The sequence below is a fragment of the Oryctolagus cuniculus genome, chromosome 1 (assembly GCF_051225735.1).
Source record: "Oryctolagus cuniculus isolate XC-2025 breed Fujian yellow rabbit chromosome 1, ASM5122573v1, whole genome shotgun sequence".
Taxonomy (NCBI): Eukaryota; Metazoa; Chordata; class Mammalia; order Lagomorpha; family Leporidae; genus Oryctolagus; species Oryctolagus cuniculus.
Window position 1 is genome coordinate 133730973 of NC_142867.1, and position 72089 is coordinate 133803061.

At 39.5% G+C, this 72089-nt stretch overlaps 1 pseudogene; it reads left to right on the forward strand.

Moving 5' to 3' along the window:
• The first annotated feature begins 70504 nt into the window (after positions 1-70504).
• LOC138843791 (egl nine homolog 1 pseudogene) lies at positions 70505-71732 on the forward strand (annotated as a pseudogene).
• The last annotated feature ends 357 nt before the right edge of the window (positions 71733-72089 follow it).

Genomic DNA, 72089 nt, shown 5'->3' on the forward strand with positions numbered 1-72089 from the left:
AAGGTTATCAACTCAATGGAAATCTGTAAGTTTCCCTGGCCACATTCATGGACAGAAGTTTTCAGTTGTTTTTCTAATATGTTCTTTCATCCACTCAAGTTCATTTTCTTTTACTGTTTTCTGGGTTGAAATGAGACTCAATTTAACATTGGTTTTGAAATATGCTACAGTGTCTTTCTAGATATTGTTGTCTTCATTTTAAGGTTTTCTCATATGGAATAAAATTTGTCAGTTTAGGCAGATGTCCTAAACAGCACTCTGGCCTCAAAATCAGCCCTTAAGGCATTCGGATCTGGCTGAAGAGCCCATGAGAGTATTTCAGGCATGGGAAGCCAAGACACTCTGGGGGGAAAAAAAATTTTTAAATGAAAGATCGGAGTCGGTGAACTCAAAAGACCTCCATAGCCTTGGCAACTCATGACAAGAGCCTAGGGAGATTACTGATGCCATAAACAAGAGTGTCAATTTGTTAAGTCAACAACAGGAGTCACTCTGCACTTACTCCTCATGTAGGATCTCTGTCCTTAATGTGTTTTTCAATGTGAATTAATGCTATAACTAGTACTGAAGCAGTATTTTACACTTTGTGTTTCTGTGTGGGTGCAAACTGTTGAAATCTTTAGTTAATATATACTAAATTGATCCTCTGTATATAAAGATAATTGAAAATGAATCTTGATGCGAATGGAATGGGAGAGGGAGCGGGAGATGGGAGGGTTGTGGGTGGGAGGGAAGTTATGGGGGGAAAAAGCCATTGTAATCCATAAGCTGTAATTTGGAAATTTATATTTATTAAATAAAAGTTAAAAATAAATATTTTGAAAAAAAATTTGTCAGTTTAAAATCTTGAAGTTTTATAATAATTCTTTAGTTTTAATTGAGTATTTTTGAGAGATGTCTTTATATCAGCTTGTTATTCTTTTATAGCTACTACCAAATTATTGAGTTCTAATGACAGTAATCACAATATATAGTGTATATCAAAATTTTAAGTGTTTTAGTGTGTCTTCTCCTAAATATTATCATCAATATACCAGTATGTGCCAATCTAGCACTGTGAATATGTGGCCATTGTATTTGGTTTTCTCCAAAGGAGATAATGAACTCACTGACTGCTCTGTGCTTTGCCCTGGAATCATTCACAAGTAGTTTCTCATAGATCTCTATGTTTGGTGTAGCGATTTATCCTATAAAGCTCATATATTTTTTATACCTTAAAGATATTTATAGGACACTAACTTGGCCACTGATTTTGAAAACATCCATGATCTACACCTACACACTTGTATCCTATATTTAAAATTCCCTGGTTAAGTGCATGATCTTTTCTGTATTTAAGTTAATGTTATTTTTACAGGTAATTTTAATGGATTACTCATATCTGATCATTTACTTATAGCTACTTAACAACTGTTATTGTTATTTATTTACTTCTACTTTATAGTAATCGACATATTCTAACAATCCACATTTAATATTTTATATTTCAAAATATCACTCTAACATGTATAATATATTTTTGAATGATGCTATTTCCTGTTTGGAAAGCTTCATGTATTTAAAGTTATAAATATTCATTTTATTGTACTTTCCAGAAGTTCAATTTAAAAACTATTATTGCTATACATTTTCAAAATATACAAAAGAGTCTGTGCTTACAATACTTCTATGAATAAAAGGGACTGTAGCTGTGATGTGAGAAATTAAGAGTGTACTCTTGAAATAAATATTAGTAAAATTAAGAGAAATAAGGGATATTATCACTTATCTATATACAACTTGCTGTTTTAGCACAACCTGGTGGTGGTAAATTATAGGTAATTATAAATATCAGAAAAATCACTACAATTTTCCAGTTACTTTACATCCATTAAAAGTACAGTAATATCAATTTAAATTCAAAAATCCAAATATAGATTGAGAGCAAGTAGAGAATAACATATATTTTTTCAAAAAAATTCATTTCCAAAAAAAGCCAAGAGCAAAAGCAAAATTACACAGTTACAGTATATTTAATTTATATACAGTGTTCTCTAAGTAAATATCAGAAAGTAAAATAAATACTTAACTTTCTATCCCCTCATCAAATTATTTCAAAGAATCGAATATTGGCACTCTAATGAATTAAAGTATAAAAATATCCTTTAGGACTGAATACTCCCAAGAGCATACACAACACTTTATGTCATTTCCTCAGCATCTTTCTAACACTCATTTTATCTGACTCATCAACAAGTTTGTGAAGTCAAATAAGAAAATTCTATAAAAGCTTCTCATTTTTTTTTTTTTTTTTTTTTTTTTTTTTGACAGGCAGAGTGGACAGTGAGAGAGAGAGACAGAGAGAGAAAGGTCTTCCTTTGCCGTTGGTTCACCCTCCAATGGCCGCCGCTGCAGCCGGCGCACCGTGCTGATCCTGGCAGGAGCCAGGAGCCAGGTGCTTTTTCCTGGTCTCCCATGGGGTGCAGGGCCCAAGCACCTGGGCCATCCTCCACTGCACTCCCTGGCCATAGCAGAGAGCTGGCCTGGAAGAGGGGCAACCGGGACAGAATCCGGCGCCCCAACCGGGACTAGAACCCGGTGTGCCGGCGCCGCTAGGAAAGCTTCTCATTTTGATATTGAGTTTTTAGTCTTCATAGCATAATATGTGTATTGGTACAACTGGATGGAATTTCTTATAAGGGTTGAGTCTCCAAACAGTACCAAAGTTTTAAAAGAAAGGCTTGTAAATCAGATTATTCTGGTTTAAAATATTAGCAATGACTTGTTTTTAGAAACAAAACCAAATAGAATTTGATATTATTACTTATGCTTCTCCTCTCTTTTACTCTTCTACAACTTTTCCTCCTATATTAAGTTGTAAGTACTTGAGAACATACTAAACTTAACTTCCCAGAATATCTTGGAAAGTACAATTTGAATGTAAGTATAAAATCATACAAGTATTTAAATGCCAAAAGAGTTTAGAGGAATTTTCCCTGCAGAGTTATGCTACATCTGTTCTGTAGATGTTTACATAACTCATATCTCTCACTTAACAATCCACGATGCTCATTAGATTCATTGATTTGTTTGTGTTCTCTGAGTGTCTGAAATACAAAACATAGACAAAGACTTGAGTTGCAATTTCCAGCATTATCCTGAGATGTTCCATGATCAAAACCATTTTAGATGCCTTGGGGTGTTAGGTCTTTATTCTCTCCTGAAAACCTACTTCAGGCTATAACAGACACTAGCACACCTCTCCTTTACCCATACCTCCAAACTATCCTGTCCGCAAACACATGGTTGTCTATGTTACCAATAACAGACTTTCTTCAATACTCATATCCATAAGGGAAAGTTTTAATTATTTAAACTTTATATACTTAAACCTTATATTTGCCCTTAAGCTGTATCTTTTCTTCAGTTCCTATTTTTTTGTCTCATTTTAAAAATTCTTTTCCTTAGGAATTATTTATTCATTTGAAAGGCAGAGCTAGAGAGAGGAAAACATAGAGAGATCTTCCATCCCTGGTTCACTCCCAAAATGGCCACAATGACCAGAACTGGACCGATCTGAAGCCAGGAGCCAGGAGCTTCGCCAGGTCTCCCACATGTGTGCAGGGGCAAAAATGCTTCCACCATCTTCCACTGTTTACCCAGGCACATTAGCAGGGAGCTAGATCAGAAGTGCAGCAGCAAGAACATGAAACAGCATGCTATGAAGTGCTGGTGCTTCGGGAGGAGTTTAACTGACTGAATCACAGCACTGGTTCACCTTTCTCTAATTTACATATAATAAGACATCTTTTATGACTTTTTACTTATTTTCCATCCACAAGCAACAAAAATCTTCCAAGTCTTTCTGGAGAGCTAGAATCCACAATTCTTAAGTATTATAGATAATATATTAAATATATATAAATTCTGAGTTATCCTATACCTGTGAACTCATGAGGAAAGATTAATTATTCTGCTCAAACTGATGGTATGGATTTTTTGCTTAACTGTCCTAAAATAAATAAATGGTAAAGAATGAAGACTCCCAACTACAATGATATATTTTAACATTATTCTATTTAGTGAATTATATTTTATTATGTAAATGTTTGTTTTTTCACATGTTTTGAAGCATGCATTTACTAAAATATTTATCAACATATATATTTTGATCTGATTATTGCTATCAATGCTCATAGCACATTATTTAATTTTACTTACAGTAATTTCAGTATAATTTGATCATTCTTTCTCCTCATACTTTAATTTTAAGTTTTCTTTTAATTTTATTAATTTCACTTGCTCAAATTGTTGATATCCTATTAAAAGCCAATGTAAGGAGGCCGGCGCCGCGGCTCACTAGGCTAATCCTCCGCCTAGCGGCGCCGGCACACCGGGTTCTAGTCCCGGTCGGGGCGCCGGATTCTGTCCCGCTTGCCCCTCTTCCAGGCCAGCCCTCTGCTGTGGCCAGGGAGTGCAGTGGAGGATGGCCCAGGTGCTTGGGTCCTGCACCCCATGGGAGACCAGGAAAAGCACCTGGCTCCTGGCTCCTGCCATCGGATCAGCGCGGTGCGCCGGCCGCAGCGCGCCGGCCGCGGCGGCCATTGGAGGGTGAACCAACGGCAAAGGAAGACCTTTCTCTCTGTCTCTCTCTCTCACTGTCCACTCTGCCTGTCAAAAAAAAAAAAAAAAAGCCAATGTAAGGGAAGTGACCAAGATGGCAGTGTAACAGTGGGACGTTCAAAGTCCTGCAGGGAAAAATGGATATTTGGTGAGCAGAAGGGATACAAGCCAGTGGCAGAATCATGAGATGCCCATGCAGAATGGCCCAGGAGTCCACCAGAGACTGCTAAGGTCCACACTGGGTGAGCAGAGAGGATGGTGAGGTGGTGGATGTGCAGTGAAGGAGCAGCAGAGGGAGTGAGTGAGATTAAGACGCCCTCCCCATAGCAAACTAGGTGAGAGATAGCAGTCCACAGAGCTGTAGATGGTGGAGGGTGGAGAAACTTGGTGAACTTCATTTGACGCTCCAAGAAGGAAGAAAGATAAATTATAGGGGAATGGACAAAGAGGTTGGGTGTGCCATGGTACATCTGTGTCTCCCCACTCCCCCAACCAGACCTACAGCTGGCAGGGAGAAGCCATATTGCTTATTTACATTTTTGAGTATAAGCAGGGAGCTGCTGTGTTTCCTTCACATGCACACACCCATCAATTGTGGTGGTCATCTTACAACATGCCCCACCTGGGAACAAGGATCACATTTCAGAGTGATTTCTTCCCAACCATGCAGCTGTATAACAAGGAGTAATCCTAAACAATGAAAATTTGAGCTCATTTTATGCACAAGTGAGAAGCAAGCCCGGCCCCAGGAGTCAGGGCTTAGTGCACCAAAGCACTGATATGCACTTCCATCACACTCTAGAAATAAACAGAGCTCCAAGAGGTGGGGTGGCATGCTTTGACATGAAATGCCCAGACACATAGCAGCTCATAGCAGAGGAAAATCAATTTAAAAATAAAATCAATGAGACATGAATCATAAATGCCAATGAAGAAAGGAAAAATCTTGAATAAGAATAAGGAAAAATTTATGAACTCTCCAAAGGAGCAATACAAATCTTCAATAGAGGAGGTTGAAGAAAAGATTGAGGATTTGCCAGAAAAGGAATTCAGAAAATTAACAGATTAATTAGAAGCAATCAGAAACAAATTCATGATCTAAATTAAAAGAGCTCACAAGAAATTCATATATTAAAGAGAAGCCAGCAGCTGGCGCCGCGGCTCACTAGGCTAATCCTCCACCTTGCGGCGCTGGCACATCGGCTTCTAGTCCCAGTCAGGGCGCCGGATTCTGTCCTGATTGCCCCTCTTCCAGGCCAGCTCTCTGCTGTGGCCAGGGAGTGCAGTGGAGGATGGCCCAAGTCCTTGGGCTGTGCACCCCATGGGAGACCAGGAGAAGCACCTGGTTCCTGCCATCGGATCAGCACGGTGCGCCGGCCACAGCGCGCCGGCCGCGGTGGCCATTGGAGGGTGAACCAACGGCAAAAGGAAGCCCTTTCTCTCTGTCTCTCTCTCACTGTCCACTCTGCCTGTCAAAAAAAAAAAAGAGAGAGAGAGAGAGAGAGAGAAGCCAGAGTGAAACACTGGAAACAAAGAATCCAATAGACTAAATAAAAATTCAGTGGAAAGTCTTAGCAATAGAATAGGTGAAACAGAAGTAAGAATATCAGAACTAGAAGACAAACTTCCGTAAATAAAACAGACCAAATACAATAAGAAATTAGAAAATTAAAAATCATGGTTGGAGATCTACAAGATTCTATCAAATGATCCAACTTATGGTTCCTAGGAAGTCCAGAAGCTGTGTTAAGAGAGAACGAACTGGAAGGCCTTCTTAATAAAATCATAACAGAGAACTTCCACAATCTGCAGAAAGAGACACCCAAGTAAAAGGAATACACAGAACTTCCAATAGAAATGACCAGAAAATAACTTCATCATGACATATTGTGGAAAAACTCACCTTAGTGAAACACAAATAACAGATCTTATAATATTTGTGAGAGAAGTGACAAATCACATTCAGAGGAAACCCAATTAGACTTACTCCAGGCTTCTCATCGTAAACCCTACATTCAAGGAAACAATGATGAAACATATTCCAAGTCCTAAGAGAAAAAAAATGTCAACCCAGAATACTGTAACTTGCAAAACTCTCATTTATGAATGAAGGAGAAATAAGGATCTTCCACAATAAGCAGAAATTGAAAGATTTTGTAAATACTCACCCATCCCTCCAAAAAATACTCAAGGATGTGTTATGCACAGAAACAGAGAAACAGGAACATCACTACAAAAGAAGATGAATGCAGAAAGTGACCCTAAAAAAGAACAAATAAAATCCAAAATACATAAACAGGACTATTTAAGGAAACATGGTAGGGCAAAAACAGTATTTAACAATAGGCACACTGAATGTAAATGATGTCAACTCCCTAGTTAAAAGACACAGACTGGCTGAGTGGATTAAAATCATAACATCTATTTGCTGCCTACAAGAAACACACCTTACCAACAAGATGCAGGCAGACTGAAAGTGAAAGGATGAAAAAAGATAATCCATGCTCACAAAACCAAAAAAGAGCTGGTGTGGCCATCTTAATATCAGACAAAATATAATTTAACACAAAAATTATTAAAAGAGACAAAGAAAGACATTATATAATGATTAAAGGATCAATTCAACAGGAAGATGTACATATTATAAATATTTATCCACCTAATTACAGGGCATGTGGCTATGTAAGTGAATTGTTAAGGGATTTAAAGGGTTAAATAGACTCAAATACAATAGTAATAGTGAACATAAGTACTGCAGTTTCAGCAATGGACAGAAAATCAACAAGGAAACAACAAAATTAATCAACATCATAGAACAAATAGATCTAGGAGATAACCACAGAGTATTCCACCCTACAGCCACAAGATACATATTTTTTTTTCTCCAGTGCATGGAACTTTTTCTAGGGTTGACCACATGATAGGTCATAAAGTGAGTCTCAGCAAATTAAAAAAAATGAAATATTGTGCATCTTCTCTGAACACAATCCAGTGAAGCTGGAATTCAACTCAAGAATCTCTACATCATATGCAAAAACATGGAGAATGAGCAACATACTTTAAATGAACAGTGGGTCATAGACTAAATCAAAAGAGAAATAAAAAATTCTGTAAACAAATGAATATGACAAAACAAGATACCAAAATTATGGGATACAGCAAGAGCAGTATTAAGAGGAAAGTATGTAACAGTTAGTGCCTACATCAAGAAACTGGAAAGGCACAAAATAAATGAACCATCTATGCACCTCAAGAATGTAGAAAAGCAACAGCTAACCAAACCCAAAATTAGTAGAAGAAAAGAAATAATTAAAATTAATGAAGTAATCAACAAAAGTGAAACTAAAAAAAATACAAAAGATCAGCAAAATGAAGAGCTGCTTTTTTGAAAAAATAAACAAAAAGACACACCAATGGCCCAATTAACCAGAAAAAAATAAGACCCAAATCAATGCAATTAGAAATGAAAAAGGAAATGTGACAACAGACACCACAGAAATAAATAAAAAAAAGAGTCATCAGAAACCACTACAAAGAGCTGTATGCCAACAAACTGGGAAACCTAGAAGAAATGGATAGATTATTGGACACATATAACCTACCTAAATTGAGCAATGAAGACAGAAAACCTAAACAGACCTATAATCAAGATGGAAAATGAATCTTCATAAAGGCCCTCCCAAGTAACAAAAAGGACTGGATGGATTCACGACTGAATTGAACCAGACATTTAAAGAGGAACTAAAATTCTTCTCAAATATTCAAGACAATTGAAAGGGAGGGAATCCTGCAAAATTCATTCTATGAAGCCAGCATCACCTTAATTCCTAAACCCAGAAAAGATGCATCAGAGAAAGAGAACTATAAACCTATTTCCATGATGAACATAGATGCAAAAATCCTCAACAAAATTCTGGCCAATCAAATCCAACTACACAGCAAAAACATACTCACTTTGACCAAGTGGGATTTATCCCTGGTATGCAGGGATGGTTCAACAATTGCAAATCAATGTGATACATTACATTAACAAATTGAAGAACAAAAACCTTATGATTATCTCAATAGATGCAGAGAAATCATTTGACAAAATACAAAACCCTTTCATCATGAAAATTCTAAGCAAATTGGATTTTGAAGGAATATTCCTTAACAACACAATCAAGGCAATTTATGACATGAAATTTGCTATGGAAGCTTTGGAATGAACAAGCATTTGCCATAACAAATATAACAAAAATATTTGATACATTTTAAGGGAATAAAAATTTTTCAAACTGCCATCTAAATAATCACCATGTGTCTTAGGAGAGAGTCACAAAAGAGAGAATTAAGATGATGTATGTTTGAGAATATTAATAAGCTGCAATAACGTCCATAAAAATTTAAAAATATATCTAGGAATAAATATATATATGCATTTCTCAGAAATAAACATGATGGTATTTGTACCTATTGATGTCTGAAAAAATATTAACACAGAAGTTTCTGAGACAACTTCTACAGTGGAGAGTGAGTTGATTACATCCTAATCAAAAAGCATGCCTTGATGATTTTAGATCCCATATGTAACAAATGGCATAAGACAGGCTACTAATGGCCCAAAGAGTTGATGGTAATCAATTTTATTGTGAAACAAAATTATAAATCATGACTCATATGTAAACATGTACATCATATTCTGAATAATATAAGGAGAATATTAGTTCCATAACTCTAAGTTGAAATAGAGGATATTATTGGAAAAACATTCCTAAAATTGCATTTAGAATTCTATATAGCAAAATTGGGAAATTTAAGTCCAGACATGTTTGGCTACAAAAGATTCTGATTCCAAAGTTATAATACCAGTGTCTGAATATAAAGTAAGAAAAACTGCAGTTTCAACAATTGATTTTTTTGTTCTATGAATACTATCTACTTTTGGATGGAATATCTCCCACATTCTGTTTCTTTCTCTTTACAGTGTTTCAGATCAATAAATCAATAATTTTTAAAATAAAAATTTAATTGTAATATATTAAAACTAGGAATGATAAAAACAGTATCACTTCTAAATGAGGTTGAGTTTAATGCTTCAATATTACACAGAGATTTGTACACATGAAAACTGTGAGGAAGTCTCAGAATTTTCAGTAAATGAATGAAAGCAAAGTGAAAAATCCAACCAGGATTTCTACCCGCATGCTTACAGCATTGTAATTGGCTTTTTAAAAAGCTTTTATTTAATAAATGCTAATTTCAGAGGCACAACATTAAGAATATAGTGGCTCTTCCCCCTACACCCACACTCCCACCCGAACTCCCATCCTACCACCTACTACCTCTCCCATCCCATTTTTCATTAAGATTCATTTTTTAATTTAACTTTATATGAAAGACCAACTCTATACTAGGTAAAGATTACAACAGCTCACACTCACCCACACCAACACACACACACACACACACACACACAATGTATAAAATACTGTTTGAGAACAAGTTTTTCGCCAGCGCCACGGCTCAATAGGCTAATCCTCCACCTTGTGGCGCTGGCACACTGGGTTCTAGTCCCAGTTGGGGCACCAGATTCTGTCCCGGTTGCCCCTCTTCCAGGCCAGCTCTCTTCTGTGGCCAGGGAGTGCAGTGGAGGATGGCCCAAGTGCTTGGGCCCTGCACCCCATGGGAGACCAAGATAAGCACCTGGCTCCTGCCATCGGATCAGCGTGGTGCACCAGCCACAGCGCGCTGGCCACGGTGGCCATTGGAGGGTGAACCAACAGCAAAAGGAAGACCTTTCTCTCTGTCTCTCTCTCTGTCCACTCTGCCTGTCCAAAAAAAAAGAGAACAAGTTTTTCAGTTAACTCTCAGAGTACACCTCATTTAGGACAGAGGTTGTACATGGGGAGTAAGTGTGCAGTGAATTCTGTCATTAACTTAACAATTAACATTCTTACCTATGATGTCAGTGATCACATCAGGCACTTTCCATGAGTTACCAAGGTTATGAAAACTTTTTGTGACCACAAACTCTGTCAGTATTTGATAAAACTGCAAGCAAAGTTGAAGTTCTCTTCCTTCAGAGAAAAGTACATCCTTCTTTGATGGCCCCTTCTTTCCACTAGGGTTTCATTCACAGAGATCTTTGATGTAGGATACTTTTTGCCACAGTGACTTGAATTTCCATGCCTATAACTCTCTCATGGGCTTTTCAGCCACATCTGAATGCCTTAAGGGCTGATTCTGAGGTCATAGTATTACTAAAAGCAATTGTCATTCTATGAGTTTGCTGTGTGAGCTGCTTCCCATGTTGGACATTCCCTCCTTTGTAATTCTATATATTATTATAATTACTAGGCACTTGATGCTATTTATATGATCTCTTTAATATTTAATCTTATCTATATGTTCACCTTAGCACTTAATATGATCACTTTAACAATTAAGATCACATTATTACCACCCATTTTTTTGACAGGCAGAGTGGACAGTGAGAGAGAGAGACAGAGAGAAAGGTCTTCCTTTGCCGTTGGTTCACCCTCCAATGGCTGCCACGGCCTGTGCGCTGTGCCCCGTGCACCGCGCTGATCCGATGGCAGGAGCCAGGTACTTATCCTGGTCTCCCATGGGGTACAGGGCCCAAGCACTTGGGTCATCCTGCACTGCACTCCTGGGCCATAGCAGAGAGCTGGCCTGGAAGAGGGGCAACCGGGACAGAATCCGGTGCCCCAACCGGGACTAGAACCCGGTGTACCGGAGCCACAAGGTGGAGGATTAACCCAATGAGCCACGGCACTGGCTAACCACCTATTTTAATGGGATTTGGAGTCCCATGACAAATTTTTAAACTGTACCTTTAGAAGTAAGTCCGAAGGACTGTATGCAGAACTATACATCTGTACAATTACAAACTTCCTCCCCGTTCCCTTATCCCCTACTTTATTTTATTTTAACTTTATTTAATGAATATAAATTTCCAAAGTACAGAATATGGATTACAATGGCTTCCCCCCTATAACGTCCCTCCCACCCGCAACCCTCCCCTTATCCACTCCCTCTCCCCTTCCATTCACATCAAGATTCATTTTCGATTCTCTTTATATACAGAAGATCAGTTTAGCATATATTAAGTAAAGATTTCAACAGTTTGCTCCCACACAGAAACATAAAGTGAAAAATACTGTTTGAGTACTAGTTATAGCATTAAATCTCAATGTACAGCACACTAAGGACAAAGATCCTACATGAGGAGTAAGTGCACAGTGACTCCTGTTGTTGAATTAACAAATTGACACTCTTGTTTATGGCCTCAGTAATCACCCTAGGCTCTTGTCATGAGCTGCGAAGGCTATGGAAGCCCCCTGAGTTCACTGACTCTGATCATATTTAGAAAAGGCCATGGTCAAAGTGGAAGTTCTCTCCTCCCTTCAGAGAAAGGTACCTCCTTCTTTGATGACCCGTTCTTTCCACTGGGATCTCACTCATGCAGATCTTTCATTTAGGTTTTTTTTTCCCCGAGAGTGTCTTGGCTTTCCATGCCTGAAATACTCTCAAGGGCATTTCAGCTGGATCCGCATGCTTTAAGGGCTGATTCTGAGGCCAGAGTGCTGTTTAGGACATCTGCCATTCTATGGGTCTGCTGTGTATCTCACTTCCCATGTGGGATCATTCTCTCCCTTTTTGATTCTATCAGCTAGTATTTGCAGACACTATTCTTGTTTCTGTGATCCCTTTGGTTCTTAGTCCTATCATTACGATCAATTGTGAATAGAAATTGATCACTGGGACTAGTGAGATGGCATTGGTACATGCCACCTCGAAGGGATTGAATTGGAATCCCCTGGTATGTTTCTAAGTCTACCATTTGAGGTAAGTCAGCTTGAGCATGTCCCGAATTGCACATCTCTTCCCTCTCTTATTCCCACTCTTATATTTAACAGCGATCACTTTTCAGTTAAGTTTCAGCACTTAAGAAGACTTGTGTATTGATTACAGTATTCAACCAAAAGTATTAAGTAGAACAAACAAAAAATACTAAGAGGGATAACATATTAAGCTGTTCATCAACAGGGTGAGGGCTGATCAAGTCGCCGTTTCTCATAGTGTTCATTTCACTTTAACAGGTTTCCTTTTTGGTGCTCAGTTAGTTCTCACCTATCAAGGAGAACAAGTGGTATTTGTCCCTTTGGGATTGGCTTATTTCACTCAACATAATGTTTTCCAAATACCTAACAGGGATCACTTTTCAGTTAAAATTTAAACACCTAAGAACAATTGTGTGTTAATTACAGAGTTCAACCAATGGTACTAGAACAAAAACAAAATACTGAAATGGATAAAGTATTACATTGTACATGAACCGTCAGGACAAGAGCTGATCAAGTCACTGTTTCTCACAGTGTCCATTTCACTTCAACAAGTTTCCCCGTTGGTGCTCAGTTAGTTGTCGCCAATCAGGGAGAACATATGATATTTGTCCTTTTGGGACTGGCTTAATTCACTCAGCATGATGTTTTCCAAATTCCTCCATCTTGTTGCAAATGACTGGATTTCATTGTTTTTGACTGCTGTATAGTATTCAATAGAGTACATGTCCCAAAATTTCTTTTTTTTCCCATTTCTTTTTTTTTAACTTTTATTTAATGAATATAAATTTCCAAAGTACGATTTCTGGATTACAATGGCTTCCTCCACATACCGTCTCTCCCACCCACTACCCTCCCCTTTCCCACTCCCTCTCCCCTTCCATTCACATCAAGATTCATTTTCAATTATCTTAATATACAGAAGATCAGCTTAGTATACATTAAGTAAGGATTTCAACAGTTTGCTCCCACACAGAAACATAAAGTTAAAAATAATAGATGATTTTTTTAAATGATGATGAAATCAGATCAGACCTATTGTCATGTTTAATCCCAGTGAGAGTCAAGTTGGGAGTTGATAATTTCTTTTTTTTTTTTTTTTTACAGAGGATCAGTTTAGTAGACATTAAGTAAAGATTTCAATAGTTTGCACCCGCATAGAAACACAAAGTGAAATATATTGTTTGAGTACTCGTTATAGCATTAAATCTCAATAAACAGCACATTAAGGACAGAGATCCTACATGAGGAGTAAGTGCACAGTGACTCCTGTTGTTGACTTTACCAATTGACACTCCTGTCTATGGCATCAGTACTCTCCCTTTGCTCCAGTCATGAGTTTACAAGGCTATGGAAGCCCTCTGAGTTCTCCGACTCTTATCTTGTTTAGACAAGGTCATAGTCAAAGTGGAGGTTCTCTCCTCCCTTCAGAGAAAGGTACCTCCTTCTTTGAAGACCTGTTCTTTCCACTGGGATCTCACTCACAGAGATCTTTTGCCTGAGTGTTTTGGCTTTCCATGCCTGAAATACTCTCATGGGCTTTTCAGCCTGATCCGAATGCCTTTAGGGCTGATTCTGAGGCCAGAGTGCTATTTAGGACATCCGCCATTCTATGAGTCTGCTGAGTATCTCGCTTCCCATGTTGGATCACTCTCCCCTTTATTTATTCCATCGGTTAGTGTTAGCAGGTACTAGACTTGTTTATGTGCTCCCTTTGACTCTTAGTCCTTTCATTATGATCAATTGTGAACTGCAATTGATCACTTGGACTACTGAGATGGCATTGGTACATGCCACTTTGATGGGATTGAATTGGAATCTCCTGGTATGTTTTTAACTCTACCGTTTGGGGCAAGTCAGCTTGAGCATGTCCCAAATTATACATCTCTTCCCTCTCTTATTCCCACTCTTACGTTTAACAGCAATCACATTTCAGTTAATTTTTAACACTTAAGAATAACTGTGTATTAATTACAGAATTAAACCAGTCGTATTAAGTAGAACAGACAAAAAAACTACTTAGAGGGATAATGTATTAAGTTGTTCATTAACAGTCAGGGCTATGCTGATCAAATCACCATTTCCCATAGTGTCCATTTCACTTCAGGAGGTTTCCTTTTTGGTGTTCAGTCAGTTGTCACCGATCAGGGAGAACATATGGTATTTGTCCCTTTGGGACTGGCTTATTTCACTCAGCATGATGTGTTCCAGATTCCTCCATTTTGTTGCAAATGACTGGATTTCGTTGTTTCTTACTGCGGTATAGTATTCTAAAGAGTACATATCCCATAATTTCTTTATCCAGTCCACCGTTGATGGGCATTTAGGTCGGTTCCAGGTCTTAGCTATTGTGAATTGAGCTGCAATAAACATTAGGCTGCAGACCGCTTTTTTGTTTGCCAATTTAAATTCCTTTGGGTAAATTCCAAGGAGTGGGATGGCTGGGTCGAACGGTAGGGTTATCTTCATGTTTCTGAGGAATCTCCAGACTGACTTCCATAGTGGCTTGACCAGTTTGCATTCCCACCAACAGTGGGTTAGTGTCCCTTTTTCCCCACATCCTCTCCAGCATCTGTTGTTGGTAGATTTCTGAATGTGAGCCATTCTAACCGGGGTGAGGTGAAACCTCATTGTGGTTTTGATTTGCATTTCCCTGATTGCTAGTGACCTTGAACATTTTTTCATGTGCCTGTTGGCCATTTGGATTTCCTCTTTTGAAAAATGTCTATTGAGGTCCTTGGGCCATCTCTTAAGTGGGTTGTTGGTTTTGTTTTTGTGGAGTTTCTTGATCTCTTTGTAGATTCTGGTTATTAACCCTTTATCTGTTGCATAGTTTGCAAATATTTTTTCCCATTCTGTCGGTTGTCTCTTCACTCTCCTGACTGTTTCTTTTGCAGTACAGAAACTTCTCAATTTGATGCAGTCCCAATAGTTAATTTTGGCTTTGACTGCCTGTGCCTCCCGGGTCTTTTCCAGAAACTCTTTGCCTGTGCCAATATCTTGAAGGGTTTCTCCAATGTTCTCTAGTAACTTAATGGTATCAGGTCGTAGATTTAGGTCTTTAATCCATGTTGAGTGGATTTTTGTGTAAGGCGTAAGGTAGGGGTCTTGCTTCATGCTTCTGCACGTGGAAATCCAGTTTTCCCAGCACCATTTATTGAATAGACTGTCCTTGCTCCAGGAATTGGTTTTAGATCCTTGATCAAATATAAGTTGGCTGTAGATGTTTGGGTTGATTTCTGGTGTTTCAATTCTGTTCCATTGGTCTATCCATCTGTTTCTGTACCAGTACCATGCTGTTTTGATTACAACTGCCCTGTAGTATGTCCTGAAATCTGGTATTGTGATGCCTCCGGCTTCGTTTTTGTTGTACAAGATTGCTTTAGCTATTTGAGGTCTCTTGTGCCTCCATATAAATTTCAGCACCAATTTTTCCAGATCTGAGAAGAAGGTCTTCGGTATCTTGATTGGTATTGCATTGAATTTATAAATTGCTTTTGGGAGAATGGAAATTTTGATGATGTTGATTCTTCCAATCCATGAGCATGGAAGATTTTTCCATTTCTTGGTATCCTCTTCTATTTCTTTCTTTAAGGTTTTGTAATTTTCATCATAGAGATCTTGAACATCCTTGGTTAAGTGTATTCCAAGGTATTTGATTGTTTTTGTAGCTATTGTGAATGGGATTGATCTTAGAAGTTCTTCCTCAGCCATGGCATTGTCTGTGCATACAAAGGCTGTTGATTTTTGCGCATTGATGTTATACCCTGCTACTTTGCCGAACTCTTCTATGAGTTCCAATAGTCTCTTAGTAGAGTTCTTTGGATCCTCTAAGTACAGAATCATATCGTCTGCAAAGAGGGATAGTTTGAGTTCTTCCTTCCCAATTTGTATCCCTTTAATTTCTTTTGCTTTCCTAATAGCTCTGGCTAGAACTTCCAGAACTACATTGAATAGCAGTGGTGAGCGTGGGCATCCCTGTCTGGTGCCAGATCTCAGTGGAAATGCTTCCAACTTTTCCCCATTCAATAGGATGTTGGCTGTGGGTTTTTCATAGATTGCTTTGATTGTATTGAGGAATGTTCCTTCCAAACCCAGTTTGCTTAGAGTTTGCATCATGAACGGGTGTTGTATTTTATCAAATGCTTTCTCGGCGTCTATTGAGATAATCATATGGTTTTTCTTCTGCAGTCTGTTAATGTGGTGTATCACATTGATTGTATTGTGCACATTAAACCATCCCTGCATACCAGGGATAAATCCCATTTGGTCTGGGTGGATGATCTTTCTGATGTGTTGTTACATTTATTGGCGAGAATTTTATTGAGGATTTTTGCATCTATGTTCATCAGGGATTTTGGTCTGTAATTCTCTTTCAATGCTGCATCTTTTTCCGGCTTAGGAATTAAGGTGATGCTGGCTTCATAGAAAGAATTTGGGAGGACTCCCTGTTTTTCGATTGTTCTGAATAGTTTGAGAAGAATTGGAGTTAATGCTTCTTTAAATGTCTGGTAGAAGTCATCAGTGAATCCATCTGGTCCTGGGCTTTTCGTTGTTGGGAGGGCCTTTATTACTGTTTCAATTTCTGTTTCAGTTATGGGTCTGTTTAGGTTTTCGATGTCTTCCTGGTTCAATTTAAGTAGGTTGCATGTGTCCAGGAATCTATCCATTTCTGATAGGTTTCCCTGTTTGCTGGCATACAAGTCCTTGTAGTAATGTCTGATGATTCTTTTCATTTCTGTGGTGTCTGTTGTTATGTTTCCTTCTTCATCTCTGATTTTATTGATTTGGGTCTTTTCTTTTTTTAGTTAGTTGGGCCAATGGGGTGTCAATTTTGTTTATTTTTTCAAAAAACCAGCTCCTCGTTCGGCTGATTTTTTGTATTTTTTTTTTTTTTGGATTCAATCCTGTTGATTTCTTCTCTGATTTTAATTATTTCTCTTCTCCTACTAGATTTGGGTCTGGTTTGCTGTAGGTTTTCTAGATCCTTGAGGTGAATTGAAAGCTCATCTATTTGGTGCCTTTCCAATTTCTTGATGTAGGCACCTATTGATATAAACTTTCCTCTTAACACTGCTTTTGCTGCATCCCATAAGTTTTGGTATGTTGTGCTGTTATCCTCATTTACTTCCAGAAAATTTTGGATTTCTCGTTTAATTTCTTTTATCACCCATTGTTCATTCAGGAGCATGTTGTTCAATCTCCATGTGTTTGCGTATGCTCTAGGGATTCCTGGGTTGCTAATTTCCAACTTCATTCCTTTATGGTCTGAGAAGCTGCATGGTATGATTCTAATTCTTTTGAATTTGCTGCAGCTTGCTTTATGGCCTAGTATGTGGTCAATCCTAGAGAAGGTTCCATGCACTGCTGAGAAGAATGCAAAATCTTTAGCTGTAGGATTGAAAGTTCTGTAGTTATTTGTTAGATCCATTTGGGCTATAGTGTCGTTTAAATCTACTGTATCCTTGTTGATCTTCTGTCCTATTGATCTGTCTATTTCTGAGAGTGGAGTATTGAAGTCCCCCAGTACTATTGTATTGGGGACTAAGTGTCCCTTTTAAGTCCCTTAACAAATCTTTTAGATAAACCGGTGCCCTGTAGTTAGGTGCATATACATTGATAATTGTTATATCTTCTTGTTGTATTGATCCCTTAATCATTATATAGTGTCCCTCTTTGTCTCTCTTAACAGTTTTTGTGGTAAAGTTTATGTTGTCCGATATTAAGATGGCTACGCCTGCTCTTTTTTAATTTCTGTTTCATGGTATATATTTTTCCAGCCTTTCACTTTCAGTCTGTATGGATCTTTGTTGGAAAGATGTGTTTCTTGTAAGAGCAAATAGATGGGTTTTGTTCATTAAGCCGATCAGCCAATCGGAGTCTTTTAACTGGACAGTTCAGGCCATTAACGTTCAATGTACCTATTGATAAGTAGTAACTTTGCCCTGCCACTTGCCACAGAGATTTTCTAATATATGTTTTAACTTCCTGTGATCTTTTGCTGTGAGGTTTCCTTCGTTTACCTTCTTTCATATTGTTGACCATGTTTCTGTGTTTCTGTGTGTAACACATCTTTAAGCATCTTTTGCAGGGCTGGACGAGTGCAGACAAATTCTTTCAATTTCTGTTTGCTATGAAAAGTCTTTATTTCACCTTCATTCACAAATGAGAGCTTTGCAGGATATAATATTCTGGGTTGGCAGTTTTTCTCTCTTAGTACCTGGGCTATATCTCGCCATTCCCTCCTAGCTTGTAGGGTTTCTGATGAGAAGTCAGCTGTGAGTCTGATTGGAGATCCTCTGAGAGTAATCTGACGTTTATCTCTTGTACATTTTAGGATCTTTTCTTTATGTTTCACTGTGGAGAGTTTAATTACAACGTGTCGTGGTGAGGATCTCTTTTGGTCGTGTTTATTAGGGGTTCCGTGAGCTTCCTGTACTAGGATGTCTCTGTCCTTCTCCAAACCTGTGAAATTTTCTGCTAATATCTCACTAAAAAGGCCTTCTAATCCTTTCTCCCTCTCCATGCCTTCAGGAACTCCTAGAACCCGAATGTTGTTTTTTTTTTTTTTTTTTAGTAGTATCCTGAAGATTCCGGACAATATGTTTTAGATTTCTAATTTCCTCTTCTTTTCTTTGGTCTGACTGTATCCTTTACTGTTCTCTGTCTTCTAAGTCCGATATTCTCTCTTCTGCTTCACCCATTCTGTTTTTAAGGCTCTCTATTGTGTTTTTCATTTGATCTATTGAATTCTTCACTTCATTATGATTTCTCGTCACTAACAAAGTTTCCTGTTGTACTAGTTGTTTCGTTTCATTTTGATTCCTCCTTAATATTTCATTTTCACGAGAGAGATTTTCTATCTTGTCCATTAAGGATTTCTGTAGTTCAAGAATTTGTTTTTGAGAACTTCTTAATGTTCTTATCAATTTTTTTGAGATCTGCTTCTTGCATTTCTTCTATCTATTCATCTTCATAATCTTGAATTGGGGTGTCTTTTTCATTTGGGGGCGTTATGGTGACTTCCTTGTTTTTATTACCTCGGTTTTTGCGTTTGTTATTTGGCATATTGGAGATATTTGGTTTCTTCACTGTGATGCTGTTTGTTGTTATACTATGACTCTAGATTAAGTGGACTGTCTGTTTTTGAGGGAGCCTTAGAGGCTTGAGATGGGTGTGGCCTGAGAGCTCTGTTTGGTGTGCCAAAGGTGACACTCCCAGGTTAGGCGTGGTAGATCTCTCTCTCTCTCTTACTTTCTTTTTTTGATTCAAAAGGGAAGTAATTCCTCACAGCTGAATGAAGTTGGAGGTAGTTAGCAGGCAAATGATATACCCACAGGAGCCAGAGATCAGAAGCTCTTTCCCAAGGACCACACAGGGAATCTGTTCTGCCCTCAGAGTGGGCTCAAATTCTTCTTCAGTCTCCCACTGGGTTGCCAAAGTTACGGAATTGTAGCATCTCTGGAGAGTACTCACGTGAATTCCGTGAGTTCTCTCCCCGACCGTCTCTTTTTTCACAGTCTCAGTTCAGTAGCACCACAAATTCACTAGGTCCTAATCTCCTGTTAATTCGCCCCACCCAGAGTCAGGTTTTTCTGCTAGGCTCAGGGCCGGTGCAGACCTGAGGTCGCTCTGCTTATGACATATGTCCAAGATGGTGCCTGCTCTTTGTCTTGCTTGCCTTTGAGAGGTGAGCAGAGAAAGAGAAACCCGTGTCTGTACCAGTCACTTTTTTTTCTTTTTTCTCTCTCTCTCTTCTAGTTAGCCTGGTGAACTTTTCCCCCCAGCGTCATTCCCTCTAGTCTCCTTTTTCTGTTTGCCTGCTGGTGTCTCGGGCTATTGAGGTTCGGCTCACCTCACATTCCAGCCCTGGTGTGTTGAGTCTGCCGCTGGTGTCCCGAACTGTGGGCTCCCATGCTCTCCACGCAGGTCCACTGTGAATCACGCATTCCAGAATAGTTTCCTCTGCTGTTTCTTCCCCTACTCTTCCTTGAACCTGTAGTATCTCCACTTTTATTAAACTGTCTCTCCCCAGACTATCAATTTGCTCCCTTTCTATTCCGCCATCTTGCCTCCTCCGTCCCCCCATTTTATTTTTTACTGAGATCTATTTTGAATTGACTTTATATATATATAATTATATATATATGTATATGATTAACTGTATGTTAAGTGGAGTTCAGCAAATAGTATGAAGAAGAGAAAATAAAAAAATACATAAAAATTAAAAAAAAATCTCAACAGGATGAGGGCTGTTCAAGTCATTGTTTCTCAAAGTGTCAATTTAAATTCTGCAGTTTCATTTTAGGTGCACTATTAATTCTCACAGATCAGGGAGAACTTATATTATTTTCCCTTTGGGAGGGGCTTATTTCTCTAAATATGAAGTTTTACCAATTGATCCATTTTGTTGCAAATGACTGGATTTCATTTTTTTAACTGCTGTGTCTTATTCCATAGTATATATATCCCATAATTTCTTTATCTAGTCTTCAGTTGATTGGCATTTATGTTGATTCCATGTCTTAGCTATTGTGAATTGAGCTGCAATAAACATGGACACCCAGATAGCTGTTTTGTTTACTGATTTCATTTCCCTTGGGTAAATTCCCAGGCTGGGTTGTATGGTAGGTATATATTCAGATTGTAGAGGTATCTCCATATTGTCTTCCATAGTGGCTTTATAAGTTTACATTTGAACCAACAGTGGATTAGGGTACCCTTTTCCCCACAACCTTGCCAGCATTTTTGTTTGTAAATCTGTATGAGAGTCATTCTAAATGGGATGAAGTGAAATCTCATTGTGGTTCTGATTTGCATTTCCCTGACACCTTGTGATCCTGAACATTTTTTTCATGTGTCTGTTGGCCATTTGGATTTCCTCTTTTGAAAATGTCTTCTTAAGTCCTTTGCCCAACTCTTTTTTTAAAAGATTTATTTTATTTATTTGAAAGACAGTTACAGAGAGAGACACAGAGAGAGGTGGTTCACCCCCCAGATGGCCGCAATGGCCAGAGCTGCACTGATCCAAAGCCAGGAGCCAGGAGCTTCTTCCGGGTCTCCAAAATGGGTACAGGGGCCCAAGGACTTGGGCCATCTTCTACTGCTATCACAGGTCATAGCAGAGAGCTGGATAATAAGAGTCCAGCCAGCACTAGAACTGGCACCCATATGGGATGCCAGCCCTGCCCAACTCTTAACTGAGTTATTTGTTTTGTGGCTGTGGAGTTTCTCAATCTCTTTGTAGATTCTGATTATTAATACCTAATGAGTAACATAGCTTGCAAATGATTTTTTCTCATTCTGTTGGTTGCCTTTTCACTTTCATGTTTCTTTTGCCATATAGAACTTCTCAATTTGAAGTAATCCCATTTGTTAATTTTGGCTTTGACTGCCTGTGCCTCTGGAGTCTTTTTCTAAGAACACTTGGGCTGTGCCAATGTCTTGAGGGTTTCCCCAACGTTCTCAAATTTTTGATGGTGTTAGGTCCTAGATTTAGATCTTTAATCCATGTTGACAGAATTTTTGTGTAAGGTGTGAAGTAGGGGGTCTTGCTTCATATTTTTGCATGTAGAAACCCAGTTTTCTCAGCACCATTTATTGAAGACACTGTCCTTTCTCCAAAGATTGGTGTTAGCTCCTTGGTCAGATATGTTAGTTGTAGATGTTTGGATTGATTTCTGGGTTTTCTATTCTGTTCCATTGTTCTATCCATCTATTTTGTACTATTGCCAGGCAGTTTTGATTATAACTGCTTTGTAGTATGTCTTGAAACCTGGCATTGTGATGCCTCTGGCTTTGTTTTAGTTGTACAAGATCACTATAGCTATTCTAGGTATCCTGTATCTCCATATGAATTTCTGCATCATATTTTCTAGATCTGAGAAGAATGGTATTTTGATTGGTATCTCATTGAATTTGTAAATAGCTTTCAAAAGAATGGGCATTTTGATGATATTGATTCTCCCAATCCATGAACATGGAAGACTGTTACATTTTTGTATCTTCTCTTATTGCTTTAATATTTTGTAATTTTTATCACAAAGATCATTGATATCCTTAGTTAAGTTTAATCCAAGGTATTTGATTTTTTGTAGCTATTATGAATGGAGTTGTTCTTAGAAGTTCTTTCTCAGCCATGACATTGTCGGTGTATACAAAGGATGTTAATTTTTTGTACTGACTATATCCTACTACCTATCAAACTCTTTTATGAGTTCTAATAGTCTCTTATTGGAGTCTTTGTTGGAGTCTTATGTGTGTATATATATATATATGTATATATACATATATATATGTATATGTATATAGAGAGAGAATCATGTCATCTCCTTTCTAATTCGTACTCCTTCTATTTCATTTTCTTGCTTAATGGCTAAAACTTTCAGAACTCTATTGAATAGCTGTGGTTAACGTGGGCATCCCTGTCTGGTACTGGATCTCAGAGGTAATGCTTCCAGTATTCCCCATTCAATATGATGTCATAAATTACCTTGATTGTGTTGAGGAATGTTCCTTCTAAAGCATACTTTTTCAGAAGCAATTAAGTCCTACTTTCATTGTACTCACTTCCAGGTGATGCATTTTCTCAACTTTTTAGTCATTATTTTGGAGCTGCATCATTTCTATTTGAGTTTTTTATTGTCTAACATGCGGTTCTTCCCTTATACTACTTTATTTCCTTTAAGTTTTTTTTTTCCTAGGAGGCATGATGTTTCCTCCATTGCCATTTTGGAAATTTTCTGAATATTTTCATAATAACCAGAATGGAATATTGGACTTTTTCACATTCCAAGTTCACATATGCTTTAGAAAATGTGTGCTTTTGGATGATAAATAATTGACTGTTGATATTGAATTTTTTCAAACTTTGATTCACACACAAATTTTTGCTATGGAATTATTATGCTAAGAAGCAAGAATTCTTAAGGATTAACATACTGTCAATTTATTTTAAATTTTTGCTAATGTAATTTTATGACTTCTTTTGTTAATATCTCCTTATCTGCTTGGAATTCTATGATTTTTCTTACCAAATTATTCATTTCTCCTCAAACAAAATGTTATATATTATGTCTGGTTACAATTATTATTTATTTTTATCCATCAGATTGATTATTATAAGCTGTGCACATCATGAAAATCTACTTTGTCTCATGTGTTGAAAATTCTGGATTCATCTTTCCTTTTTGTTGTAAAATCCTCAACTTCCTTTCCTTTCTAGATTATTTATTATCAGCTTTCATGTTCAAGCTCACTCTGAAGCTAATAATACCCTAGTGTCTCCAAGAGCATTATCAATCATGTCTATTTTTCTGTCATTTTGTTGGTATTTACCTCTCATATTCTCAGCCTTTCTTAATCTGTCAGTATTTCTGCCTGTTTCTCTGCATCTGCAAGTCTGACTGTTTCTCTCTGCATGTGTATCTGTATCTCCCTATGTCTCTTTGTCTCTGTCCACATGTGCTTCTGCTTTTTCTGTCTCTGTTTCTCATCATCTTTCTCTCTTTTTCTCACATTCTCTCACTCTCCATGTGTTTCTCATTTCTGTGTTTCTCAATCTTTATACATATTTCTCTTCACTCTGTCTCCCTCTGTGTTTGTCAATCTATTGTTTTTCTCTATCTATACTATCTTTTTACTATTGCTGTCTTTCCTTCTTTTTTGTGTATCTACTGTATATTTCTATTTACACCTCTGTGTCTGCACTGTCTTCATTTTTATCTCAGTTTAAATATCTCTGTGTATCTTTCTGTTTCCATCTATCTCTCTCAATCTTTCTGTCACTATCTCCCTATCTCTGTGACCCTTTTCTCTGCATTTCCATCTCTCTCTGTTTTTGTGTTTCTCATATCTGTCTCTTTATCTTTATATGTAGATCTCACTGTCTATATTATTGTCTGTGTCTCTTTATCCATCTCTCTGTGTGTTTGGCCATCTGTCTCTGCTCTCAAACACAATATCTCTATATGTCACTCTCATTGCCTTTCTCAGGGTGTTGGTCTGTCTCTGCCCCTTAATGCATGTCTCTTTCTCCCTACTTGTTCTCTCTGTGCTTTCTCACTGTCTGAATATCTCTCTCTCAGTCTGCTTCTCTGGATCTGTGTCTATATGCATGCCTCTGTGGTTGTCTCTTTATGTCTCTCATCTTGCTGTCTCTTACTCCGTGTCTTTTTGCTGTCTCTATTGCTTTTTTATTTTTATTTATTTATTGCTTATTAATTTGCATGCATTTCATAAATAAAATTAGGAACATAGTAATTCTTCCCAACATACTCGCTTTCCCACCCACACTTACTCGCTTATTTCTCTTCCCTTTCCTGTTCCTAGTCTTGATTTTTACTAAGTTCTATTTTTCATTTAACTTTATATGTAGAAGATATAATCTATCCTAGGTAAAGTGTTCAACGCTTTGTATGAAAAACAAAATAAAAGAAAAAAAAATCATTCCTCAATAATCCAGAAAAGGGTTGTTAAAAGTTATTGCATCTCAAAGATAATTTCACTTTTTGTATCTCTATCTATATATCTATCTATATTTAGAAACTTAATTATCTTTAAAGAAGAAACCAAGAATGATACATCTTTTGTGAGCATTTAGACATAAGTTATGAGACATAAGAATATCCTCCACTTAAAACACTAAAATAAAGTATTTCCTTGAGAACAAATTTACTATTAGGGTTCATAATACAGCTCCTTGAAGACAGAGGTCCTGCATGAGGAGTTAGTGCAAAGTGATCCCTGTTGTAAAACAGTTAAAGCAATTATGACATCGGTGATCACCCAAGGCTTTTGACATGACCTGCCAAGGCAATGGAAGTCTTTTGGATCCATAAACTTGTTCAGTATTTTGACAAGACTATAAGAAAAGTGGAAGTTCTCTTCTCCCCTCAGAGAAAAGTAAATCCTTCTTTGGTGACTGCAGTGTCTTGCCTTTCCGTGCCTGGGCTTTTCAGCCAGACCAGAATGCCTTAAGGGCTGATTCTGAGGTCAGAGTGCTACTTAATGTGATTGTCTTTCTATGAGTTTGCTATATGGACTGCTTTCCATGTTGGAGCATTCACCTCTTTTTAATTCTATTATTATTACCAATTATATCTATTATTATTACCCAGCAGTTAGTCATATATAGTCTTATATATATATATAGTTATATATGTATAGTCATATATAGTTATATATATATAGTCATATATATAGTTAAAACGATACTATAAACAGGATCAAGTGTTCATGTAAACTTGATCCTGTCTATATTATCACTTTAACAATTGATCCTATCCATATGATCTCTCTAACAGTTAAAATACTATTTTTACCACCAAGCTAAATGAGAATTGAGGTTCCATGGCAAGTTTTTAAACTTTACCCTTAGAAGTAAGTTCATAGGCAGAACTATACTGCTTTACAGTTACAGACTTCATACATTTCACAATTACAACTTTAGGATCATGGTTGTCGCTCCCCCTCTTCGCGGAGGAACGACACTAGACCCTGCGCTGTTCTTTTGTCTGCTCGGCCCTTCCCGGGTTTGCTGCTGGTCCTTCCCGGGTTGGCTGCTGATCCCTCCACCTCCGTGGAGGGGTGGCTCCCCCTGCCACTTTCCCCACTTCCACGGGGGAGTGGCACACCACCGGCCGGCTCTCTCGGGGGCTGCTCAGATGTTATCTGGATGTTCCCGGTGCATGTTGTCTCTCTCCTCCTTTATAGTCCTCTTCCACCAATCCCAACTCTGCTACCCACACGCTGAGCATGCTGCTCTCCTCCAATCAGGAGCAAGATCAGCTCCTGCAGCTCAAATTGGTGAGAGGCAGCTGTGTAGAATTTGTTTATTCCTCTCCCAGTGCCATATTGTGGGAGAGCAGATGCATAGAATAAGTCTTAATTCCAGTAACTTAGTCTAGTCCGAGTTGCTCCCCACAATGGTGAGTCTTTAAACTGTGCTTGCCCTCCCACCCACACCCCACCCCTTCTTTTTTCCTCTATTTTTCTCACTTTCATTTTTTTAAGATCTATTTTCTTTTTTTAAGATTTATTTATTTATTTGAAAGGCAGAGTTACACAGAGAGAGGAGAGGCAAAGAAAGAGAGGTCTTCCATCTGATGGTTCACTCCCCATTGGCTACAATGGCTGGAGCAGTGCCAATCTGAAGCCAGGAGCCAGGAGCTTCTTCTGGGTCTCCCATGCAGATGCAGGGGCCCAAGGACTTGGGCCATCTTCTACTGCTTTCCCAGGCCATAGCAGAGAGGTGGATCAAAAAAAGGAGCAGCCGGGTCTCGAACCGGTGCCCATCTGGGATGCCAGGGCATTAACCCACTGTGCCACAGCACCAGCCCTGATCTAAGATCTATTTTCAATTAACTTTATACACATATGGTTAATCGTGTTAATTAAAGAGTTCAATGATTAATATGAAAAGGGAAGGAAAGAAGAAAATTGGTTCTTCAACAGTCAAGACAAGAGTTGTTCTAGTTATTGCTTGTCAAGGTGACAATTTTAGCTCTACAGATTGCCTTTTTGATGATCTATTGGTTATCATAGATCAGGGAGAACATATTGCATTTGTCCCTTTGGGACTGTCTTACTTTACAATGTATGATGTTTCCCATAATTATCCGTTTTGTTGCAAATGACCGAATTTCATTTTTTACTATTGTGTCATATTCCATGCTGTACATATTTTAGAATTTCTTTATCCAGTGTCCAGTTGATGGGCATCTGGGTTGATTCCATATCTTGGTACTGTGAACAGAGCTGTGATAAATACAGAAGTACAGATAGGTCTTTATATGCTGATTTCATTTCTATGGGGTAAATTTCCAGGAGTGGGATGGCTGGGTCATATGGTAGGTCTATATTCAGATTTTTGAAGTATCTCCATACTGTCTTTCATAGTGGCTTTACTAGCTTACATTTCCACCAACAGTGAATTAGGGTACCTTTTTCTCCAAATCCTCACCAAAATTTGTTGTTTGTTGATTTCTGTATGAAAGCCATTCTAACAGGGGTGAGGTAAAACCTCATTGTGGTTTTGATTTGCATTTCTCTGACAGTAAGTGATCCTGAGAATTTTTTCATGTATCTTTTGGTCATTTGGATTTCCTCTTTTGAAAAATGTCTATTTAAATACTTTGTCCATTTCTTAACTGAGTTGTTTGTTTTGTTGAGTTTCTTGATTACTTTATATATGCTGGTTATTTTTTTATTTTTTATTTTTTGATTTATTTGACAGATAGACAGTGAGAGAGAGAGAGACAGAGAGAAAGGTCTTCCTTCCATTAGTTCATCCCCCAAATGGCTGCCATGGCCAGAGCTATGCTGATTCAAAGGCAGGAGCCAGGTGCCTCCTCCTGGTCTCATATGTGGGTGCAGGGACCCAAGCAGGTGTACCATCCTCCACTGCCTACCCAGGCCACAGCAGAGAATTGGACTGAAAGAGAAGCAATTGAGACTAGGACCAGTATTCATATGGGATGGCAGCGCTGCAGGCAGAGGATTTTTTTTCTCTTAATATTTTATTTTTTTAACTTTTATTTAATGAATATAAATTTCCAAAGTACAGCTTGTGGATTACAATGGCTTCCCCCCCATAACGTCCCTCCCACCCGCAACCCTCCCCTCTCCCACTCCCTCTCTCCTTCCATTCACATCAAGATTCATTTTCGATTCTCTTTATATACAGAAGATCAGTTTAGCATACATTAAGTAAAGATTTCAACAGTTTGCTCCCACACAGAAACATAAAGTGAAAAATAATAGATGATTTTTTAAATGATGATGAAATCAGATCAGACCTATTGTCATGTTTAATCCCAGCGAGAGTCAAGTTGGGAATTGATAATTTCTTCTTTTTTTTTTTTTACAGAGATCAGTTTAGTATACATTAAGTAAAGCTTTCAACAGTTTGCACCCCCATAGAAACACAGAGTGAAATATACTGTTTGAGTACTCGTTATAGCATTAAGTCTCAATGTACAGCACATTAAGGACAGAGATCCTGTATGAGTAAGTGCACAGTGACTCCTGTTGTTGACTTTACAAGTTGACACTCTTGTTTATGGCCTCAGTAATCTCTCCATGCTCCAGTCATGAGTTTCCAAGGCTATGGAAGCCCCTTGAGTTCTCCGACTCTTATCTTGTTTAGACAAGGTCATAGTCAAAGTGGAGGTTCTTTCCTCCCTTCAGAGAAAGGTACCTCCTTCTTTGAAGACCTGTTCTTTCCACTGGGATCTCACTCACAGAGATCTTTCATTTAGGTTTTTTATTTTTTGCCTGAGTGTTTTGGCTTTCCATGCCTGAAATACTCTCATGGGCTTTTCAGCCAGATCGGAATGCTTTAGGGCTGATTCTGAGGCCAGAGTGCTGTTTAGGACATCCGCCATTCTATGAGTCTGCTGAGTATCTCGCTTCCCATGTTGGATCACTCTCCCCTTTATTTATTCTATCGGTTAGTATTAGCAGGTACTAGACTTGTTTATGTGATCCCTTTGACTCTTAGTCCTTTCATTACGATCAATTGTGAACAGAAATTGATCACTTGGACTAGTGAGATGGCATTGATACATGCCACCTTGATGGGATTGAATTGGAGTCCCCTGGTATGTTTCTAACTCTACTATTTGGGGCAAGTCAGCCTGAGCATGTCCCAAATTGTACATCTCTTCCCTCTCTTATTCCCACTCTTATGTTTAACAGGGATCACATTTCAGTTAAATTTCAACACTTAAGAATAACTGTGTATTATTTACAGAATTAAACCAGTCATATTAAGTAGAACAGACAAAAAAATACTAAGAGGGATAATGTATTAAGTTGTTCATTAACAGTCAGGGCTATGCTGATCAAGTCACCGTTTCTCATAGTGTCCATTTCACTTCAACAGGTTTCCTTTTTGGTGTTCAGTCAGTTGTCACCAATCAGGGAGAACATATGGTATTTTTCCCTTTGGGACTGGCTTATTTCACTCAGCATGATGTGTTCCAGATTCCTCCATTTTGTTGCAAATGACTGGATTTCGTTGTTTCTTACTGTGGTATAGTATTCTAAAGAGTACATATCCCATAATTTCTTTATCCAGTCTACCATTGATGGGCATTTAGGTTGGTTCCAGGTCTTGGCTATTGTGAATTGTGCTTCAATAAACATTAGGGTGCAGACCGCTTTTTTGTTTGCCAATTTAAATTCCTTTGGGTAAATCCCAAGGAGTGGATGCCTGGGTCGAACAGTAGGGTTATCTTCAGGTTTCTGAGGAATCTCCAGACTGACTTCCATAGTGGCTTGACCAGTTTGCATTCCCACCAATAGTGGGTTAGTGTCCCTTTTTCCCCAAATCCTCTCCAGCATCTGTTGTTGGTAGATTTCTGTATGTGAGCCATTCTAACTGGGGTGAGGTGAAACCTCATTCTGGTTTTGATTTGCATTTCCCTGATTGCTAGTGATCTTGAACATTTTTTCATGTGGCTGTTGGCCATTTGGATTTCCTCTTTTGAAAAATGTCTATTGAGGTCCTTGGGCCATCTCTTAAGTGGGTTGTTGGTTTTGTTTTTGTGGAGTTTCTTGATCTCTTTGTAGATTCTGGTTATTAACCCTTTATCTGTTACATAGTTTGCAAATATTTTTTTCCCATTCTGTCGGTTGTCTCTTCACTCTCCTGACTGTTTCTTTTGCAGTACAGAAACTTCTCAATTTGATGCAGTCCCAATAGTTGATTTTGGCTTTGACTGCTTGCGCCTCCAGGGTCTTTTCTAGGAAGTCTTTGCCTGTGCCAATATCTTGAAGGGTTTCTCCAATGTTCTCTAATAACTTGATGGTGTCAGGTTGTAGATTTAGGTCTTTAATCCACGTTGAGTGGATTTTTGTGTAAGGTGTAAGGTAGGGGTCTTGCTTCATGATTCTGCATGTGGAAATCCAGTTTTCCCAGCACCATTTATTGAATAGACTGTCCTTGCTCCAGGAATTGGTTTTAGATCCTTGATCAAATATAAGTTGGCTGTAGATGTTTGGGTTGATTTCTGGTGTTTCAATTCTGTTCCATTGGTCTATCCATCTGTTTCTGTACCAGTACCATGCTGTTTTGATTACAACTGCCCTGTAGTATGTCCTGAAATCTGGTATTGTGATGCCTCCGGCTTCGTTTTTGTTGTACAAGATTGCTTTAGCTATTTGAGGTCTCTTGTGCCTCCATATAAATTTCAGCACCAATTTTTCCAGATCTGAGAAGAAGGTCTTCGGTATCTTGATTGGTATTGCATTGAATTTATAAATTGCTTTTGGGAGAATGGAAATTTTGATGATGTTGATTCTTCCAATCCATGAGCATGGAAGATTTTTCCATTTCTTGGTATCCTCTTCTATTTCTTTCTTTAAGGTTTTGTAATTTTCATCATAGAGATCTTGAACATCCTTGGTTAAGTGTATTCCAAGGTATTTGATTGTTTTTGTAGCTATTGTGAATGGGATTGATCTTAGAAGTTCTTCCTCAGCCATGGCATTGTCTGTGCATACAAAGGCTGTTGATTTTTGCGCATTGATGTTATACCCTGCTACTTTGCCGAACTCTTCTATGAGTTCCAATAGTCTCTTAGTAGAGTTCTTTGGATCCTCTAAGTACAGAATCATATCGTCTGCAAAGAGGGATAGTTTGAGTTCTTCCTTCCCAATTTGTATCCCTTTAATTTCTTTTGCTTTCCTAATAGCTCTGGCTAGAACTTCCAGAACTACATTGAATAGCAGTGGTGAGCGTGGGCATCCCTGTCTGGTGCCAGATCTCAGTGGAAATGCTTCCAACTTTTCCCCATTCAATAGGATGTTGGCTGTGGGTTTTTCATAGATTGCTTTGATTGTATTGAGGAATGTTCCTTCCAAACCCAGTTTGCTTAGAGTTTGCATCATGAACGGGTGTTGTATTTTATCAAATGCTTTCTCGGCGTCTATTGAGATAATCATATGGTTTTTCTTCTGCAGTCTGTTAATGTGGTGTATCACATTGATTGTATTGTGCACATTAAACCATCCCTGCATACCAGGGATAAATCCCATTTGGTCTGGGTGGATGATCTTTCTGATGTGTTGTTACATTTATTGGCGAGAATTTTATTGAGGATTTTTGCATCTATGTTCATCAGGGATTTTGGTCTGTAATTCTCTTTCAATGCTGCATCTTTTTCCGGCTTAGGAATTAAGGTGATGCTGGCTTCATAGAAAGAATTTGGGAGGACTCCCTGTTTTTCGATTGTTCTGAATAGTTTGAGAAGAATTGGAGTTAATGCTTCTTTAAATGTCTGGTAGAAGTCATCAGTGAATCCATCTGGTCCTGGGCTTTTCTTTGTTGGGAGGGCCTTTATTACTGTTTCAATTTCTGTCTCAGTTATGGGTCTGTTTAGGTTTTCGATGTCTTCCTGGTTCAATTTAGGTAGGTTGCATGTGTCCAGGAATCTATCCATTTCTGATAGGTTTCCCTGTTTGCTGGCATACAAGTCCTTGTAGTAATGTCTGATGATTCTTTTCATTTCTGTGGTGTCTGTTGTTATGTTTCCTTCTTCATCTCTGATTTTATTGATTTGGGTCTTTTCTTTTTTTAGTTAGTTGGGCCAATGGGGTGTCAATTTTGTTTATTTTTTCAAAAAACCAGCTCCTCGTTCGGCTGATTTTTTGTATTTTTTTTTTTTTTGGATTCAATCCTGTTGATTTCTTCTCTGATTTTAATTATTTCTCTTCTCCTACTAGATTTGGGTCTGGTTTGCTGTAGGTTTTCTAGATCCTTGAGGTGAATTGAAAGCTCATCTATTTGGTGCCTTTCCAATTTCTTGATGTAGGCACCTATTGATATAAACTTTCCTCTTAACACTGCTTTTGCTGCATCCCATAAGTTTTGGTATGTTGTGCTGTTATCCTCATTTACTTCCAGAAAATTTTGGATTTCTCGTTTAATTTCTTTTATCACCCATTGTTCATTCAGGAGCATGTTGTTCAATCTCCATGTGTTTGCGTATGCTCTAGGGATTCCTGGGTTGCTAATTTCCAACTTCATTCCTTTATGGTCTGAGAAGCTGCATGGTATGATTCTAATTCTTTTGAATTTGCTGCAGCTTGCTTTATGGCCTAGTATGTGGTCAATCCTAGAGAAGGTTCCATGCACTGCTGAGAAGAATGCAAAATCTTTAGCTGTAGGATTGAAAGTTCTGTAGTTATTTGTTAGATCCATTTGGGCTATAGTGTCGTTTAAATCTACTGTATCCTTGTTGATCTTCTGTCCTATTGATCTGTCTATTTCTGAGAGTGGAGTATTGAAGTCCCCCAGTACTATTGTATTGGGGACTAAGTGTCCCTTTTAAGTCCCTTAACAAATCTTTTAGATAAACCGGTGCCCTGTAGTTAGGTGCATATACATTGATAATTGTTATATCTTCTTGTTGTATTGATCCCTTAATCATTATATAGTGTCCCTCTTTGTCTCTCTTAACAGTTTTTGTGGTAAAGTTTATGTTGTCCGATATTAAGATGGCTACGCCTGCTCTTTTTTAATTTCTGTTTCATGGTATATATTTTTCCAGCCTTTCACTTTCAGTCTGTATGGATCTTTGTTGGAAAGATGTGTTTCTTGTAAGAGCAAATAGATGGGTTTTGTTCATTAAGCCGATCAGCCAATCGGAGTCTTTTAACTGGACAGTTCAGGCCATTAACGTTCAATGTACCTATTGATAAGTAGTAACTTTGCCCTGCCACTTGCCACAGAGATTTTCTAATATATGTTTTAACTTCCTGTGATCTTTTGCTGTGAGGTTTCCTTCGTTTACCTTCTTTCATATTGTTGACCATGTTTCTGTGTTTCTGTGTGTAACACATCTTTAAGCATCTTTTGCAGGGCTGGACGAGTGCAGACAAATTCTTTCAATTTCTGTTTGCTATGAAAAGTCTTTATTTCACCTTCATTCACAAATGAGAGCTTTGCAGGATATAATATTCTGGGTTGGCAGTTTTTCTCTCTTAGTACCTGGGCTATATCTCGCCATTCCCTCCTAGCTTGTAGGGTTTCTGATGAGAAGTCAGCTGTGAGTCTGATTGGAGATCCTCTGAGAGTAATCTGACGTTTATCTCTTGTACATTTTAGGATCTTTTCTTTATGTTTCACTGTGGAGAGTTTAATTACAACGTGTCGTGGTGAGGATCTCTTTTGGTCGTGTTTATTAGGGGTTCCGTGAGCTTCCTGTACTAGGATGTCTCTGTCCTTCTCCAAACCTGTGAAATTTTCTGCTAATATCTCACTAAAAAGGCCTTCTAATCCTTTCTCCCTCTCCATGCCTTCAGGAACTCCTAGAACCCGAATGTTGTTTTTTTTTTTTTTTTTTAGTAGTATCCTGAAGATTCCGGACAATATGTTTTAGATTTCTAATTTCCTCTTCTTTTCTTTGGTCTGACTGTATCCTTTACTGTTCTCTGTCTTCTAAGTCCGATATTCTCTCTTCTGCTTCACCCATTCTGTTTTTAAGGCTCTCTATTGTGTTTTTCATTTGATCTATTGAATTCTTCACTTCATTATGATTTCTCGTCACTAACAAAGTTTCCTGTTGTACTAGTTGTTTCGTTTCATTTTGATTCCTCCTTAATATTTCATTTTCACGAGAGAGATTTTCTATCTTGTCCATTAAGGATTTCTGTAGTTCAAGAATTTGTTTTTGAGAACTTCTTAATGTTCTTATCAATTTTTTTGAGATCTGCTTCTTGCATTTCTTCTATCTATTCATCTTCATAATCTTGAATTGGGGTGTCTTTTTCATTTGGGGGCGTTATGGTGACTTCCTTGTTTTTATTACCTCGGTTTTTGCGTTTGTTATTTGGCATATTGGAGATATTTGGTTTCTTCACTGTGATGCTGTTTGTTGTTATACTATGACTCTAGATTAAGTGGACTGTCTGTTTTTGAGGGAGCCTTAGAGGCTTGAGATGGGTGTGGCCTGAGAGCTCTGTTTGGTGTGCCAAAGGTGACACTCCCAGGTTAGGCGTGGTAGATCTCTCTCTCTCTCTCTTACTTTCTTTTTTTGATTCAAAAGGGAAGTAATTCCTCACAGCTGAATGAAGTTGGAGGTAGTTAGCAGGCAAATGATATACCCACAGGAGCCAGAGATCAGAAGCTCTTTCCCAAGGACCACACAGGGAATCTGTTCTGCCCTCAGAGTGGGCTCAAATTCTTCTTCAGTCTCCCACTGGGTTGCCAAAGTTACGGAATTGTAGCATCTCTGGAGAGTACTCACGTGAATTCCGTGAGTTCTCTCCCCGACCGTCTCTTTTTTCACAGTCTCAGTTCAGTAGCACCACAAATTCACTAGGTCCTAATCTCCTGTTAATTCGCCCCACCCAGAGTCAGGTTTTTCTGCTAGGCTCAGGGCCGGTGCAGACCTGAGGTCGCTCTGCTTATGACATATGTCCAAGATGGTGCCTGCTCTTTGTCTTGCTTGCCTTTGAGAGGTGAGCAGAGAAAGAGAAACCCGTGTCTGTACCAGTCACTTTTTTTTCTTTTTTCTCTCTCTCTCTTCTAGTTAGCCTGGTGAACTTTTCCCCCCAGCGTCATTCCCTCTAGTCTCCTTTTTCTGTTTGCCTGCTGGTGTCTCGGGCTATTGAGGTTCGGCTCACCTCACATTCCAGCCCTGGTGTGTTGAGTCTGCCGCTGGTGTCCCGAACTGTGGGCTCCCATGCTCTCCACGCAGGTCCACTGTGAATCACGCATTCCAGAATAGTTTCCTCTGCTGTTTCTTCCCCTACTCTTCCTTGAACCTGTAGTATCTCCACTTTTATTAAACTGTCTCTCCCCAGACTATCAATTTGCTCCCTTTCTATTCCGCCATCTTGCCTCCTCCGTCCCCCCATTTTATTTTTTACTGAGATCTATTTTGAATTGACTTTATATATATATAATTATATATATATGTATATGATTAACTGTATGTTAAGTGGAGTTCAGCAAATAGTATGAAGAAGAGAAAATAAAAAAAATACATAAAAATTAAAAAAAAATCTCAACAGGATGAGGGCTGTTCAAGTCATTGTTTCTCAAAGTGTCAATTTAAATTCTGCAGTTTCATTTTAGGTGCACTATTAATTCTCACAGATCAGGGAGAACTTATATTATTTTCCCTTTGGGAGGGGCTTATTTCTCTAAATATGAAGTTTTACCAATTGATCCATTTTGTTGCAAATGACTGGATTTCATTTTTTTAACTGCTGTGTCTTATTCCATAGTATATATATCCCATAATTTCTTTATCTAGTCTTCAGTTGATTGGCATTTATGTTGATTCCATGTCTTAGCTATTGTGAATTGAGCTGCAATAAACATGGACACCCAGATAGCTGTTTTGTTTACTGATTTCATTTCCCTTGGGTAAATTCCCAGGCTGGGTTGTATGGTAGGTATATATTCAGATTGTAGAGGTATCTCCATATTGTCTTCCATAGTGGCTTTATAAGTTTACATTTGAACCAACAGTGGATTAGGGTACCCTTTTCCCCACAACCTTGCCAGCATTTTTGTTTGTAAATCTGTATGAGAGTCATTCTAAATGGGATGAAGTGAAATCTCATTGTGGTTCTGATTTGCATTTCCCTGACACCTTGTGATCCTGAACATTTTTTTCATGTGTCTGTTGGCCATTTGGATTTCCTCTTTTGAAAATGTCTTCTTAAGTCCTTTGCCCAACTCTTTTTTTAAAAGATTTATTTTATTTATTTGAAAGACAGTTACAGAGAGAGACACAGAGAGAGGTGGTTCACCCCCCAGATGGCCGCAATGGCCAGAGCTGCACTGATCCAAAGCCAGGAGCCAGGAGCTTCTTCCGGGTCTCCAAAATGGGTACAGGGGCCCAAGGACTTGGGCCATCTTCTACTGCTATCACAGGTCATAGCAGAGAGCTGGATAATAAGAGTCCAGCCAGCACTAGAACTGGCACCCATATGGGATGCCAGCCCTGCCCAACTCTTAACTGAGTTATTTGTTTTGTGGCTGTGGAGTTTCTCAATCTCTTTGTAGATTCTGATTATTAATACCTAATGAGTAACATAGCTTGCAAATGATTTTTTCTCATTCTGTTGGTTGCCTTTTCACTTTCATGTTTCTTTTGCCATATAGAACTTCTCAATTTGAAGTAATCCCATTTGTTAATTTTGGCTTTGACTGCCTGTGCCTCTGGAGTCTTTTTCTAAGAACACTTGGGCTGTGCCAATGTCTTGAGGGTTTCCCCAACGTTCTCAAATTTTTGATGGTGTTAGGTCCTAGATTTAGATCTTTAATCCATGTTGACAGAATTTTTGTGTAAGGTGTGAAGTAGGGGGTCTTGCTTCATATTTTTGCATGTAGAAACCCAGTTTTCTCAGCACCATTTATTGAAGACACTGTCCTTTCTCCAAAGATTGGTGTTAGCTCCTTGGTCAGATATGTTAGTTGTAGATGTTTGGATTGATTTCTGGGTTTTCTATTCTGTTCCATTGTTCTATCCATCTATTTTGTACTATTGCCAGGCAGTTTTGATTATAACTGCTTTGTAGTATGTCTTGAAACCTGGCATTGTGATGCCTCTGGCTTTGTTTTAGTTGTACAAGATCACTATAGCTATTCTAGGTATCCTGTATCTCCATATGAATTTCTGCATCATATTTTCTAGATCTGAGAAGAATGGTATTTTGATTGGTATCTCATTGAATTTGTAAATAGCTTTCAAAAGAATGGGCATTTTGATGATATTGATTCTCCCAATCCATGAACATGGAAGACTGTTACATTTTTGTATCTTCTCTTATTGCTTTAATATTTTGTAATTTTTATCACAAAGATCATTGATATCCTTAGTTAAGTTTAATCCAAGGTATTTGATTTTTTGTAGCTATTATGAATGGAGTTGTTCTTAGAAGTTCTTTCTCAGCCATGACATTGTCGGTGTATACAAAGGATGTTAATTTTTTGTACTGACTATATCCTACTACCTATCAAACTCTTTTATGAGTTCTAATAGTCTCTTATTGGAGTCTTTGTTGGAGTCTTATGTGTGTATATATATATATGTATATATACATATATATATGTATATGTATATAGAGAGAGAATCATGTCATCTCCTTTCTAATTCGTACTCCTTCTATTTCATTTTCTTGCTTAATGGCTAAAACTTTCAGAACTCTATTGAATAGCTGTGGTTAACGTGGGCATCCCTGTCTGGTACTGGATCTCAGAGGTAATGCTTCCAGTATTCCCCATTCAATATGATGTCATAAATTACCTTGATTGTGTTGAGGAATGTTCCTTCTAAAGCATACTTTTTCAGAAGCAATTAAGTCCTACTTTCATTGTACTCACTTCCAGGTGATGCATTTTCTCAACTTTTTAGTCATTATTTTGGAGCTGCATCATTTCTATTTGAGTTTTTTATTGTCTAACATGCGGTTCTTCCCTTATACTACTTTATTTCCTTTAAGTTTTTTTTTTCCTAGGAGGCATGATGTTTCCTCCATTGCCATTTTGGAAATTTTCTGAATATTTTCATAATAACCAGAATGGAATATTGGACTTTTTCACATTCCAAGTTCACATATGCTTTAGAAAATGTGTGCTTTTGGATGATAAATAATTGACTGTTGATATTGAATTTTTTCAAACTTTGATTCACACACAAATTTTTGCTATGGAATTATTATGCTAAGAAGCAAGAATTCTTAAGGATTAACATACTGTCAATTTATTTTAAATTTTTGCTAATGTAATTTTATGACTTCTTTTGTTAATATCTCCTTATCTGCTTGGAATTCTATGATTTTTCTTACCAAATTATTCATTTCTCCTCAAACAAAATGTTATATATTATGTCTGGTTACAATTATTATTTATTTTTATCCATCAGATTGATTATTATAAGCTGTGCACATCATGAAAATCTACTTTGTCTCATGTGTTGAAAATTCTGGATTCATCTTTCCTTTTTGTTGTAAAATCCTCAACTTCCTTTCCTTTCTAGATTATTTATTATCAGCTTTCATGTTCAAGCTCACTCTGAAGCTAATAATACCCTAGTGTCTCCAAGAGCATTATCAATCATGTCTATTTTTCTGTCATTTTGTTGGTATTTACCTCTCATATTCTCAGCCTTTCTTAATCTGTCAGTATTTCTGCCTGTTTCTCTGCATCTGCAAGTCTGACTGTTTCTCTCTGCATGTGTATCTGTATCTCCCTATGTCTCTTTGTCTCTGTCCACATGTGCTTCTGCTTTTTCTGTCTCTGTTTCTCATCATCTTTCTCTCTTTTTCTCACATTCTCTCACTCTCCATGTGTTTCTCATTTCTGTGTTTCTCAATCTTTATACATATTTCTCTTCACTCTGTCTCCCTCTGTGTTTGTCAATCTATTGTTTTTCTCTATCTATACTATCTTTTTACTATTGCTGTCTTTCCTTCTTTTTTGTGTATCTACTGTATATTTCTATTTACACCTCTGTGTCTGCACTGTCTTCATTTTTATCTCAGTTTAAATATCTCTGTGTATCTTTCTGTTTCCATCTATCTCTCTCAATCTTTCTGTCACTATCTCCCTATCTCTGTGACCCTTTTCTCTGCATTTCCATCTCTCTCTGTTTTTGTGTTTCTCATATCTGTCTCTTTATCTTTATATGTAGATCTCACTGTCTATATTATTGTCTGTGTCTCTTTATCCATCTCTCTGTGTGTTTGGCCATCTGTCTCTGCTCTCAAACACAATATCTCTATATGTCACTCTCATTGCCTTTCTCAGGGTGTTGGTCTGTCTCTGCCCCTTAATGCATGTCTCTTTCTCCCTACTTGTTCTCTCTGTGCTTTCTCACTGTCTGAATATCTCTCTCTCAGTCTGCTTCTCTGGATCTGTGTCTATATGCATGCCTCTGTGGTTGTCTCTTTATGTCTCTCATCTTGCTGTCTCTTACTCCGTGTCTTTTTGCTGTCTCTATTGCTTTTTTATTTTTATTTATTTATTGCTTATTAATTTGCATGCATTTCATAAATAAAATTAGGAACATAGTAATTCTTCCCAACATACTCGCTTTCCCACCCACACTTACTCGCTTATTTCTCTTCCCTTTCCTGTTCCTAGTCTTGATTTTTACTAAGTTCTATTTTTCATTTAACTTTATATGTAGAAGATATAATCTATCCTAGGTAAAGTGTTCAACGCTTTGTATGAAAAACAAAATAAAAGAAAAAAAAATCATTCCTCAATAATCCAGAAAAGGGTTGTTAAAAGTTATTGCATCTCAAAGATAATTTCACTTTTTGTATCTCTATCTATATATCTATCTATATTTAGAAACTTAATTATCTTTAAAGAAGAAACCAAGAATGATACATCTTTTGTGAGCATTTAGACATAAGTTATGAGACATAAGAATATCCTCCACTTAAAACACTAAAATAAAGTATTTCCTTGAGAACAAATTTACTATTAGGGTTCATAATACAGCTCCTTGAAGACAGAGGTCCTGCATGAGGAGTTAGTGCAAAGTGATCCCTGTTGTAAAACAGTTAAAGCAATTATGACATCGGTGATCACCCAAGGCTTTTGACATGACCTGCCAAGGCAATGGAAGTCTTTTGGATCCATAAACTTGTTCAGTATTTTGACAAGACTATAAGAAAAGTGGAAGTTCTCTTCTCCCCTCAGAGAAAAGTAAATCCTTCTTTGGTGACTGCAGTGTCTTGCCTTTCCGTGCCTGGGCTTTTCAGCCAGACCAGAATGCCTTAAGGGCTGATTCTGAGGTCAGAGTGCTACTTAATGTGATTGTCTTTCTATGAGTTTGCTATATGGACTGCTTTCCATGTTGGAGCATTCACCTCTTTTTAATTCTATTATTATTACCAATTATATCTATTATTATTACCCAGCAGTTAGTCATATATAGTCTTATATATATATATAGTTATATATGTATAGTCATATATAGTTATATATATATAGTCATATATATAGTTAAAACGATACTATAAACAGGATCAAGTGTTCATGTAAACTTGATCCTGTCTATATTATCACTTTAACAATTGATCCTATCCATATGATCTCTCTAACAGTTAAAATACTATTTTTACCACCAAGCTAAATGAGAATTGAGGTTCCATGGCAAGTTTTTAAACTTTACCCTTAGAAGTAAGTTCATAGGCAGAACTATACTGCTTTACAGTTACAGACTTCATACATTTCACAATTACAACTTTAGGATCATGGTTGTCGCTCCCCCTCTTCGCGGAGGAACGACACTAGACCCTGCGCTGTTCTTTTGTCTGCTCGGCCCTTCCCGGGTTTGCTGCTGGTCCTTCCCGGGTTGGCTGCTGATCCCTCCACCTCCGTGGAGGGGTGGCTCCCCCTGCCACTTTCCCCACTTCCACGGGGGAGTGGCACACCACCGGCCGGCTCTCTCGGGGGCTGCTCAGATGTTATCTGGATGTTCCCGGTGCATGTTGTCTCTCTCCTCCTTTATAGTCCTCTTCCACCAATCCCAACTCTGCTACCCACACGCTGAGCATGCTGCTCTCCTCCAATCAGGAGCAAGATCAGCTCCTGCAGCTCAAATTGGTGAGAGGCAGCTGTGTAGAATTTGTTTATTCCTCTCCCAGTGCCATATTGTGGGAGAGCAGATGCATAGAATAAGTCTTAATTCCAGTAACTTAGTCTAGTCCGAGTTGCTCCCCACAATGGTGAGTCTTTAAACTGTGCTTGCCCTCCCACCCACACCCCACCCCTTCTTTTTTCCTCTATTTTTCTCACTTTCATTTTTTTAAGATCTATTTTCTTTTTTTAAGATTTATTTATTTATTTGAAAGGCAGAGTTACACAGAGAGAGGAGAGGCAAAGAAAGAGAGGTCTTCCATCTGATGGTTCACTCCCCATTGGCTACAATGGCTGGAGCAGTGCCAATCTGAAGCCAGGAGCCAGGAGCTTCTTCTGGGTCTCCCATGCAGATGCAGGGGCCCAAGGACTTGGGCCATCTTCTACTGCTTTCCCAGGCCATAGCAGAGAGGTGGATCAAAAAAAGGAGCAGCCGGGTCTCGAACCGGTGCCCATCTGGGATGCCAGGGCATTAACCCACTGTGCCACAGCACCAGCCCTGATCTAAGATCTATTTTCAATTAACTTTATACACATATGGTTAATCGTGTTAATTAAAGAGTTCAATGATTAATATGAAAAGGGAAGGAAAGAAGAAAATTGGTTCTTCAACAGTCAAGACAAGAGTTGTTCTAGTTATTGCTTGTCAAGGTGACAATTTTAGCTCTACAGATTGCCTTTTTGATGATCTATTGGTTATCATAGATCAGGGAGAACATATTGCATTTGTCCCTTTGGGACTGTCTTACTTTACAATGTATGATGTTTCCCATAATTATCCGTTTTGTTGCAAATGACCGAATTTCATTTTTTACTATTGTGTCATATTCCATGCTGTACATATTTTAGAATTTCTTTATCCAGTGTCCAGTTGATGGGCATCTGGGTTGATTCCATATCTTGGTACTGTGAACAGAGCTGTGATAAATACAGAAGTACAGATAGGTCTTTATATGCTGATTTCATTTCTATGGGGTAAATTTCCAGGAGTGGGATGGCTGGGTCATATGGTAGGTCTATATTCAGATTTTTGAAGTATCTCCATACTGTCTTTCATAGTGGCTTTACTAGCTTACATTTCCACCAACAGTGAATTAGGGTACCTTTTTCTCCAAATCCTCACCAAAATTTGTTGTTTGTTGATTTCTGTATGAAAGCCATTCTAACAGGGGTGAGGTAAAACCTCATTGTGGTTTTGATTTGCATTTCTCTGACAGTAAGTGATCCTGAGAATTTTTTCATGTATCTTTTGGTCATTTGGATTTCCTCTTTTGAAAAATGTCTATTTAAATACTTTGTCCATTTCTTAACTGAGTTGTTTGTTTTGTTGAGTTTCTTGATTACTTTATATATGCTGGTTATTTTTTTATTTTTTATTTTTTGATTTATTTGACAGATAGACAGTGAGAGAGAGAGAGACAGAGAGAAAGGTCTTCCTTCCATTAGTTCATCCCCCAAATGGCTGCCATGGCCAGAGCTATGCTGATTCAAAGGCAGGAGCCAGGTGCCTCCTCCTGGTCTCATATGTGGGTGCAGGGACCCAAGCAGGTGTACCATCCTCCACTGCCTACCCAGGCCACAGCAGAGAATTGGACTGAAAGAGAAGCAATTGAGACTAGGACCAGTATTCATATGGGATGGCAGCGCTGCAGGCAGAGGATTTTTTTTCTCTTAATATTTTATTTTTTTAACTTTTATTTAATGAATATAAATTTCCAAAGTACAGCTTGTGGATTACAATGGCTTCCCCCCCATAACGTCCCTCCCACCCGCAACCCTCCCCTCTCCCACTCCCTCTCTCCTTCCATTCACATCAAGATTCATTTTCGATTCTCTTTATATACAGAAGATCAGTTTAGCATACATTAAGTAAAGATTTCAACAGTTTGCTCCCACACAGAAACATAAAGTGAAAAATAATAGATGATTTTTTAAATGATGATGAAATCAGATCAGACCTATTGTCATGTTTAATCCCAGCGAGAGTCAAGTTGGGAATTGATAATTTCTTCTTTTTTTTTTTTTACAGAGATCAGTTTAGTATACATTAAGTAAAGCTTTCAACAGTTTGCACCCCCATAGAAACACAGAGTGAAATATACTGTTTGAGTACTCGTTATAGCATTAAGTCTCAATGTACAGCACATTAAGGACAGAGATCCTGTATGAGTAAGTGCACAGTGACTCCTGTTGTTGACTTTACAAGTTGACACTCTTGTTTATGGCCTCAGTAATCTCTCCATGCTCCAGTCATGAGTTTCCAAGGCTATGGAAGCCCCTTGAGTTCTCCGACTCTTATCTTGTTTAGACAAGGTCATAGTCAAAGTGGAGGTTCTTTCCTCCCTTCAGAGAAAGGTACCTCCTTCTTTGAAGACCTGTTCTTTCCACTGGGATCTCACTCACAGAGATCTTTCATTTAGGTTTTTTATTTTTTGCCTGAGTGTTTTGGCTTTCCATGCCTGAAATACTCTCATGGGCTTTTCAGCCAGATCGGAATGCTTTAGGGCTGATTCTGAGGCCAGAGTGCTGTTTAGGACATCCGCCATTCTATGAGTCTGCTGAGTATCTCGCTTCCCATGTTGGATCACTCTCCCCTTTATTTATTCTATCGGTTAGTATTAGCAGGTACTAGACTTGTTTATGTGATCCCTTTGACTCTTAGTCCTTTCATTACGATCAATTGTGAACAGAAATTGATCACTTGGACTAGTGAGATGGCATTGATACATGCCACCTTGATGGGATTGAATTGGAGTCCCCTGGTATGTTTCTAACTCTACTATTTGGGGCAAGTCAGCCTGAGCATGTCCCAAATTGTACATCTCTTCCCTCTCTTATTCCCACTCTTATGTTTAACAGGGATCACATTTCAGTTAAATTTCAACACTTAAGAATAACTGTGTATTATTTACAGAATTAAACCAGTCATATTAAGTAGAACAGACAAAAAAATACTAAGAGGGATAATGTATTAAGTTGTTCATTAACAGTCAGGGCTATGCTGATCAAGTCACCGTTTCTCATAGTGTCCATTTCACTTCAACAGGTTTCCTTTTTGGTGTTCAGTCAGTTGTCACCAATCAGGGAGAACATATGGTATTTTTCCCTTTGGGACTGGCTTATTTCACTCAGCATGATGTGTTCCAGATTCCTCCATTTTGTTGCAAATGACTGGATTTCGTTGTTTCTTACTGTGGTATAGTATTCTAAAGAGTACATATCCCATAATTTCTTTATCCAGTCTACCATTGATGGGCATTTAGGTTGGTTCCAGGTCTTGGCTATTGTGAATTGTGCTTCAATAAACATTAGGGTGCAGACCGCTTTTTTGTTTGCCAATTTAAATTCCTTTGGGTAAATCCCAAGGAGTGGATGCCTGGGTCGAACAGTAGGGTTATCTTCAGGTTTCTGAGGAATCTCCAGACTGACTTCCATAGTGGCTTGACCAGTTTGCATTCCCACCAATAGTGGGTTAGTGTCCCTTTTTCCCCAAATCCTCTCCAGCATCTGTTGTTGGTAGATTTCTGTATGTGAGCCATTCTAACTGGGGTGAGGTGAAACCTCATTCTGGTTTTGATTTGCATTTCCCTGATTGCTAGTGATCTTGAACATTTTTTCATGTGGCTGTTGGCCATTTGGATTTCCTCTTTTGAAAAATGTCTATTGAGGTCCTTGGGCCATCTCTTAAGTGGGTTGTTGGTTTTGTTTTTGTGGAGTTTCTTGATCTCTTTGTAGATTCTGGTTATTAACCCTTTATCTGTTACATAGTTTGCAAATATTTTTTTCCCATTCTGTCGGTTGTCTCTTCACTCTCCTGACTGTTTCTTTTGCAGTACAGAAACTTCTCAATTTGATGCAGTCCCAATAGTTGATTTTGGCTTTGACTGCTTGCGCCTCCAGGGTCTTTTCTAGGAAGTCTTTGCCTGTGCCAATATCTTGAAGGGTTTCTCCAATGTTCTCTAATAACTTGATGGTGTCAGGTTGTAGATTTAGGTCTTTAATCCACGTTGAGTGGATTTTTGTGTAAGGTGTAAGGTAGGGGTCTTGCTTCATGATTCTGCATGTGGAAATCCAGTTTTCCCAGCACCATTTATTGAATAGACTGTCCTTGCTCCAGGAATTGGTTTTAGATCCTTGATCAAATATAAGTTGGCTGTAGATGTTTGGGTTGATTTCTGGTGTTTCAATTCTGTTCCATTGGTCTATCCATCTGTTTCTGTACCAGTACCATGCTGTTTTGATTACAACTGCCCTGTAGTATGTCCTGAAATCTGGTATTGTGATGTTCTGGCTTCGTTTTTGTTGTACAAGATTGCTTTAGCTATTTGTGGTCTCTTGTGGCAGGCAGAGGATTAACCAAGTGAGCCACGGCAGTGGCCCCCATATTCTGGTTATTAATCCTTTTTCAGTTGTATAGTTTTCTAATAAATTCTCCTATTCTGTCATTTTCCTCTTCACTTTGCTGATTGTTTCTTTTGCATGGTATGACTTCGATTTTTTGAATTTGCTAAGACTTGCTTTACGGCCTACCATGTGGCCAATTCTAGAGAAAGTTCCATGCATTTGTGAGAATGAGTATCCTACAACTGTAGGATAGAAAGTTCAGTAGATATCTGTTAAGTCCATTTGATCATTAGTGTAAATTTACTTTGTTGTTTCCTTGCTGAATTTCTCTCTGGTTGATCGGTCCATAGCTCAAAGTGGGGTATTGAAATACTCACTCACTATTGTATTTGAGTCTATGTCTCTCTTTAAATACATTCATATTTCTTTTAAGTAGCCAAGTGCCCTGCAATTAGGCACATATACATTCATAATAGTTACATCTTCATGTTGAATTGATCCCTTAATCATTACATAGTGCCTTTCTTTGTCTCTTTTAACAGTTTTTGTGTTAAAGTCTATTTCATCTGATATTAGGATGGTTACATCAGCTCTTTTTTGGTTTCTGTTGGCATGGGATATGTTTTCCCATCCTTTCACTTTAAGTCTGCATGCATTTTGTTGGTGAGATGAGTATTCTTTTTTAATCCATTCAGTCTGTGTCTTTTTTTAAAAAAGATTTTTATTTATTTATTTGAGAGGTAGAGTTACAGACAGTGAGAGGGCAAGACAAAGAGAAAGGTCTTCCTTCCATTGGTTCACTTCCCAGATGGCCACAATAGCTGGAACTATGCCAACCAGAAGCCAGGACCAGGAGCCTCTTCCTGGCCTCCCACATGGATGCAGGAGCCCAAACACTTGGGCCATCTTCTACCGATTTCCCATGCCATAGCAGAGAGCTGGATTGGAAGAGGAGCAGCCAGGATTAGAACCGGTGCCCATATTGAATGCCAGCGCTGCAGGCAGAGGATTAACCCACTGCACCACGGCTCTGGTCCCAGTCTGTGTCTTTTAAACTGGAGAGTTGAGACCATTTACTTTCAAGGTGAGTATTGATAAGTAATGACTTTTCCATGTCAAATTTTCATTAAAATTACTATTTTTTACTTTGGATTTTCTTTGAGTTTTTACTGAGTTTTTCTGCCTTCACTTTATTTTGTAGTGATGACCCTGTTTCTGTGTTTCTGTGTGTAGCACATCATTAAGCAGCTTCTCTAAGATTGGATGGGTGGTGACAAATTCTTTCCGTTTCTGTATGTTGAGGAAGATCTTTATTTCTCCTTCATTCAAACAAGAGTTTTGCCGGGTTCAGTATTCTCAGTTGACAGTTTTGTTTTCTTAAGTCATGGACTATATCTCGCCATTCTCTCCTATCCTATAGGGTTTCTGATAAGTTGGTTGTCAGTCTTATTGGAGTACCTCTGAAAATAATCTGGCTTTTCTCTCATGCACATTTTAGAATTTTTTTTTTTTTAATGTTCCACTGCGGAGAGTTTTAGTACAATGTGTACTATTCATATCTATTGGGAGTTTTATGTGATTCCTGTACTTGGTTGCCCCTTTTTTCCTCCAAATTAGGGAACTTTTCTGTTATTGTTTCACTGAAAAGGCCTTCTAATTTTTTCTCTCTCTCCATGTCTTCAGGGACTCCTATGACCCATATGTTGGGTTTTTGATAGTATCATGTATATCTCTAACAGTGTTTTTTTAGTTTTCTAATTTTTTCTTCTTGTTTTTGGTCTGACTGTAAAATATCCAGAGATTTATCTTCTAGCTTGGATATTATTTCTTCTGCTTCACCAACTCTGTTGTTAAGACTTGCCATTACATTTTTTATTTGATATATCAAAATTTTCATTTCTAGAATTTCATTTCATTTCTCTAAGATCTAAATTTCAATGCAAAATTTTTTCATTCATATCATATATTATTTCTTTAGTTTGTGAATTTGCTTCTGATTGCTTCAGAGTTACAAATGATTAGTTGTTTGAATTCCATTTATAGCATTTCCTCAGTCTTCATCTTCACCTTCTACTATTGAAATGTAGTGTTCCTTTGGGGGAATCATAGTGTGTTCCTTATTCTTATTTCTTAATTTTTCTTTTTTATTTTTGATATTTATAGATTTTTTTGGTCTGGTGTGGGGAGCAACCTGGACTGGACTGAGTTACTGGAATTAAGACTTATTCTATGCATCTGCTTTCCCACAATATGGCGCTGAGAAGGGAAGCAGCTTCTACACAGCTGCCTCCAGTTCGACCAATAAACTGTAGGACTTGCTCCTGATTGGAGGAGAGCAGCGTACTCGGCGTGTGGGCAGCCGAGTTAGGATTGGCGGAGGAGGACTATAAAGGAGGAGAGAGACGGCATGCACCAGGAACATCTAAGGGGAACATCTAAGGGGAACACCTGTGCAGTCCCCGAGAGAGCTGGCCGGCGGTGTGCCACTCCCCTGCGGAAGTGGGGAAAGTGGCCAGGGGGAACCGCCCTTCCACGGAGGTGGAAGGGACAGTAGCCAACCCGGGAAGAACCAGCAGCAAACCCGGGGAGGGCCGAGCAGACGAAAGAACAGCGCAGGGTCCTGTGTCGTTCCTCCACGAAGACGGGGAGCGACAGTCTGGTGCTTTTATCTTTGGTCTGAGTCTCTTTGACTTATTGGGACTACTATACTTTCAGTGAATACCAAGAGGTGTGTTATATATTAATGTTAGCCATTGCAAAACACACTGGACACCGGAGTAAGGGAAAGGGTTTATTGGGAAACACCCAACAGACCAGAGTGAAGGGGTGGTGAAGGAAAAAGAGAGAGAAAGTATAAGAGAGAGAAACGGGAGAGGAGCTAGCAAGGAGTGAAGAGAGATGAGAGGAGCCGAGAGAGAGAGCCAAGAGACCAGAGGAGGAGGCTAAAGAGAGGAACCAAGAGAGCGCAGGAGAGAAGGGCCAAGAGAGCACGTGTTCAGGAACAGGCCCTTTTAAAACTTTGCCTGAGGGCGGGCAGGGAAGCAGGAGCAGTGAATCCCATTAGGATGGGGGTGGAGCCTGGCTCAGGTAGCTGGGCCATGAGGCAACCTGACTAAAACTGCAGCAGTTTCCTAACAAGGTGTGCTCTGGGTTAGACCAGGGTGCTCTGTTCAGTATTCCTGGGTGGGGCAAGTGTCCAGGGTAAGATCTCTATTGGGCGTGGTATTTCTCCTCTGGTTAACTGGAAGGAGAGGAATGGTCACTTATGTTGGTGTGACCAGCACTTCTCACAGCTGATGGATGCGGTGGTGTTTATCTCCAGTGTGCTAAGCACTCATCTGCACTGCCTGTTGAACTGTATATTTGATATGTGGATTATTTTCTGTGAGCATGGTTCCCTCTGTTATGAGCTGCTACAGGAGCTCAGAGAATGTGGAGAATGCTCTGAAGTTGCCAGGACCTAGCCACACTCCTGTCTCCTCTTTTGCAGTCACTGTTTTCTCAGACTCAATTTCCAGGGCTCTCCATGTCATGGATTTTTTTTAAGATTTCTTTTATTTATTTTAAAGATGGAGTTACAGAAGGAGTAGAGACAGAGAGAGAGGTCTTCCATATGCTGGTTCACTCCCCAGATGGCCGCAATGGCCAGAGCTGAGCTCATCCGAAGCCAGGAGCCAAGAGCTTCCTCCAGGCCTCCCATGTGGGTGCAGGGGCCCAAGGACTTGGGCCATCTTCTACTGCTTTCCCAGGCCAAAGCAGAGAGCTGGATCAGAAGAGTAGCAGCCAGGACTAGAACCAGCGCCCAGGCTAGGGCTTTAACTTGCTGTGCCACTGTGCCAGCTCCCTCAAGGTTGTGGATTATAAGTGGGGCTACTCCACCCCACTAACCAGTCCTGTGTATAAGGAAGCTGCAGTGTTCCCAGAGGCACTATTTGTAGTCCTCCCAACCAGCTTCAATGTCAGCAGAGGTATTTTCTCTAGTTACATCTGTGGTTTGTAGGCATACAAAGTACCAACCCATTGCAGCCCTGCTTGCTTCTCAATGGTGCTAGGCAAGTAGTGCATTCCCACAAGTGGGGCCTCCCCTCCTTAGAGGCGGCTCCCCCTCCCCTCATTGCTTGACAATTGGCATGGGGCAGCTGGCATGGAGGGGGAAGGAATTTTTCTGAATTTTTGTGGCCCTCACTGAAAAGGTTTGAGTGATTCCTGTTATTACTGGGCACATGGATTGGAGGTGAGGTGGTAGCTTCCTGTCTGTATCTAGAAAATGGTGTGAATCCTCTGCCTGCTGGTTGCAGGTCTGTGCTATAGCATTGAGGGGGGCAGAGAGGCAGATTGCCATATTTTTAAAATTTACTTCCCACATCTGTTGTCTTAGGGAGTTTGCATGAAACTTTATAAGCAGTTCACCAAGCTCTCTCTCTTGTATCAGCAGTGCCATAGGCCTCTGGATTCCCCTGTCACCTGGTTTGCCAGAGCAGGTGGCTTAACCACTCAGATCCAAGCTTTTTTTAATATATATTTGCTCTTTCAGAGTGGGTTTTGACCATTACTACTGCTTTCACTGGGTCTCCTGCTGGAGTTCTCCCATGGTTCTATCCTGCAAGTTTACTTTCTCCATCTTTTAAATATTAATTTCACCCTGCATAGGTTGGACCATCCTGCTGCTATTTACCTTTTCAGAACCCCTCTGCTGTCTCTCTATTTTTACTTCTGTATCTGTGTCTGTGTCTCTGTATATTTCTGTATCTTGTAAACATTCTTTCTCACTTTGAGTCTTTGTGTCTCACTTTCTTGGACTGTCTCAATCTCTCTGCGTGCCTTTAACTTACATTTTCTCTCTCAGCCTCTTAATCACTCTGTCTCTGTCTCTGTGTGTATGTATGCCTTTGTACCATACTCTGTTTATCTATCTCTTTCCATCTGTATTTTCCTCTGTCCATCTTGCTCTTTTTCTCTCTTACTAGTTCTCACTCTGTATGTCTTTGTGTGTGTCTATATTTCTCTATTTCTTTTTTTAAAGATTTATTTATTTGTTTATTTGAAAGATTTACACAAAGAGAGTAGAGGCAAAGAGAGAGGGAGAGATACACACACAGAGAGAGAGAGAGAGAGAGAGAGGGAGGGAGGGAAAGGTCTTCCATCCCATGGTTCACTTCTCTATTGGCTGCAACGGCCGGTTGAAGCTGTGCTGATCTGAAGCCAGGAGCCAGAAGTTTCTTCAGGGTATCCCACATGGGCACAGAGGCCCAAGGACCTGGGCCATCTTCCACTGCTTTCCCAGGCCATAGCAGAGAGCTGGATCAGAAGTGGAGCAGCGGGGTCTTGAACCGGTGCCCACATAGGATGCCAGCGTTTCAGGCCAGGGTGTTAACCCACTGCACCACAGTGCCGGCCCCTATATTTCCCTATTTCTCTCCCTATTTCTTACTCTATCAATCTGTCACTCTGTTCATCTGTATCAGTTTGTATCTCCATATGCCTGTATCTTTCTATCTCTCTCACTCCCTCTTTTATTCTTTATTACTTTCTCTCTGTATGTCTCTTTGTATACCTCTCTCTGTGCTCATCTCAATGCCCTTGCATCTCCCTCTGTGTCTCTCTGCTTATTGTCTCTCTATGCACTGTGTCCATCTGACTCAGTCAGTATAATGAGTTGTCTCTGTCTCAATCTATCTGTTGGTCTCTGTTAGTCTCTTTCTGTCTTTACATGTTTATGTCTTTATCTTTCTGACACTCATGTTCATCCTTTCAGTCTCTATGTCTTTCTCTCTGTATGTCTCTGTGTCTGCCTCTGTATATATTCATCTGTACCTCTGTCACTGTGTGTCTTTATATTGCTCTGTCATATTGTCTCCATCTCTTTCTTTGTCCTCTTCAATTTCTCTCTATGTATGTTTCAGGCTCTCAAGTATGTTTCTCTGTTTTGTAATTTAGAAATTTATTTTTATTTTTATTACATTTTAAAATTCATTAATATATAGAGAAAAGATTTCATGAATTGGATATATATGACTCCAAGAATACAATGATACTTTCCTCCCTCCCTCCATGTTTTCCTCCTGCCCTCTTTTCTTCTTTCTCTCCCTCCTCCTTCCTTTCCTTTTCTCTTCTAATTTTTATAAGATACATCCAATTTATTTTGCAATCACAGGTTCAAAACTCCTCTAAACAAATTGCCCTACAAATAAATAATGTAGACCATTGTTCCAGAGTGGTATAGACAAGATATAGCTCACAATAAAAGCACAGGATTATTTTGCTCTATCAGCTACAACCAATCAGAAAACATAAGACATTTGTCTTTTTGGGTATGGCTTATTTCACTTAGCATAATGATCTCTAGTTGCATCCATTTTTGTGGAAAAAGACAGGATTTCATTTTTTTATGGCTCAGTAGAATCACATCATATATGCACCACATTTTATTTACTCATCAGCTTGTGGGCATCTGGGCTAATTACATATGTTTTTAAAAAATATTTATTTATTTGAAAAGGAGAGTTACAAAGAAGAATTGGAAGGGAAGGGGGAAGGGAGAGAGGGAGGGGGGGGAAAGGGAGAGAGGGAGGGGGAGGGAGGGAGAGATGGAGAGAGAGTGAGAGAGAGAGAGAATAAATGAATCTTCCATTCATCCACTGGTTCACCCCCCAAATGGCTGCAATGGCTGCACCTAGGCTGATCTGAAGCCAGGAACCAGAAGCCTGGAGCTTCTTCCAGGTTTCCCAGATATGTGTAGTGGCCCAAGGACTTGGGCCATCTTCTGAGTCATTCCCAGGCCATAGCAGAGAGCTGGATCAGAAGTGGAGCAGCCCAATGCCTATTTGGGCTGCCATCACTGCAGGCTGGGGCTTTAACTTGCTGCACCATAGCATCGGATCCATGATTATTTATCTTAGCAAAAGTTAATCCAGCAGAAAAATATTGAGAAGTAATTATGAAACAGGACATCCCTATCTAGGTCTAGATCTTGATGGAAATGCTTCCAGCTTTTCCCCATTCAATATGGTGCTGTCTGTGAGTTTGTCCAATATTGCCTTGATTATGTTGTGATATATTCTTTCTATATCCAATTTGCATCGGTTTTGGCTTGAAGTTGTGTTGAATTTTATCAAGTGCTTTTTTTGCGTCTATTGTGGTAACCATATAGATTTTATTCTTCAGTTTGCTAATGTGATGTATCACATTTATTAATATGCCTATGTTGAACCATGCCTGCATACCAGGGATAAATCCCACTTGATCTGGGAGAATGATCTTTCTGGTGCTTTGATATAATTGATTAGCATGTATTTTATTGGATTTTTGCATGTGTTCATTAGGGATATGGTTCTGTAATTCTTTTTCTTTGTTGTATCTTTTTCTGATTTGGAATGAAAATGATTTTATCTTCATAGAAGGTGTTTGGGAGGATTTCCTCTAGATCTCCCTCTAGATCTATGTCTCCCTCTAGATCTATGTTTTAATAGTTGAGTACTGGAGCAGAGTCAAGATGGCAGAATAGTGAGGGCGCACACTGATAGTCTGGGAAAAGATAGTTTAAGAAAAGTGGAGTTACTGTAGTCTCAGGAAAAAATTGCATAGGAAATTCTTCCGGATCTAGTGGATATGACACAGAGGTCCTATGGGAAAAGCAAGGTTGCCCACCATGTGGAAGCCCAGCGGCAGAGTCTGCATGCCAGCACTGGAAGGGGAGGTGAGACAAAAACCTCAGTAACCTGAGACATTGGTGGGGAAAGGCAGAAAGAGCCTAGAGGGAACAAGGCCTGAAGCCCCACTGGGGAAAGTTCACCAGGCTGACTGGAGGAGAGAAAAAAATGAATAAATAAAGGGAACCAGCATGGACACTAGCCTCTCTCTCCACTCACCTTACAAAGCCGAGCAAGACAAAGAGGAGGCACCATTTTGGACATACGTAAAGCAGTGTCTGCCATCCAAGCAGAAAAACCTGACTCTAGTGGGGAGAAATAACAGGAGGTTAGGACCTAGTGAAAGTGTGGAGCTAATGAACTGAGACTGTTAAAACCTGAGGGGGGGGGGCAAGAGAACTCTCTGAGTACACAAACTTGGTAACCTTGGCAACCCAGTGAGAGACTGTGGAGAAATTTGAGACCACACTGAGGGCTGCATAAACTCTTTGTGTGGTCCCAGGGGTAGAGCAGACAAATACCCACAGGGGCCAGATTTCATACATCAACCACCCTCAATTCCACTCAGATGTGTGGAATTGCTTCCCAACTGAGTCAAAAGAGAGAGAGAGAGAGCAAGCAAGCGAGAGAACAATCTGGGTGAGTCACCTTTGGCACACGCTTAACCTGGAAGAACCAAACAGTGCTCTCTGGCCAGACCCATCACAGCCTCTAAGGATCCATCAAAAGCAGACAGTCCACTTAATCTAGAGTCATAGTATAACGAGAAAAAGAACCACAGTGAAGAAACCAAAGAATATCTCCACAATGCCAAACAGCAAACACCAAAACCGAGGTAACGAGAACAAGGAAGACACTATGAAGTCCCCAAATGAAAAAGACACCCCAATTCAAGATTATGAAGATGAGATAGAAAAAATGCAAGAAGCGGGTCTCAAAAAATTGATAAGAACATTAAGAAGTTCTCAAAAACAAATTCTTGAACTACAGAAATACTTAATGGACAGGATAGAAAATCTCTTGTGAAAATGAAATATTAAGGAGGAATCAAAATAAAATGAAACAACTAGTACAACAGGAAACTGTGATAGTGACGAGAAATCATAATGAAATGAAGAACTCAATAGATCAAATGACAAACAAATTAGAGAGCCTTAAAAACAGAATGGGGGAAGCAGAAGAGAGAATATCGGACTTAGAAGACAGAGAACAAGAAAGTATACAGTCAAACCAAAGAAAAGAAGAGGAAATTAGAAATCTAAAAAATATTGTCAGGAATCTACAGGATACTATTAAACCCAATATTTGGGTTCTAGGAGTTCCTGAAGGCATGGAGAGGGAGAAAGGATTAGAAGGCCTTTTTAGTGAGATATTAGCAGAAAATTTCCTAGGTTTGGAGGACAGAGACATCCTAGTACTGGAAGCTCATAAAACCCCTAATAAACACGACCAAAAGAGATCCTCACCACGATACATTGTAATTAAACTCACCACAATGAAACAGAAAGAAAAGATCCTAAAATGTGCAAGAGAGAAACGTCAGATTACTCTCAGAGGATCTCCAATTAGACTCACAGCTGACTTCTCATCAGAAACACTACAGGCTAGGAGGGAATGGCAAGATATAGCCCAGGTGCTAAGAGAGAAAAACTGCCAGCCCAGAATATTATATCCTGCAAAGCTCTCATTTGTGAATGAAGGTGAAATAAAGACCTTTCATAGCAAACAGAAATTGAAAGAATTTGTTGCCACTCGTCCAGCTCTGCAAAAAAATGCTTAAAGATGTGCTACACACAGAACACAGAAACACGGTAATCAATATGTAAGAAGGTAAAGGAAGAAAACCTACCAGTAAAAGATCATAGAAAGCTCAAAGCATATACTAGAAAATATCTTTGGGAAAATGGCAGGGCAAAGTCACTACTTATCAATAGTCACATTGAACATTAGTGAACTCAATTCCACAGTTAAAAGGCACAGACTGGCTGAATGGATTAAGGAACAAAACCCATCCTTTTGCTGCCTACAAGAAACACATCTTTCCAACAAAGAAGCATGCTGACTGAAAGTGAAAGGTTGGAAAAAGATATTCCATGCCAACAGAAATGAAAAAAGAGCGGGTGTAGCCATGTTAAAGTCGGACAACATAAACTCTAACACAAAAACAGTTAAGAGAGACAAAGAGGGGCAGCATATAATGATTAAGGGTTCAATTCAACAGGAAGATGTAACTATTATAAATGTATATGCACCTAATTACAGGGTACCGGTTTATTTAAAAGGTATGTTAAGGGACTTAAAGGGAGACTTAGACCCCAATACAATAGTCCTGGGGGACTTCAATACTCCACTCTCAGATATAGACACATCAACCGGACAGAAGATCAACAAGGAAACAGCAGATTTAATTGACACTATTGCCCAAATGGATCTAACAGATATCTACAGAACTCTCAATCCTACAGCTAAAGATTTTACATTCTTCTCAGCAGTACATGGAACCTTCTCTAGGATTGACCACATACTAGGCCATAAACCAAGCTGCAGCAAATTTCAAACAATTAGAATCATACCATGCAGCTTCTAAGACCACAGTGGAATGAAGGTGGAAATTAGCAACCCAGGAATCCCTAGAGCATATGCAAACAAATGGAGACTGAACAACATGCTGCTGAATGAACACTAGGTCATAGAAGAAATCAAAAGAGAAATCAAAAAATTTCTGGAAGTAAATGAGGATAACAACACAACATATCAAAACTTATGGGGTATGGCAAAAGCAGTATTGAGAGGAAAGTTTATAGCAATAGGGGCCTACATCAAGAAATTGGAAAGGAACCAAATAAATCAGCTTTCAATGCATCTCAAGGATCTAGAAAAACTGCAGCAAACCATACTAAAATCTGGTAGGAGTAGAGAAATAATTAAAATCAGAGAAGAAATCAACAGGATTGAATAAAAAAAAAAAAAAACATTACAAAAAATCAGCCAAGCGAAGAGCTGGTTTTTTGAAAATATAAACAAAATTGACACCCCATTGGCCCAACTAAAAAAAAAAGAAGAGAAAAGACCCAAATCAATAAAATCAGAGATGAAAAAGGAAACATAACAACAGATACCACAGAAATAAAAAGAATCATCAGAAATTACTACAAGGACTTGTATGCCAGCAAACAGGGTAATCTCTCAGAAATGGATAGATTCCTGGACACATGCAATCTACCTAAATTGAACCATGAAGACATAAAAAACCTAAACAGACCCATAACTGAGAAATAAATTGAAACAGTAATAAAGGTTCAATGTTCGCAAATCAATGTGATACACCACATTAACAAACTGCTGAAGAAAAACCATATGATTATATCAACAGATGCAGAGAAAGCATTCAATAAAATTCAACACCCTTTCATGATGAAAACTCTAAGCAAATTGGGTATAGAAGGAACACTCCTCAATATAATCAAAGCAATTTATGAAAAACCCATGGCCAGCATCCTATTGAATGGGGAAAATTTGGAAGCATTTCCACTGAGATCTGCTATCAAACAGGGATGCCCACTCTCACCAGTGCTATAAAACATAGTTCTGGAAGTCATAGCCAGAGCCATCAGGCAAGAAAAAGAAATTAAAGGGATACAAATTGGGAAGGAAGAAGTCAAACGATTCCTCTTTGCAGACGATATTATTCTTTATTTAGAGGAGCCAAAGAACTTACTAAGAGACTATTGGAACTCATAGAAGAGTTTGGCAAACTAGCAGGATATAAAATCAATGCACAGAAATCTTTATAATCATATCATAAAAATACCCATTCTCCCAAAAGCAATTTATAGATTCATGCGAATATCATATGTTCTCCCTGATCAGCGACAACTAACTGAACACCAAAGGGGAAACTTGTTGAAGTGAAATGGACACTATGAGAAATAGTGATTCATCAGCTCTTGTGCTGACTGCTGATGTACAATGTAATACTTTATCCATTTTAGTATTTTCTTTGTTTTGTTCTAGTACTACAGGTTAAACTCTGTAATTTACACACAATTATTCTTAGGTGTTGAAAGATTAACTGAAAAGTGATCCCTGTTAAATATAAGAGTGTGAATAAGAGAGGGAGGAGATGTACAATCGGACTTGACCCAAATGGTGGAGTTAGAAACGTGCCAGGGGATTCCAATACAATCCCATCAAGGTGGCATGTACCAATGCCATCTCACTAGTCCAAGTGATCAATTTCAGTTCACAAGTGATCACACTGATAGGTCTAAGAGTCAAAGAGATCACACAAACAAGACAAGTGTCTGCTAATACTAACTGATAGAATAAAAAATGGAGAGAATGATCCAACATGGGAAGTGAGATTCACAGCAGACTCATAGAATGGCAGATGTCCTAAATAGCACTGTGGCCTCAGAATCAGTGCTTAATGCATTCGGATAAGGCTGAGGAGCCCATGAGAGTATTTTAGGCATGGAAAGCCAAAACACTCTGGAAAAAAAAGAAGACCTAAATGAAAGATCTGCGAATGAGATCCCAATGGAAAGAACAGGTCATCAAAGAAGGAGATACCTTTCTCTGAAGGGAGGAGAGAACTTCCACTTTGACTATGACCCTGTCAGAATAAGATCGAAGTCGGCCAAGTAAAAAGGCTTCCATAGCCTTGGCAACTCATGACTAGAGCCTAGGGTGATTACTGATGCCATAAACAAGAGTGTCAATTTATTAAGTCAACAACAGGAGTCACTGTGTACTTACTTCTCATGTGGGATCTGCCCTTAATGTGTTGTCCAATGTGAAGTAATGCTATAACTAGTACTGAAACAGTATTTTACACTCTTTGTTTCTGTGTGGGTGTAAACTGATGAAATCTTTACTTAATATATACTCAATTGATCTTCTGTATATAAAGATAATTGAAAATGAATCTTGATGTGAATGGAATGGGAGAGTGAGCGGGAGATGAGAGGGGTGCCAGTGGGAGGGAAATAATGGGGGGGGAGAGTCATGTAATCCATAAACTGTACTTTGGAAATTTATATTTACTAAGTAAAAAAATAAACAGAAAAAAAAGAAATAATAAAATAAAATAAAATCAATGCACAAAAATCAACTGCCATTGTATACACAGGCAATGCCATTGCTGAGAAAGAACTGCTAAAATCAATCCCATTCACAATAGCTACAAAAACAATCAAATACCATGGAATAAACTTAACCAAGGATGTTAAAGATATCTACAATGAGAATTACAAAATCCTAAAGAAAGAAATAGAAGAGGATACCAAAAAATGGAAAAATCTCTATGCTCATGGATTGGAAGAATCAACATCATCAAAATGTCCATTCTCCCAAAAGCAATTTATAGATTCAGTGTGATACCAATCAAGATACCAAAGACATTCTTCTCAGATCTGGAAAAAATGATGCTGAAATTCAAATGGAGATGCAGGAGACCTCGAATAGCTAAAGCAATCTTGTACAACAAAAACAAAGCCGGAGGCATCACAATACCAGATTTCAGGACATACTACAGGGCAGTTGTTATCAAAACAGCATGGTACTGGTACAGAAACAGATGGATAGACCAATGGAACAGAATTGAAACACCAGAAATCAACCCAAACATCTATAGCCAACTTATATTTGATCAAGGATCCAAGACCAATCCCTGGAGTAAGGACAGTCTATTCAATAAATGGTGCTGGGAAAACTGGATTTCCACGTGCAGAATCATGAAGCAAGACCCCTACCTTACACCTTACACAAAAATCCACTCAATGTGGAATAAAGACCTAAATCTATGACCCGACACCATCAAATTATTAGAGAACACTGCAGAACCCTGCAAGATATTGGCACCGACAAAGACTTCCTAGAAAAGACCCTGGAGGCGCAAGCAGTCAAAGCCAAAATTAACTATTGGGATTGCCTCAAATGGAGAAGTTTCTGTACTGCAAAAAAAAAAAAAAAAAAAAAACAGGAGAGTGAAGAGGCAACTGACAGAGTGGGAAAAAATATTTGCAAACTATGCTACAGATAAAGGATTAATAACCAGAATTTACAAAGAGATCAAGAAACTCCACAACAACAAACAAACAACCAAATTAAGAGATGGGCCAAGGACCTCAATAGACATTTTTCAAAAGAGGAAATCCAAATGGCCAACAGGCACATGAAAAAATGTTCAAGGTCACTAGCAATCAGGGAAATGCAAATCAAAACCACAATGAGGTTTCACCTCACCCTGGTGAGAATGGCTTACATTCAGAAATCTACCAACAATAGATGCTGGAGAGGATGTGGGGAAAAAGGGACACTAACCCACTATTTGTGGGAATGCAAACTGGTAAAGCCACTATGGAAGTCAGTCTGCAGATTCCTCAGAAACCGGAATATAACCCTACCGTTCAACCCAGCCATCCCACTCCTTGGAATTTACCCAAAGGAAATTAAATTGGCAAACAAAAAAGCTGCCTGCACCTTAATGTTTATTGCAGCTCAATTTACAATAGCTAAGACCTGGAACCAACCTAAATATCCATCAACAGTAGACTGGATAAAGAAATTATGGGACATGTACTCTATTGAATACTATACAGCAGTCAAAAACAATGAAATATGGTCATTTGCAACAAAATGGAGGAATCTGGAAAACATCATGCTGAGTGAAATAAGCCAGTCCCAAAGGGACAAATATCATATGTTCTCCCTGATCAGTGACAACTAACCAAGCACCAAAAAGGAAACCTGTTAAAGTGAAATGAACACTATGAGAAACGGCGACTTGATCAGCCCTTGCGCTGACTGTTGATGAACAACTTAATACGTTATCCCTCTTAGTATTTTTTTGTTTGTTCTACTTAATACTATTGGTTGAATTCTGTAAATAATACACAGTTATTCTTAAGTGTTGAAACTTAACTGAAAAGTGATCCCTGTTAAATATAAGAGTGTGTGTAAGAGAGGAAGGAGATGTACAATTTGGGACATTCTCAAGCTGACTTGCCCCAAACGGTAGAGTTAGAAACATACCAGGGGATTCCAATTCAATCCCATCAAAGTGGCATGTACCAATGCCATCTCAGTAGTCCAAGTGATCAATTTCCATTCACAATTGATCATAATGATAGGACTAAGAACCAAAGGGATCACATAAACAAGACTAGTGTCTGCAAATATTAACCGATAGAATAAAAAAGGGAGAGAATGATCCAACATTGGAAGCGAGATTCACAGCAGACTCATAGAATGGCAGATGTCCTAAATAGCACTGTGGCCTCATAATCATCCCTTAAGGCATGCAGATTCAGCTGAAAAGCCCATGAGAGTATTTCAGGCATGGAAAGCCAAAACACTCTGGGAAAAAAAAAAAAACCTAAATGAAAGATCTCCATGAGTGAGATCCCAGTGGAAAGAACAGGTCATCAAAGAAGGAGGTACCTTTCTCTGAAGGGAGGAGAGAACCTCCACTTTGACTATGACCTTGTCTAAATATGATCAGAGTCGGTGAACTCATAAGGCTTCCATAGCCTTGGCAACTCAGGACAAGAGCCTAGGGTGATTACTGAGGCCGTAAACAAGAGTGTCAATTTGTTAGTCAACAACAGGAGTCACTGTGCTCTTACTCCTCATGTAGGATCTCTGTCCTTAATGTGCTGTACATTGTGATTTAATGCTACAACTAGTACTGAAACAGTATTTTTCACTTTGTGTTTCTATGTGGGTGCAAACTGTTGAAATCTTTACTTAATATATGCTAAACTGATCTTCTGTATATAAAGATAATTGAAAATGAATCTTGATGTGAATGGAAGGGGAGAGGGAGCAGGAAAGGGGAGCATTGCGGGTGGGCAGGAAGTTATGGGGGGGAAACCATACTAATCCATAAGCTGTACTTTGGAAATTTACATTCATTAAATAAAAGTTTAAAAAAAGACAAAAAATAGTTGATTACCTATCTTTGGGTGCATCCATGGTTATTAGAGTCAGATCTTGTTAATTTGATCCTTCAGTCATTATATAGTGACCTTAATTTCTTTTAAGAGATTGATTTTTCCTTAAATTCTTTTTTTTCTAATATTAAGAAATCTATCTCAGCTCTTGTTGATTTCTTCTTGCCTAGAATATCTTTTCCCATCACTTCCCTTTCAGTTCGTGTTTCTTTATTAGCAAAATGTATTTCTTATAGACAGCATTTAGACAAGTCATGTTTTTAATTCATTCAGCTTGTCTGTATCTTTTAGTTGGAGAATTTATCCTATTTACATTCCAGATTATTTTTATAAGTAATGACTTGATCCTGCCATTTTCCATAAATATTAATTTTGTTTTTAATCACCTTTGTATGATTACTATGAGATTTTGTGCCTATTTATTATTTTATGATTTTGATTATCTTTTTTCTTTTTCTTTGTTTAGAACATCCTTAATTTGTATGGGTAAGTCTGACCCGGTGGTGATAATTTCTTTCAATTTTTGTTAGTCTTGGAAGATCATCTTTATTAATAAATGAGAGTTTTGGTGGTTACAGTATTCTGCATTGAGTTTCATTTTCCTTCAGGACTTGAACCATAACTCTCCATTATATTCCAGCCTGTAGGATTTGGATGACAAATTTGCTGTCATTCTGATTGGAGATCCTTGAAAGGTAATCTTTCATTTCTCCACACAATTTAGAATCTTCATGTTTTACTTTTGAATGTTTGAATATAATGATATGATGTGTTATAGCAAAGTGCTCTGATCATGTCTTTTGGGGATTCTGTGTGCCTTTTGTTCTTGGATGTCTATATTCTTCTCTAAGTTAGAGAAATATATTATTTTGTGTATGTTTCCCCCACTCTGTCTCTCAAACTCTTTCTCATTCTGTATATGCATGTTTCTCTTTCTCTTTGTCTCTCTTTGTTTTTGTTTGTCTCCTGTCTCTACGAATGTCTGTCTCTCACCCCTAACTGTCTTTGTCCTTTGAGTGTTCCTATCTCTAGATTTCTATCTGTTCCTCTAGTAGACCATCTCTGGCAGTCTTTCTCTATCCATCTGTTTCCCTATTATGTCTCTACATCTTTATGGTTTATCTTTCTATTAATCTGCCCAACTTTATGTGTGTTTCTCTATTGACTCCCTACTCCTTCTAGCAATTATTCTGGAAAATGCCCTATCTTTGACTTCAGAACCCAATAGGTACATTCATCGTATTCTGATCCAGACAATACATGTGTAAAGACATATATATTTTGTTACTATTTTTAGAGTGATATCATGTGTTTTTCTGCTGGCCTTGTCAGCAATTTCCACACTCATTATACAGTGCTTTTCAATTCACCTCAAGGATCTAGAAAACCTACAGCAAACCAGACCCAAATCTAGTAGGAGAAGAGAAATAATTAAAATCAGAGAAGAAATAAAAAAAAATTACAAAAAATCAGCCGAACGAGGAGCTGGTTTTTTGAAAAAATAAACAAAATTGACACCCCATTGGCCCAACTAACTAAAAAAAGAAAAGACCCAAATCAATAAAATCAGAGATGAAAAAGGAAACATAACAACAGACACCACAGAAATAAAAAGAATCATCAGAAATTACTACAAGGACTTGTATGCCAGAACAGGGAAACCTATCAGAAATGGATAGATTCCTGGACACATGCAACCTAGTAAATTGAACCAGGAAGACATCAAAAACCTAAACAGACCCATAACTGAGACAGAAATTGAAACAGTAATAAAGGCCCTCCCAACAAAGAAAAGCCCAGGACCAGATGGATTCACTGCTGAATTCTACCAGACATTTAAAGAAGAACTGACTCCAATTCTTCTCAAACTATTCAGAAAAATCGAAAAAGAGGGAGTCCTCCCAAATTCTTTCTATGAAGCCAGCATCACCTTAATTCCTAAGCTGGAAAAAGATGTAGCATTGAAAGAGAATTACAGACCAATATCCCTGATGAACATAGATGCAAAAATCCTCAATGAAATTCTCACCAATAGAATGCAACAACACATCAGAAAGATCATCCACCCAGACCAAGTGGGATTTATCCCTGGTATGCAGGGATGGTTTAATGTGCACAATACAATCAATGTGATACACCACATTAACAGACTGCAGAAGAAAAACCATATGATTATCTCAATAGACACCGAGAAAGCATTTGATAAAATACAACACCCGTTCATGATGCAAACTCTAAGCAAACTGGGTTTGGAAGGAACATTCCTCAATACAATCAAAGCAATCTATGAAAAACCCACAGCCAACATCCTATTGAATGGGGAAAAGTTGGAAGCATTTCCACTGAGATCTGTTACCAGACAGGGATGCCCACTCTCACCAATGCTATTCAATGTAGTTCTGGAAGTTCTAGCCAGAGCTATTAGGCAAGAAAAAGAAATTAAAGGGATACAAATTGGGAAGGAAGAACTCAAACTATCCCTCTTTGCAGATGATATGATTCTTTATTTAGGGGACCCAAAGAACTCTACTAAGCGACTATTGGAACTCATAGAAGAGTTTGGCAAAGTAGCAGGGTATAACATCAATGCACAAAAATCAACAGCCTTTGTATGCACAGACAATGCCATGGCTGAGGAAGAACTTCTAAGATCAATCCCATTCACAATAGCTACAAAAACAGTCAAATACCTTGGAATAAACTTAACCAAAGACATTCAAGATCTCTATGATGAAAATTACAAAACCTTAAAGAAAGAAATAGAAGAGGATACCAAGAAATGGAAAAATCTTCCATGCTCATGGATTGGAAGAATCAATATCATCAAAATGTCCATTCTCCCAAAAGCAATTTATAGATTCAGTGTGATACCAATCAAGATACCAAAGACCTTCTTCTCAGATCTGGAAAAAATGGTGCTGAAATTTATATGGAGACACAGGAGACCTCGAATAGCTAAAGCAATCTTGTACAACAAAAACAAAGCCGGAGGCATCACAATTCCAGAATTCAGGACATACTACAGGGCAGTTGTAATCAAAACAGCATGGTACTGGTACAGAAACGGATAGACCGATGGAACAGAATTGAAACACCAGAAATCAATTCAAACATCTACAGCCAACTCATATTTGATCAAGGATCCAAGACCAATCCCTGGAGTAAGGACAGTCTATTCAATAAATGGTGCTGGGAAAATTGGATTTCCACATGCAGAATCATGAAGCAAGACCCCTACCTTACACCTTACACAAAAATCCACTCAACATGGATTAAAGACTTAAATCTACGACCTGACACCATCAAATTATTAGAGAGCATTGGAAAAACCCTGCAAGATATAGGTACCGGCAATGACTTCTTGGAAAACACCCCAGAAGCACAGGCAGTCAAAGCCAAAATTAACATTTGGGATTGCATCAAATTGAGAAGTTTCTGTACTGCAAAAGAAACAGTCAGGAAAGTGAAGAGGCAACCAACAGAATGGGACAATATATTTGAAAACTATGCAACTGATAAAGGGTTGATAACCAGAATCTACAAAGAAATCAAGAAACTCCACAAAAACAAAACAAACAACCCACTTAAGAGATGGGCCAAGGACCTCAATAGACATTTTTCAAAAGAGGAAATCCAAATGGCCAACAGGCACATGAAAAAATGTTCAAGGTCACTAGCAATCAGGGAAATGCAATTCAAAACCACAATGAGGTTCCACCTCACCCCAGTTAGAAGGGCTCACATTCAGAAAGCTACCAACAATAGATGCTGGAGAGGATGTGGGGAAAAAGGGACACTAACCCACTGTTGGTGGGAATGCAAACTGGTAAAGCCACTATGGAAGTCAGTCTGCAGATTCCTCAGAAACCGGAATATAACCCTACCGTTCAACCCAGCCATCCCACTCCTTGGGATTTACCCAAAGGAAATGAAATTGGCAAACAAAAAAGCTGTCTGCAGCCTAATGTTTATTGCAGCTCAATTCACAATAGCTAAGACCTGGAACCAACCCAAATGCCCATCAACAGTAGACTGGATAAAGAAATTATGGGACATGTACTCTATAGAATACTATACAGCAGTCAAAAACAACGAAACCCAGTCATTTGCAACAAGATGGAGGAATTTGGAAAACATCATGCTGAGTGAATTAAGCCAGTCCCAAAGGGACAAATATCATATGTTCTCCCTGATTGGCGACAACTAACTGAGCACCAAAGGGGAAACTTGTTGAAGTGATATGGACACTATGAGAAACAGTGACTTGATCAGCTCTTGTCTTGACGGTTCATGTACAGTGTAATACTTTTCCATTTTAGTATTTTGTTTTTGTTCTAGTACCATTGGTTGAACTCTGTAATTAACACACAATTGTTCTTAGGTGTTTAAATTTTAACTGAAAAGTGATCCCTGTTAGGTATTTGGAAAACATTATGTTGAGTGAAATAAGCCAATCCCAAAGGGACAAATACCACTTGTTCTCCTTGATAGGTGAGAACTAACTGAGCACCAAAAAGGAAACCTGTTAAAGTGAAATGAACACTATGAGAAACGGCAACTTGATCAGCCCTCACCCTGTTGATGAACAGCTTAATATGTTATCCCTCTTAGTATTTTTTGTTTGTTCTACTTAATACTTTTGGTTGAATATTGTGTCAATACACAAGTCTTCTTAAGTGCTGAAACTTAACTGAAAAGTGATTGCTGTTAAATATAAGAGTGGGAATAAGAGAGGGAAGAGATGTGTAATTCAGGACATGCTCAAGCTGACTTGCCCCAAACGGTAGACTTAGAAACATACCAGGGGATTCCAGTTCAATCCCATCAAAGCTGCATGTACCAAGGCAATCTCACTAGTCCCAGTGATCAATTTCTGTTCACAATTGATCATAATGATAGGACTAAGAACCAAAGGGATCACATAAACAAGAATAGTGTCTGCAAATACTAGCTGATAGAATAAAAAAAAAAAGGGAGAGAATGATCCCACATGGGAAGTGAGATACACAGCAGACCCATAGAATGGCAGATGTCCTAACAGCACTCTGGCCTCATAATCAGCCCTTAAGGCATGCGGATCCAGCTGAAATGCCCATAAGAGTATTTCAGGCATGGAAAGTCAAGACACTCTGGGGGGGGGGAACCTAAATGATAGATCTCCGCAAGTGAGATCCCAGTGGAAAGAATGGGTCATCAAAGAAGGAGGTACCTTTCTCTGAAGGGAGGAGAGAACTTCCACTTTGACCATGGCCTTGTCTAAATATGATCAGAGTCGGTGAACTCAAAAGGCTTCCATAGCCTTGGCAGCTCATGACAAGAGCCTAGGGTGATTACTGAGGCCATAAACAAGAGTGTCAATTTGTTAAGTCAACAACAGAAGTCACTGTGCACTTACTCCTCATGTAGGATCTCTGTCCTTAGTGTGCTGTACATTGAGATTTAATGCAATAACTAGTACTCAAACAGTATTTTTCACTTTATGTTTCTGTGTGGGAGCAAACTGTTGAAATCTTTACTTAATGTATGCTAAACTGATCTTCTGTATATAAAGAGAATCAAAAATGAATCTTGATGTGAATGGAAGGGGTGAGGGAGTGGGAAAGGGGATGGTTGCAGGTGGGAGGTACGTTATAGGGGGGAAGCCATTGTAATCCATATTCTGTACTTTGGAAATTTATATTCATTAAATAAAAGTTAAAAAAATGCCTAAAAATAAAAATATGTAGAAAAATAGTCCATTATAATACCAGTCCAGTGAAATGCAGAAAAACAATATTCATTTCAGACTAATCAGAATTTAGCTCAGACTACTACAAGGGTTACACAGTGAGACTACCGGCAGTTCTCCAAGAAGACATTACAAGGCTTCCTACCACTGTCTCTAAATAGAGCATTAAGATATGTAAGAGCAAACTTACATAACTCCAAACAAAAATACAAATTCACCATTTGTAATCAGTACAAATAGATCAACGGTATAAATACCCAACCAGTGGTCATTAGTAACTAGGAATATGGAACAAAACAGAAATGTCAGTTAACACTAAGTGAGTAAATAAATAAGGTCCTTCTAAGTGCTGGGAAATAAAAAACTAACTAAATGTATATGCATGAAAAGTTAGATACTTAATCCTTGTACTCCCTCCACTAACCCTGCCTATAGAATTAGAATTTATTCACAAACTATAGCCTAAAAATATTTTCATATTATTTAAAATTTCAAATTATTATAAAAATTACTGTGAATTAATACATGAAAAAAATTAAGTAAAATAATATCACAAATATAAAAAAATAAACCAAGAAAAACTCACTGCTGAGAGTAATAGATAGTAAGCCACAAAAACACATTAAAAAGAACCTTGACTCATTCACCAGTGGGGGCAGAGGTAGAAGAGATCAGAAAGGCCCCTGGGGGCCAACAATGCAGCATAGCAGATAAAGCTGCCGCCTGCATTGCCAGCATCCCATATGGGTGCCGGTTCCCATCCCAGCTGCTCCACTTCTGATCCAGCTCTCTGCTATAGCTTGGGAAAGTGGGAGATGCTCAAGTTCTTGGGGCCCTGCACCCCTGTGGGAGACCAGGAAGAACCTCCTGGATCCTGGCTTTGGATCAGCACAGCTTTGGCCATTGTGGCCATCTGGGAAGTGAACCAGCAGATGGATGACACCCCTCTCTCTCTCTCTCTCTCTCTCTCTCTCTCTCTTTCTACACCTCTCCTCTCTGTAACTCTGCATTTCAAATAAATAAATCTTAAAAAAAATACCCCTATGGCTGGCGCCACAGCTCCATAGGCTAATCCTCTGCCTGCGGCGCCAGCACATTGGGTTCTAGTCCCAGTCAGGGCACTGGATTCTGTCCTGGTTGCCCCTCTTCCAGTCCAGCTCTCTTCTGTGGCCTGGGAGTGCAGTGGAGGATAGCCCAAGTGCTTGGGCCCTGCACCCACATGGGAGACCAGAAGAAGCACCTGGCTCCTGGCTTTGGATTAGTGCGGTGTGCCAGCCGCAGCGGCCATTGGAGGGTGAACAAATGGTAACCGAAGACCTTTCTCTCTGTCCACGCTGCCTGTCAAAAAAAAAAAAAAAAAAAAAAAAAAAAAAAAAAAAAACCCTGAACCCTGAACTGACCAAGGCGTATTTATTTACCTGGGAGTAGCCATTCCATTAGTGTTTACATTATTAATCAAACTTAGCAGAAAACAAAAGATCCTCTTTCTTTTTTCAAACTTTTTTCTTTTGACAGGCAGAGTGGACAGTGAGAGAGAGAGACAGAGAGAAAGGTCTTCCTTTGCCGTTGGTTCACCCTCCAATGGCCGCCGCGGCCAGCGCGCTGTGGCCAGTGCACCACGCTGATCCGAAGGCAGGAGCCAGGTACTTTTCCTGGTCTCCCATGGGGTGCAGGGCCCAAGCACTTGGGCCATCCTCCACTGCACTCCCTGGCCACAGCAGAGAGCTGGCCTGGAAGAGGGGCAACCAGGACAGAATCCGGCGCCCCGACCGGGACTAGAACCCGGTGTGCCGGCGCCGCAAGGCGGAGGATTAGCCTAGTGAGCTGAGGCACCTGCCTTTTTTTCAAATCTTATCACTGAATTAACTGAGGTTCCATCAAAGAAAACCGCAGTCTAATATTCAAATCATGGCACACAGTTCCTACACGAGTGGGCAGACTGTGAATAAACGGAAGCAAATTTCTACAAAAGACTCGAATGGAATGAGCGCTGGGAGGCAGCCTGTGGAACCCACACTCAGCTTCCCCAGGCTCCAGGTCTTGGTGCTCACACCACCTGGGGTCGGCCTCCCCCACACTCCATTTGTCCACGTGGGATCTGTGCCATCCCAAGCCTCACCAGCAGAAACTCCGTCCCCACACCCTGCCCCTCGTCCTTGGCCCAAAAGCCTGTGGTAAATACACCACTGAGTCTCTGCTGTTACGTCATTAGCAACAAAACGCTGACTCAGACCCCCAGGGAAAGCTGTGGACCTGAGACCCCGGTGCCCAACTCAAGGAAATCAGGTCACGCGTGAGGTTCAGATTCTCCTTCTCCCCACACAACCTGGAGAGGTGAGGCCGGGTTCAGGCGCAGTCGCTGCACGCTGAGACGGGGCAGCACACCAGGGTCCCAGCTGCCAGCCCCCCTCCCTCCTGTGGGCCCGGGACCCTCACACTCACTGTTTCCGGCGTCCAGGGACTCCGGGCGTCCTCTCAGGGCCCTGCGCTGAGGGGAGTTCAGGGTAGAAGCTCTGAGCTGACCGGGGCGCTCTCAGGAGCAGACCAGGAAGAGGATCCCCCACCCAGGGTCTGCCCTGTTGCCATGGTGCGCCTGATTCCACAGTCACAGAGGCCGCATGACGTCACAGAGGACGCACCCAATCAGCATCGTCCCTAGCCTGAGGGCGGGCCCTTGGGGTTGTGCCGGGTGAGGGGAGTGAGAGGCGGGGCTTGGCCTCAGGCCTGAAACTTGGCCTTCCCGACAGCAGGGGGCGCTGCCCCGCCCCCAGGATCCCATCTCCTGAGATCCTGTTCGGACCTTGAAACTGGAGCTTGCCATAATCCTCAGGTGAGTTATAGTTTACTGTTTACTGGATTCTGGGCCTTTTTCTCTTTGTGTTCTTGGCTTATTTTTCTGTTACATCATTCGATTTTTGTTAAGTATGGATTTGAAGAGTATTTCTCATACAAATATTCATTTTCCAGATTGTACTTTGTCCCTTACCATTGTTTTCTATTTGCTTTTTATGGGGACCTGGTAACCCACTTGATTGTATTGATCCTGTACCCAATAATTTTGCCTAATTCACCTGTCAGCTCTATTTGGTTTTGGACTATGTTGGATTTTCTCTACATATATAGCATCATTAACATGTTAACAGTTCTGTTGCTAAAAGCTGACCCTATACCTTAAATTTCCTTTTGTGTGCTTGATTTCCATAATTATGCATCCAGGACAATGTTAAAGAGAGAGAGAGAGAGGAGAAAGCCTTTTTTAGTTCACTCTCGGGGAAAAATCGTTCAGTGTCCTGAACCAAGCATGTGCACGGCCACCGCCCCCTTGGGCTCCCCTAGGCCCTTGCTCTGCATCCTCCTCCCTCTTGTGCCTCCAGCGCTGGTCACCACCGGGCAGCGGTGTCTGTGCAGAGAGCGCAGAGCGAGTGGCGCCCGCAAGTCCTGCACTGCTCCACAAGCTGGGCCTGGCGCCCGGGATGCCCAGGCGGCGCCCTGGAAGGCGCTGGTCTAGCGCGCCCAGAGCGGAGATCCTCATCCCCACGCAGGCAGTACACCCTCAGCCCGTGCGCGATGAGGCACTGAAGCAGCAGCCGGCACTGAGGGGCCGTCCCCAAGGACGAGAAAGCGGCCTGGCCGAGGGCGGGGAGCACGGCCTGCTTGAGGCAGGTGCATGTGGCAGGTGCATGACGCAGAAACGTTCCCTGCTGCTCTCCCTGCTCCCTGGCCCGGGACTACGCAGTCCAGCCCCCACCACCACTGCCTCCACCATGGGCAATGACAGCGGCGGGCCTGGGGGTCGGGCCGGAGCAAGGGGACCAGCAGAACTGTGAGCTGTGCGGGAAGATGGAGCCTGCTGTGCTGTGGCCGCCCCAGCGCCAGGACTGGAAGGAGCAGGAGCTCCTGTGCCAGGGCAGAGAGGGCGCCTCTGGCCGCCAGGCAGGCCCACACCAGCACCCAGGCCTTTCCCCTACACCGCGGACCAGGGCCTGTGGGACCAGAGCCTGGAGGCCTTGGGGCAGTGCCTCCGCCGCCGCCAAGGCTTCTGGCCGGCCCCTGGAGTTGCGGCCAAGGCAAAGGCCAAGTAGGTAGCCAACCCTGCGGTCGCGCGTCCCCGCCTCGCGTGCCTCCAGGGCCCCGCGGTTGCCGAGGCGGAGCCTGGGAAGGAGGAGCCGCTGATTGGCCGTCGCTGCACCTGGAGAAGGCGAACTTGTACCCACCAAGCAATAGACCAGGCTGCGGATTGAGCCATAACTGAGATCTGCAGCCCAAAGGGCAGAGGAAGCCGCTTCCGACGCTGCCTTGCATGAACAAGCAGGACATCTGTGTAGTGGACGACTTCCTGGGCAAGATAGGTGAGGAGATGCGTGCCCTGCAGAACACAGGCAGGTTCATGGTAGCCCTAAGAGCGACTCGTCCTAGGGCATCCGAGGTGACAAGATCACCTGGATCAAGGGCAAGGAGCCCGGCTGTGTAACCACTGGGCTGCAGATGAGCAGCACGGACGACCTGATCCTCCACTGTAAGGAGAAGCTGGGCAACTACAAAATCATTGGCCTGATGAAAGCCATGGCTGCTTGTTATCCAGGCAATGGAACAGGTTGTGTGCGTCATGTTGATAATTCAAACGGAGATGAGAGATGTGTGACATGTATACATTATCTTAATAAAGACTGGGGTGCCAAGGTAAGTGGAGGTGTACTTTGAATTTTTCCAGAAGGCAAGCCCAGTTTGCTGCCATTGAACCCAAATTTGATAGATTGCTGTTTTTCTGGTCTGACCCTCGCAACCCTCATGAAGTACAACCAGCATATGCTGCCAGACAGAATAACTGTTTGGTATTTTGATGCAGATGAGAGAGCAGCAGCTAAAGTAAAATATCTAGCAGGTGAAAAAGGAGTGAGGGTTGAACTCAATAAACCTTCTGAGTCAATCAGTAATATGTCTTATAGAGCCTCTCATCCAGCAATACCCTCGGTTCACTACAATAATTGTTGACACTGTTAACTTGTGAATGCAAATAAATGGGATAAATAAAAACAGACAACCAATCAGCAGTTTAATCAGGAAAAGATATAGCTGTTTTGTGGAGCATCATACAAGAAGATTTCACTGCTGTGGCTTTGTACTGCATGATCCACTCAGAATCTGTGATTGTTTATGGGAGGAAGGTAAGCTATCAGTGGAAAATGGTTTTTACATCTGGACAGGAAATCCGTGCCCTGTGTGGAATTTTTTCATTCTTATATTTTGTATGATCTGTCATCTAGCTGAGTTCATTCCATATCTCCCTTTTTTTATATCAAGTTTAAATTTGGGGTAATTTTTGTATGATTAGGTATTATTTATATTGAA